General features: G+C 46.8%; 6 protein-coding genes across 9 annotated transcripts in view; 5 read left to right on the forward strand and 1 right to left on the reverse strand.

Moving 5' to 3' along the window:
- RHPN1 (rhophilin Rho GTPase binding protein 1) overlaps positions 1-8,671 on the reverse strand; it is a 24,362-nt gene extending 15,691 nt beyond the window's left edge. For 2 of the 4 annotated variants that reach the window (XM_079302789.1, XM_079302787.1), the window contains exons 1-3: positions 8,654-8,671; positions 7,862-7,988; positions 943-1,058 (exon numbers count right to left, since the gene is read on the reverse strand). In XM_079302789.1, the coding sequence (XP_079158915.1) occupies positions 943-1,058; positions 7,862-7,921 (176 nt within the window). In that variant the 5' untranslated portion in view covers positions 7,922-7,988; positions 8,654-8,671. Of the gene's footprint in view, positions 1-942; positions 1,059-7,861; positions 8,014-8,653 lie in introns of all 4 variants that reach the window. The other 2 variants (XM_079302790.1, XM_079302788.1) reach the window with 2 other exon arrangements.
- A 2,647-nt stretch (positions 8,672-11,318) lies between these two features.
- LOC306799053 (uncharacterized protein) lies at positions 11,319-17,910 on the forward strand (the record flags this gene model as incomplete). Its single annotated transcript, XM_079299568.1, has 9 exons — positions 11,319-11,415; positions 11,981-12,082; positions 12,312-12,392; positions 12,511-12,587; positions 13,017-13,104; positions 14,931-14,989; positions 16,576-16,648; positions 16,760-17,046; positions 17,883-17,910. The coding sequence occupies exons 4-9, from the start codon at positions 12,517-12,519 to the stop codon at positions 17,908-17,910; spliced, it is 606 nt and encodes a 201-aa protein (XP_079155694.1). The 5' UTR covers positions 11,319-11,415; positions 11,981-12,082; positions 12,312-12,392; positions 12,511-12,516.
- On the forward strand, positions 17,547-28,800 carry TOP1MT (DNA topoisomerase I mitochondrial). The gene is made up of 14 exons (XM_079299617.1): positions 17,547-17,766; positions 19,277-19,392; positions 20,558-20,679; positions 21,168-21,290; positions 21,630-21,817; positions 22,551-22,695; positions 23,285-23,428; positions 24,505-24,690; positions 25,147-25,215; positions 26,358-26,472; positions 26,900-27,027; positions 27,694-27,788; positions 28,265-28,414; positions 28,624-28,800. The coding sequence occupies exons 2-14, from the start codon at positions 19,314-19,316 to the stop codon at positions 28,724-28,726; spliced, it is 1,647 nt and encodes a 548-aa protein (XP_079155743.1). The 5' UTR covers positions 17,547-17,766; positions 19,277-19,313; the 3' UTR covers positions 28,727-28,800.
- An 11,931-nt stretch (positions 28,801-40,731) lies between these two features.
- On the forward strand, positions 40,732-44,550 carry LOC306800302 (lymphocyte antigen 6E-like; the record flags this gene model as incomplete). Its single annotated transcript, XM_079302248.1, has 4 exons — positions 40,732-40,780; positions 40,880-41,001; positions 42,992-43,111; positions 44,393-44,550. Exons 1-4 carry the CDS (start codon positions 40,773-40,775, stop codon positions 44,548-44,550), a joined length of 408 nt encoding a protein of 135 aa, XP_079158374.1. The 5' UTR covers positions 40,732-40,772.
- Positions 44,551-59,427: 14,877 nt separating this feature from the next.
- On the forward strand, positions 59,428-63,198 carry LOC306799305 (lymphocyte antigen 6E-like). Its single transcript, XM_079300111.1, has 3 exons — positions 59,428-59,637; positions 62,098-62,217; positions 62,961-63,198. The coding sequence occupies exons 1-3, from the start codon at positions 59,586-59,588 to the stop codon at positions 63,167-63,169; spliced, it is 381 nt and encodes a 126-aa protein (XP_079156237.1). The 5' UTR covers positions 59,428-59,585; the 3' UTR covers positions 63,170-63,198.
- Positions 63,199-66,964: 3,766 nt separating this feature from the next.
- The window catches only part of LOC306800559 (lymphocyte antigen 6E-like), a 5,677-nt gene continuing 3,815 nt past the window's right edge, over positions 66,965-68,826 (forward strand). Inside the window, exon 1 of the mRNA XM_079302795.1 lies at positions 66,965-67,241. Within this exon, the coding sequence (XP_079158921.1) occupies positions 67,190-67,241 (52 nt within the window). The 5' untranslated portion in view covers positions 66,965-67,189. The remainder of the gene's footprint in view (positions 67,242-68,826) is intronic.

Genomic DNA, 68,826 nt, shown 5'->3' on the forward strand with positions numbered 1-68,826 from the left:
AAATTAATTTTATTTGGGATAAAAATAATCAACAAATTGGCAAAATATTCCCCCAAAATTAAGGCATTAAATTTAAGGTATTTTAAGGCAGATTTATGGAATGTTTTATATTAAAGACATACCCAGCCTGCAATGTGCTCCAAAATATTAAGGGAAAATGAAATAAACACAAAAGATGCTAAAAGAGGTTGTCCTTGGGATAAAATCCCTGTGGTTGTGGCACTTGGGGACAAGTGGTGGCCTTGGTAGTCTGGAGGAATGGTTGAACTCAATCCTGAAGGGAATTTTTTGACTTATTTATGATTCTAAAGCTGGATTTCATGGAATGCTTTGGGGTGGATCTTCAGAAACCTCCAGTTCCACCCTCTGCCTTGGGCAGGGACTTTTCCCTATCCCAGGGTGATCCAATCCATGTCCAACCTGGCCTTGGACACTTCCAGGGATGGGGCAGCCATAGCTTCTCTGGGAATTCCTTTCCAACCCCTCTCCATGCTCCCAAGGAAGAATTTTCTTCCCAAAATCCCATCTAATCTCACCCTATTCCAGTTTGAAGCCATTCCCTGTGCCCTGTCCCTCCATCCCTCATCCCAAGTCCCTCTCCAGCTCTCCTGGAGTCCCTTTCCGCACTGGAAGGGGCTCTGAGGTGTCCCTGGATCCTTCTCTTCTCCAGGCTGGACATTCCCAACTCTCCCAGCCTGGCTCCAACCTCTGGAACATCTGGATTCACTCCAACAGCTCCATATCCACTGGATCCACTTGCTGCTTTTTCAGACCAGAGCTCTGCATTCCAAACTCAGCCAAATATTCACTCCCATTATCCCACCTGCTCCCATCCTGCTTTAATAACAATCTTCCACCAGCTGAATCTTGGATCTCAAGCCTCTATTCCTATCTCCAATCAAACTCCAGAGGCAGGGGGATGCTGAGGGTGTCAGGACTCACCTGAAGAGGTTTTCTGCCCCTGCTCTCATCCTCATTTCCTTGTTGATCTGCTGGTTGATGCGGGCCCGGCGGTGCTGCAGTTTGCTGCGCTGGGTCTGGGCAAAGGGGTCACAGCCCTGCTGAGAGAGGAGGACAGGGTCTCATCCCAAATCCATCTTTTGGGATTCAAAACAGTCCAGCCAGTCCATAAACTGGGCATTTTCAGAGCTCAGAGTCATGGACTGCTTTAGGTTGGAGAGGAGTTTAAAGATCATGGAATTCCATGGGCAGGGATATTTTCCTCTATCCCAGGTTGCTCCAACCTGGCCTGGGACACTCCCAGGGATGGGGCAGCCACAGATTCTCTGGGAATTCCATCCCAGGGCTTCATTCTCCCAAGAAAATTCTTTCCCAATATCCCATCTAATCTCACCTTATTCTAGTTTAAAGCCATTCCCTGTGTCCTGTCCCTTGTCCAGCTCTCCTGGAGCCCCTTTAGGCACTGGAAGGGGCTCTGAGCTTTCCCTGGATCCATCTTTTCTCCAGGCTGGACATTCCCAGCTCTCCCAGCCTGGTTTCATTCCTTGGAGCATCTCCATGGCCCCTCTGGAATTCCTCCAGCAGCTTCACATCCTTCTGCACTTGGACCCCAGAGCTGGATGCAGAATTCCAGGTGGGATCTCACCTGAGTGGGGCAGAATTCCCATTTTCCTGCTGCCCACACTGTGGGATGAGCCCAGAACATTGGGAATTTCTGAATGTTCAGTTTCTCAGAACAAATTTCATTGCCCAATCCCATGTGCTGCCAACAGGAATTTCTTTCCCTGGGCTCTGAAAAGGAATTCCTCATCCCCTTCCCAGGCTCTGGACAAGATCCAGGGGGTGGATGTGAGCTCAATATGACCCCAAAGCTCAGGAAGAAATGTGATCCCAAGGCCATTTGTGGGATATTGAGTCAGGAGTTCACAGGGATGAGGGGCACACAGCACTAAATTGATTCCATCCTTTCTGGCTCAGAATTCCTGCAGGCAAGGAAAACACACTGAACTCCCCACTTCAGGAAATAGCAGCCACCAAATTTCCCCCTCTGGCTCACAGGGTGATTATGGGATGACTCAGGGAACGGGGCTGCCACAAGGAGCATCCCTGAATCCAGGGCCATGATTCCCATTGTACAATGGGAGATTTAGAAGATCCCTGGATAAAAAAAATAATAATCTGTAGTTGGGAAGGCACAAAGCTGGGTTCTGAGAGTTCTAACCTGCAAAGCATGGGATGATCCCAAAAATCATGGAATTGTTTGGGTTGGATCTAAGATCTCATTCCAAACCTGGCACAGGTTTCCCAGAGAAGTTGTGGAACTGGAAATGTTCCAGGCCAGGCTGGATGGGGCTTGGAGCAACCTGGGAGAGTGAGAGGAGTCCTTGCTCATGGAATGAGAATTTTAAAGGTCCCTTCCAATCCATAATTCCATGGAATGCTTGATCACCTCTCTGATGGAAGGAGGAAATGGAAAATTTTGCACTTCCATAGACTTCAGCTTCCTTAAAATCAATTCCTCATATTTGGAGTCCATCAATAACTCCTTCCTTTGGAAAAAGGGTCTGGGATTCACACTGGGATTTTAATTTAAGGGAAAGATTGGAGCTCCTAATTGATCCCCTGGAGACTGAGGAATCAGAGAGACTCCAGCTGGTCCATAAATCTGTGGGATTAATGCTTTAAACTGATCCATCAATTTGATGAAAGGAGCAAGCTGGAAGCATAAGATCCCAATTATGCTGGAAAAGCAGTGGGATTTGAGGAAAACAGCCCAACAACTGCATAAATCTTGGATCTGAAACACTCAGGAGCAAATAGAGGAAAGTTTGATCCAGAATTGCCACTTCTGGATTTGTCCTGGGGGGAATCCACCCATCCTGTTAGTTCCCTAAGTGGAAAAAAAAAAAAAAATCTAGGAATCAGAGGAAAAAGGGGAAAGGATCAGGAAATCAAGCCAAGATGTAAAGAGAAGGTGCTCATTAAAATTTCAAGGTTTAATTTCAAATTTCAAGATGAGATGTCCAAGAGCTTGATAGATCCACAGACAAACATATGCAAATATACCCAAATATATGCAAATGAGGCAGTTCCAGGCTCCCTTTTGTGCCTCCAGATCCACAGAAATCCATGCAAAGCTCAACAGGTGGGAAGTTTCTCTTCTCCATCTCTTCTTGCAAATTCCAGCACTCCTAAGTCCTTTCCACCTCTGGCAAAGATTTGTTTGGAAGCAAAGGATTTTAAAGGAATTTTTGTGAGGAAAAAGGAGTGGAGACACAGGGAAGAGGCCTGGGAAGTGGAAGTAGAATGATGGAAAAAGCACAAGTAGATTATCCAAACCCAAAATAAAGATTTTTGTCTGGAGGAAAACCAGTAATGAAGGAAGGAAAGGAATGGGATGCAGAAGACACTGGGATGGCTCCACAAAATATTCCAGGAGGGTTAAAATCTCTTCCCTGCAGGAGCCATGAAAGGATTTGGCAAATTGATTTGACTTCTCCTGCTGGGAAGCACTAAAGCTCTTCGTGGAGCTGTGAGGGGGTTTTTATTTTTATTTTTTTTCTCCCCCTGGCTTCTCCATCAGATTTAATGGGATAAATTCTCAATCTCTATCCAGACTCCTAAACCAGCAGTAAAAAGGTGCTGGAAAACTAGGAGCCCCTGAAATAAACCCAAAGCCTTGTGAGGTTAAGTCAGGAATTTAAGATCAAGGATTTCTCCACACACTTTGTTTTCCTCAACATTTCTGAGGCTGGCAAAGTGCAGGAATAAGAGATTGGTGAACATCTTCCCTTGAGAGGTTCTGCCTTTATCCCAAAAAATCATCCCTGCCTTGCATGGATCAATAGAAACATCATTCCATGAGGAACAACCAAGCCTCATCTGCAGGAGCATCACAGAAATGTTGCCACAAATCTTGGAGCAAGATGGAAATTTGGCTCCAGGAAAGCATAAAAAAAAGCATCGTTAAATCCAAATATAAATGAGGAAAGTAAGGAGTCAAGGGAAGAGAATTTCACCTTCCAACAGTTTAAAGGATCCCAAAGCTTTTCCTGTCAGAGTTCCAACTGAAAACTAAAAACCACAGAATGAGTTTCCAGGGATTTAAACATGACTTACATAAAGGGAAAAAAAAAAATCCCACTGTTAGGGATTTTCCTCACTGAATTCTTTGCTCAAGCTCTTGAGATCAGTCCTGTAAGATCAGAAGAAAGAGGGGCTCTTTCATCCAGGCTTTGGGGTGCAGCTGGGGACACCTGGAAAAGGGAATTTGGGGGTTTTAAGAAGTGGCTCTGGAGATAATCTGACTTTTCCTTCCTGGTTTAAAGGAAGTTTGAGCACAAATGGTGGAGGAGCCATGGAACAGCAGCTTTTGTTTGTACACAGGGATAATGGAACAGACATCCATGGAAATGAGTGAGGTGTGGCCAGCCCTGAGTTTATCACCTGTGACAAAGCAGAATTAGGGTCAGGAATTGGACTTTGTGATCCCAATGAATTCATTCTAATCCATATCCTACAATTGTATTGGAAAAAAAAACTCTTTAGGCACATAAAAATCAGGAGAAATCCCTCTGGAAGTAGCAATGGAACCAAAAATCCAGGCTCTCCATATGAGGGGAAAAAAGATTCCATAAGAATTCCTTTCCAGAGGGAATCAAGACCCTTTGAAGACCACCAAGGATTCTCCAGCCTTATCTTTGCAGGGAACTTTTGGAATGACTCAAAGGTGTTTTCCACTTCCAGCCACCTCTCCCAGTTCCAGAGGGCCCAAGCAGGGCAGCAATTATGAGCCCTTAGGGAATGTTTGCTCAGGCTGGACTTTGAACTTCCCACCCCCAGGAGGTGAAGCTTTGGGTGACAGCCACACCCTGAGAGTGATTTGTAACCTCAGTGACAAAAACGAGGCTGTTTTCCAGCACCAGGGACAAAGTGAAGCACCTGGAGGGAGAGGTGGATGTCAGTGAGCCCAATTTCACAACAAAGGGATTGTTTCTGCTCCTTTGTAGCTGGAAGCAACAGAGGAAAAGTGAAACGGAAAGATATCAAGTGAAATTTAGGGAGGGAAAACTGGCATCTCCTTGGAAGTGCAGTTAAAGTTTCAAGAAGAGAGAAATGGAGATGCAGTTCCTGCAGAACTGGCACAGATCAGGAATGTGCTGGTAAAATCCAGGCATGGATCTCTGCAGAGAAATGAGGAAGGGGTTGCTAACTGGGAGTTACAGCCCCAGCAGGAATTGCAGGAAAAGCTCCTGGAGATTCTGGCTGGATCCCAGAAGCTGCTCCAGCCCAGCTGCCTGAGACTGGACCAAGCTGGGCCATGTCCCAGACCAGTTTTGGCCACAGAGGAGTCACCACCAGGAATCCTCCCAATCAGGGAAGCTGGGGAATGCCCAGAGAGAAACTGAGGGAGTTTAATTTGCAAGGAAACATCCATAATGTGGGAAGAGGAGTGATCAGCTGAGCTCAGCTCCACCTCCAGGGAGAACCTTCCTCTTGCCAAGGGCAGGGAATGAAGGGCAGCAGAACTCCAGCCACCTTCAAAAATCATGGAATTCCAGCCCCTGCCTGGGCAGGGACACCTTGCACTACCCCAGGCTGCTCCAAGCTCTGTCCAGCCTGGCCTTGGACACTTCCAGGGATTCAGGGGCAGCCAGAGATTCTCTGGGAATTCCATTCCAGCCCCTCACCACCCTCACAGCCAAGAATTCCTTCCCAAAATCCCATCTAATCTCACCCTATTCCAGTTTCAATTCATTCCCTGTATCCTGTAACTCCATCCCTTGTCCCAAGTCCCTCTCCAGCTCTCCTGGAGCCCCTTCTGGCTCTGAGGTTTCCCTGGATCCTTCTCTTCTCCAGGCTGGACATTCCCAGTTCTCCCAGCCTGCTCCATCCCTTGGAACATTTCTGTGCCCTCCTCTGGAATTGCTCAATTCCATGACCCAGCCCCAACCCCATAAATTTATCCCACTAAACACCAACATCATCTCCCACTCCAAAAAAAAAAAAAAAAACCCAAAAATCCCAAACCCAGAGATTTATTCCCACACCCTCCCAGCAGCAGCAGCATTTCTTAACACAGAGTTTTCCCTCCAAACAGGAAGTTTCCAAGAGCACACACGATCCATGGAATAGGATAACTCTGAGCACCTGCTTTAATCCCACAGCCACACTGGCCTTAAAAGCATTTTCACAGAGCTGGCAGCTGGAATTTTTATTCCTCTTTGCAATCCACAAGTTTATGAGTCAGGCCAGCACAGGAGAAGTGGCCAAGTGACCCTGCTTTAGCCACATTGTCCCATGGGACAGAGAGGAAAACAAAAGCCAGGGAACCACTCCACACACAAAAACAGGCTTGGAAATTCTTTTTTTTTCCATGATTATCCAGAATTTCCTTTCTTTTTTTTTTTTTTTTTTTTTCCCAGGCAGAAGCATTTAAGAAATTAATATGAGTTGTTGTAAGACAAGCAGGAAGTGACAATAAGTGGGATTTTACTCCCTGAAAATCTATTTAGATAGGAAATTCCCTATCATGGAATTAATCTCATGGAGCACCCTGGCTCTGAGCTGGGTTTCTGTGGGAGACAGGAGCAGCTAAAACCTCTAAAACCTTTTATTGAGAATATGGTTACATCACAGAGCCTTTGAACAAATGAGGGGAGGATTAAGGTTTTAAATTTCCCAAGTGGCCTCACTGGTGGTTCATGCAGTCAGCAAGAGGAAGGAAAAAATAAACCCAGGGGTGGGAATAAAAATCTGGGGGACTGGGGGTTTTAAACAGCACAAACTGCAGCTAAAGTTTGAATTTTTGGAGGGTGAAAGTGCTCTGAGGAGGTGGGGGAGGCACAGAGTCAGGGCAAGGTGCCAGCAGGAAACAGGTGGATTAAGTCTTCACTCCTAGGACAGAAAACTTGGCAAAAAAAAGGATTAAAAATCACTTTTTCAGCAGCATTCAGGATCCCCTGCAAGGGAGAAAATATGGATCCACGCTCCTGATGTTGTCAGGGTGATAAAAACAGCAGGAAAAGGTTGTATTGGTAACTTTTTATGAATAATAATAACAAAAATAAAATAATAGAGCTGATCAGGTGTTCTGCTGATTTAAAAAACAATCATATTATGACAGAGGCTGCTGATACCCTGCCCAGCTCTCCCTCCAAAGCTTGGTAATATTTTCCATGTTTTTCTTTATGCTCTAGAGCCAAAGAGAAAAAAAAAAAAATTGGGAAAAATGTCCCAAATCCCTCCTGTTAATCTTCCCTCAGCAGCAGCACCTGCTCCTGAGACAAGGCCCCCAGTTAAACCCCGACCTGGTTTAAGGTTGCAACCCCTTGAGCTGCAGCCCAGGCTCAAGTGACTCCAGATCAGATTGATCCAGAGGGGAAAAAAATAAAAAAAATCCCTTCCAGAGTTTGGCTGAGTTTCTTGGTTATTTTAGGATTTTTTTTTTTTTTAGGGGTGTTTTAGGTTTTGGAACTTTTTGCAAGAAGAGCTCAGATTATGGAGTGAATTTACTGATGGTTTATGCCATTGGATTTCAGGGGGTAAAATATTAAAATAAACAATAACAAAAATGTTTTTTTATGTTTCCTTGCTGCCTGGGGCTGGTGGACAATTCTTGATTCCATCCCAATTGCTCCTCATTAAACAAGGACGCAGCAGAACAATCACCCCCATCTCCGCCACACACCCCAACTTTCCTTGGAAAAACACATTTCAGGAGTCAAGAAGAAAAAAAAAAAAAAAGCGTAAACCAGCAGAAAACACAGGATTTAGGGCCGAAGAGCTGCGAGGGAGTCGTTTAAGGCGCAGAATACAATTCCCAGCCGCAGCAGAGCTGGGTGTCCCCGTGGGGACAGGGATTGGGGACAGGGATTGGGGACAGCCCATCCATCCTCACCTTGCGGGTGCTGCCGCGCTCCCCGTGCCCGGCCGGGCTCTCCTCCTCGGGGGGCATCATCTCCAGCGGGGAAGCCGCATCCACCGCCCGGGGCTCGGCTGAGCCCTGCCCGACTCCCAGGCTGGTCCTAAACGGGGGTTTAAACCCCCCTCCTAAACCCGGCTCTGCTCTGTTGTGAAATTCTCTGTGCGCGACATCTGGGCAGATGCGAGACCGCAGCTTCCCCCCCCCCCCCCCCCCCACACCCAGCGGAAATAATTTGGGTTAAAAAAGGGGCACAAAGCAGCTTCTTTGTAAAGTTATGGCAGGTAGGGGGATGATTAAAACATCCAAAAGCCGCTTGGAAGAGGTGCTTTAAGGAAGGGGAAAAAAAAAAAAAAAGAGTTTGAACTCCCCAAGTCCCCTGGCCTAAACTCGAGGGTGTTTAAACCCTTATAAACTCACAGGAGTTACTGGAAATGGGATGGGGGGTTTTAAACCCCCTAAAAACCCCTTTAGAGAGAGGGAATCCCTCCAAACTCCCTTTACAGAACTATCCTAAAGGGAGGAGTGAGGAGAAGTTTAAACCTTCCTAAAACCCCTTTTCAGAACTACAGGGATTTAAACCCCACCTCGTACAGCGACCCCAGATGGGGAGGGGGGGGGGGTGGGTTAAATCCTCCCCTCACACCTCAAACACCCCCAAATCCCCCTCCTAGAGATGCTCCAGCCAAGGGGACCCCCCCAAACTTCCTTCCAGAGCCAAACCCCGTTCCGGGGGAGCCCCGGAGCCTCCGGCCGTGCCCCGCTCACCCCCGGCGCCCCTCAGGCCCCGCCGCGATCGCGGCCGCTCCGCCGAGAGCGGGGCATAAGCAGGGCGGAGAGGCGGGGCTTAACCGCGGCACAGCCAATGAAAGCGCGGAGAGGCATTGATTGGCAGCGGCGCTGCCCAATAGAAGAGCGGGATTGGGAGAGGCGGTGGGGGGGAGGAGCGCAGGGGCCGTTGCCCGTGGCAACGGTGGGAATTAGCACGCTGGTGACGTCACGGTGGGCGGGGCGCTAAGCCACGCCCACGCGCGCCGCTGGACTCGCCCCCCCCACCCGCGGCTCCACATCTGGGTGAACACATCTGGATGAGCCCAGCCAAAACAAGGGGCGCCCTCCCCATCCCGGCCACATCTGCACCGACCTCCCCCATTCCAGCCGCCTCTGGGCCTGTCCCCACTGCCTGCCGCACATCTGGGGCCTTGGCTGTCCCCACCCCGGCCACATCTGGATGGCCCCACCTGCCACAAGGAGGCCCCGCCCCCATCCCAGACACATCTGGGCTCCTGCACTTCTAACCCCCCTGGCCACATCTGGGTGGTCCCTCCCCCTTGCCCTGTTGTAGCCATGGTAGCTGGTCCCATATAAACCATAGTTCAATATGAAATATAATAAAAAATTAATGAAGAAATAAAATCAAATCAATTTTATTCCTTTTTGCAGGCAAATCCTGCCTCATATTCCCAGTCTGAACCTTTATCACCGACCACGAGAAGGTCCCTGAGTCTACATGGGCCACAATAAAATTAAAGAGTGATAAATCCCATTCATATCCATGGGACACAGGGAATTCCATGCCTATCCAGCTGTTTATTGGGTGGAAAATGTTAGCCCAGGATACATTAAATATTTTATAGGGTGTGGATTTATTTTATGACTATGTATATTAAACCTGTTCCATTTTTCCCAGTTATTTTTTCTCATCAGGGCTTCAAGGACTGTGTGATCCCAAGGAAGGGCTTCTCTCTCTCCAGGATTTTTCAATGCAGAAGGAAAAGTTGTACTAGAAAAGTGGAATTACTGATGATTCTGGAATATTTCATGCATACATTCCCCAACTGTCACCAAACAGTGCAGGGATCCCATTCCAGTCTGGTTTTCCCTAAAGATGAGCCAAACACCCTTTGTGCTCCACTTTTCCCAAGCAGAGCTTTGGATGGAGCCATCCCATTCCAACTCCCCCTATTTCAAAGAGCACCTATGAAGGGAAAATCCATAAAAGCACACAATTTTTTTTAAGGGATTTATCCCAGCTTGAGGAGCAAACTGATTTTTCCCAACTCACATCCCTGCAAAACCCATTTTTTCCCATCCTGGACACGGAAAACTTAGGAAAAACCTTCACAGAGCTGAAATAATCTTCCATAATCCAGGGGAAAACTGGGAGAAATTCAAACCCAAGCTGTCCTTGGAAGGAGGTGGACAAGGACAAACAAGCCTTGGCTTGAATTTGTCCTTCCCTGCTCCCTTCCCTGGGGCTGGCTCCCATCCCTGGACAGCCTCATCCAGCCTGAAAGGTGGCTTGGCTCTGTTTTTCCTGGGATGGTGCAACAGGGATCAAAGAGGTTTTTCCCAGCTCCATCCCTCCCTCCGGGGGTTTCCGTCCCCGCCTCCATCCGGGCGGGACCTTCCCAAGGGAATGCGGGTCCCCCCTGCTGCTCGTCCCGGCTGGGGATTCCACCAGGAGGAGTGGCTTTTGTTGGCCCCCAAAATCCTTGAGTTTTGCTGGAGTTTTGGGATGGTTTGGGTCAGTATGGGCTTGAAAGGTCATCCAGTATTTAGGGCAGGGAGAGCTTCCACTCGAAGAGGGTGATCCAAGAGTTTGGACATTTCCAGGGATGGGGCAGCCACAACTTCTCTGGGAATTCCATTCCAGCCTCACAGCCAAAACTTCTTTCCCAAAATCCCATCTAATCTCACTTTATTCCAGTTTAAAGCCATTCCCTGTGTCCTGTCCCTCCATCCCTTTTTCCAAATCCCTCTCCAGCTCTCCTGGAGCCCCTAAAAACTGGAACAAGCTGTGAGCTCTCCCTGGATCCTTCTTTTCTCCCCTAATTTGGGGAAACTTTTCCACGTTGTCCCTATTCCCCATCCCATTCCCAGGTGTTCTGCTTACACCTGTTTTGGGATGGATGAGGACTTTGCAAGGCTCAGCTGGGAAGAGGATCCTGGAGACATCAGGGGCAGGTGGAAGCAATGAATCCCATGAAAAGGGCTGGAGAGGAGTGGGATAGGTTTCAGAATATGGGATGGGACATTTTTATGGGCAAAAGGATCCATTGGGATCTGGACTTTGTGCCCAGACCCCTCCACATCCAACCATGGAGCTCTGATGGATGAGAGGCAGCTGAGAAAAGATGGATTGGGGGATTAATTTAATGATGTGATTGAAGAGGAAGCATCTCCTGCTAAGTAGGCTTTTCCCAGATTATTTTAAAATCTGCATTTTCGGCCCCATTCTCCACCTGAGTGGTCCAAAATATTTCTCTTCTTCCCAGGTCTCCTTGCTGAGGAGTTGCTGGTTGAGGGGCAGTCCCAAAATTCAGCTTTTGGGCTAAAACTTCATTTCCCAGGGTGCATCTTGGGCTGGGAGCCTCCCATCAGGCTGAGGGAGACTTTAAAGGAGTTTCCTGGGGTGGGGGGATTTCCCTTAGGTGAGCAGTGAGGTGTTCTCCAGCCTGGCTGGATTGGGAATGTCCTTCTGTAGCAACTGAGCTTCATTCCAGGTGCTCTTGGGACAGCAAAACCTGGTAAAACATGGAGTTTGTCCATATTTTTTCCAAGTGTTTTCTACTCCCAGAAAAATTTTCGGGATGTTTCATACTGGTTTTCACTCTTTGAGAAATCCTGAGGTTTTTGTTTTTTTTTTTTTCCCTCAGTGTGGAGGATTTTCATGGATGGAGACCAGGAATATGACCTGTATTCCTTTCATTCTCTTGAGTTTCTCGGGAAAACAGGGATTTGGGAGAGTCTGGTTGCTTCATGAGAAGAAGGGAGGGGAGAGGTGGTGGTGGGAACCCAATATCTCAATTTACCCCATTTCTCTGCTGTGCTTAATTAGTGTTAATAGTGGTGGTGGAAGCTGTGAATTTCCTTTTTTTTTCCCCTTTTCTTGTCTTTTATTTCGCTGCCTCCAACAGAAGTTCAGGGACTTGAGCTAAAGGGTTTTCCTTCTTTTTTTTTTTCCAATATGAGTCCCTGTTAAAGCTGAGCTGGACCCTGTGTGCCCCTAACTTTGGGATTGAGTTGCTGAGGTTTCCTTGGAGAGCAAAACTGGGGTGGCACCAACCCTGTGCTGCTTCCCTCTCATTCCAGTGCCCATCCTTGGATTCTCTGCCTTAGCACTCCCAAAAAATTGTGGATGGCACAGCCATGGGGATGTCAGAAACCAGTGGGGTGAAGAGCAGCAGCAGGTGAGTACCACAGAGAATGGCAGGGAATTTTTGGGATGCTCCAGCTTTGTTATCCCACTGGATTTCCTGGGAATTTCACTGCTCCAGCAGAGAAAATGCTCCAAAATTCCTTTTGGGAGTTTTTGGTGCTGCTGGGCACAAGGATTAGGAAGTATGGCATCATGGCATGGTTTGTTGTCACCACTGAGGGGTTGGTTTCAGTGGGATCAATTCTCTCTTATCCCAGGAAACAGGAGAATGAGTTGGAAAGAGAGCAGGAGAAGCCAAAGGAACTCCCAGTGAAGAAGAAAAAGGAGCTGGAATCCACAGTGAAGGTACCAACCCCCACTCTGTGCATTGGGGGGAGCCTTTTAATTATCCCAAAATTCTGTAGGAATCAAACCCATGGCATGAACTTCCTTTTCCTTTATCTTGCTCTGTCCTGGTGCAAAGAATTCCATGGTGAAAGGGAAGAAGGAGAATCCATCAGAAGCCAAGGAAAAGCCAGTGCAGGAGAACATCATCAGCAGGTCAGTCCTGGGATTGGGATGGGATCTGCAGGGCTGGGGTTTTCCAGCTGGGATATCCCAGAGTTGTGCATGGGAATGGCACAACCAGCTCTGCTTTCCTTGTGGTATCAAAAGGAGTTTTTAATAGGGAAAAATAAAGGGCACAGAGTGATGAGGAAAGGGAATCCACTTAAGCTGAAGGAGGGAAAGTTTAGATTGGATATTGGGAAGGAATTCCACCCTGGGAGGGTGGTGAGCCCCTGGCAGGGGTTTCTCAGAGAAGCTGTGGCTGCTCCATCCCTGGCAGTGTCCAAGGCCAGGTTGGATGGAGCTTGGAAAAAACCTGGGATAGTGGAAGATGTCCCTGCCTGTGGAACAAAATAATCCCTTCCAACCCACTCCATGATCCTAAAATGTGTGTGTCCCTTCTCTGTCCCCTTTCTGGCCAAGAAGCTCCCTGAAGCAGGAGGCTGCAGCTGGGAAAGGCTGGAGCCTCTGGAATGGGATCCAAGCCCAGGAGGGAGCTGCATCTGGCTTGGTATGTGGAGCTGGTTGGGCTGAAGGATTGGGGAGCATTCCTGTGCTCCCTGAAAAGAGCTTTTGGGCATCTGGAGTTCAATTAAGGGATGAATTTCCTGGTTTTGGGGTTGAATCCATCACACTTTGGTGTTGGCCCAAACTGGCACCAGTGGTGAGCACTGGGATATGAGTGACTTTCACTTCCTAAGCAGGAGGTTGGGATTGGGAATCTCTTCCTCAGGAATTTTATTTTCACTGCTTTCCTTGTTCCTGCCCCCTGGAAGTGTCCAGGGCCAGGTTGGTTGGAGCTTGGCTCAACCTGGGATAGTGGAAGGTGGGGGTGAAATGAGATGATCCTTAAAATCCTTTCCAACCCAAACCATTCCATGGTCTTTGGCTGGTGCTGGAGAACACAAATCCCAGCAAATTCCCACTGTATTTTGCTTTTCCTGGGTTAATTTGCCTTCTCAGTGTATAAATCCAGCAGAGATGCTTTTCCTTTTCCCCCCTCTTTCCATCCCTCTCACAAACAGGATCCCAAATATCCCCAAACTCTGCTGGATGGATCAATATGTTCCTGACATTCCAACAACCACCATTTTTGCAGGCAAAAATGACTTTGGCAGCTGATGGCTCTTCCTGAGTTTCCCAGCTGAGTTTCTGAAGGATTGTGAATCCAAGAGCAGGAGTGTTCCCAGGGAATGAAAGTTTATATGGACATAACCAACCTGTAATTAACTCAAGGTTTTATTTGCCCCTTAATGAGTTCACCCAGCAGCTTTCAGGAAAAAAATCCCTGTGTGGTTTTGGCTTCCCTTGAAAGCCTTGGGAAGAGAAACTTGGGGAGCTCAGGGTTTGGAGTGGGAACCCCAGTACTTGGCAAGCCCTGGGTGAGGCTGGGATGAGTTTTGGGATGTTTTGTGTGGTCAGGAGCAGGAGAAAATGGTTCCAGCTTGGGAAACAAGTGTGAAAACAGTGGGATGGGATTTCTGGTGGCCTCCAAGGGACAGAATTTAGAGCTCTGTGTCCTCTCCAAGCTTTATTTTCCCTATTTTTTTTTTTTTTTTCATTCTCCAGGATTTCTGGTGGCCTCCATGGGTCACATTTTAGGACTCCTCTGACCTCATTTTCTTTTAGGTCCCCATTTTCTCTGTATTTTGATGTTTTTTTCATTTCTCCAGGATTTCTGGTGACCTCTGTGGGCCAAATTTTAGGAATCTTTTTCTGTGTCCTCTGACCTCACGTTCTTTTAGCTCCTACCCCCATTTTCCATATATTTTGGTGGGTTTTTTTTTTTCCTTTTCCCAGGATTTTTAGTGGCCTCCAAGAGTCACATTTTAAGGATTTGTTTGTGTCCCCTCTGAGCTCATTTTCTTTTTTATTTTCCCCCATTTTCTGTATGTTTTTTTCTTTTTCCTTGCTTTCTGCCCATCCTCATTGTATTTCCCACCCTGTGCCTTTGCTCCCCACCTCTCTTTCCCTCTTGCCATCTGCTGCAAGGCTGATTTCATCTTCCAAGCACCTGGAATTTGATCCATGTTTATTTTGGAGCCCTCCCATCCCTTCTGTTCCCTGGGTTGCTCTCCCAGCAGTGCTTCCAATGAGCAGGTGCTTGAGGAGGGCTGAGAGTTTTCCTTTATTTATCCGTGAAATTCCTTTGTTGTGCTGTTGGAAGGAAACCAGGGATTTCCTAACCCCATAAAACCTCAAAACTTGGGAAAAGCTTTGAGTATTTTGTATTTTGAGTTCCTGGATTCCAGCCAAGGGGGCAGAGGGAGGAAAAAGTGCTGGCTTGGGGCTGATGCTGTGCCAGGGAAACTTTCCCAAATCATTAATATTTTCCAGGAGGAGACCAAAGCAAACCCCCCTCAAGGGCCACCAGTGAGGCTGGAAGACTCTTCCAGGTGAGTTGGGTCATTTTTTGGGTTGTTTTTCTTCCAGAAAACTGGAATTTTGTCCTTTTTTTCCTCCCTGTGGAGCTGCACATTCCTGATTTTTCCCTCCTGGATTGTTGGTTCCTCCCCAGAGCAGCTTCCCCACATCCTGGTGTTTTCTATGACTTTAAAGCTTCCCCAAAAACATCCCAAGTGGAATTTGAGGGTGGAGAGGGAAGTCCCAGCCCCATCCACCCTTCCCAGTCAGCAGGGTGTGATTGCTCAGGTGCACATTCCTACATAAATTTGGGGAAATCCTGTTTGGGGAACAACCACCCTCCTAAATCCCGGACAAAGGCAGTTCCTTCCTTCTAGGAAGCAAGAATTCCTAAAGCTGCTTAATCCTCTCAAAATTTCCCAGTTCTCTAATAAAATCTTTGGAGGAAGGAGCCAATCCCAAAAGTTGGTGGGATTTTGCTTTTGGAATCATGGGATTTTGCTTTTGGAAGGGCTGAGTGTGTTTTACAGGATGATTTTCCCCAAGTTTAGTCTGACCTTTTTCCAGTGTGGAAAATGCATCCTGCTCCTGGTTTGGTTTTGGTTTTTTTTATTGGGAACTTGTTTCCTTCCCAAGCCAGCTCGAAGGCTTTTCTTGCCTTGATGTCCCACAGCCTGGTAATTAATTATCTGCTTAGATTAATTCATAGGAAGGGTCCAAAATTCACTTTTACTGTTGCAGAAATTTTGGCTAAAAGCAGGAATTGTGGCTCTTCTCTCTTGGGAAATCCAGGAAGAGTGATCATGGTCTTGCTTGGGAGGAAGAAACTGAATTTCCAACTGTTTTTTTTGGGAAGGATTAGAGCAGTTGGCTGTGCTGGGCTCCTGTTGGAGGATCCAGGAGCTGGGAAAAGCAGGGAATGGATCTGATTCCTGGCTTGAGCTTAACTCCAGGCTTAGCTAGGATGGACCAGAGGACTTGAGAGGTGACAATGTCCCAGAAGGAAAAGCCCCAGATTTCCCTGTGGGAAAGGGACACCATCACCTCAATATTAAACTCATGGAATTCTTAAGGTTGGAAAAAATACCCAAAGTCACCACTAAACCCTGTCCCAAAGCAGCACATCCACAGGTTTTTGGAACACTTCCCACCTGGACAGCCTCTTCCAGTGCTTGACCACTGGAAATTGGGATTTTTTTCCTAATGCTCCACCAAAATCCACCCTTTGGAGCTGTAGGCTCAGCCTAAGAGACATGAGCTTGGTTTAGGCTGTGCTGCTGTTTTTTCATTCTTATTTTGCTTGGCTTTTCTGGAATATGAACAACTTGAGGACTCACAGCTCCCTGCCTACCTTGAAGCCTTGGGAGAAATTATTGGGGCAGGCTGGTGCTTTATAATGATTGCAAATCCCAGAGAATTCCCAAAGATTGACCTGAGCTCTCTGCTGAGCAGGGAAACACTACTGGATCTGCTCCTTTGAATTTCCTCATCCCATAAAATCCAGAGTGGGGCCATTCCCTGCTGCCTTGGGTTATCTCCATGGTGGGAGGGAAATGAGAGAACAATTCCCCAATTTGGGATGTGCTGGTGGTGAGAACTGGCTGTGATGTCATTGCAGGTCCAGGGACAAATCCCAGAGAACAGGACCTGCAGTGGGAGAGCAGCTCTTGGAGACCCAGAATGGAATTGGGGTAGGAAAACTGGGGGGAATGTCACCCCCTGGACCTAATCCTGCATCTTTGGGATTTGGGATAACATCTTTATTTTCCCAACATCTCTTCCCTTATTCCTGCTTCCCACAGGTCCCCAGTGAAGGTGTTGGTGGTGGGGTTGAATCCCCCTCTGGGGATCCTTTGGAGAGGGATGTGGGGATCACAGCTGTGATGGAGAAGGAGCTGGATGCCCCAATCCCACAGCAGGAAGAGGATTCCCAAACCCTGAAAAGAAAAAGAGGGAAGAATCAGGAGGAAAATGAGCAGGAAAAGGGGTTGAAGGGAAAAAGAATGAAAAAACAGGAGGAAAATAAGCAGGAAAAGGGGTTGAAGGGAAAAAGAATGAAAAAACAGGAGGAAAATAAGCAGGAAAAGGGGTTGAATGGAAAAAGAATGAAAAAACAGGAGGAAAATAAGCAGGAAAAGGGGTTGAATGGAAAAAGAATGAAGAAACAAGAGGAAAATAAGCAGGAAAAAGGATTGAAGAGAAAAAGAGGGAAGAAGGATAAATTGGAGGATTTGATGGATGGCATTGAGGAAGAGGAGGGGGATGAGGGCAGGAATTGGGAAGGGGGAGAGGGAAGAGCCAAAAAACTGAGAAGGAAGAGCAGCCAGGGATGGGATGATGGGGAAAAAAAGAAGGAGAAAGAAAAAGCAAAGAAACACAGGAAGGGGAAAGTGAAGGGGGTGGAAAAGGTGGGGAAGAGGAAAATAAAGAAGGAAAAATTGCTGGAAGAGGAGCAAGAGATGGAGAAAGGGGAAGAGAGGGTGGGAAGGGGAAGTGGAGATGGAAAAGGAATAAAGGAGGAGGAAGAGGTGGAGGAAAAAGGGGAGGAAGTTTTGGGGGAGACTGGGAGTGCAGGGATGGGGCAGGAGGGAGATGAAGGGAATGGAGATGCTCCAGTGAAAGAGAAAAAGCAGAAAAAGAAGAAGAAAAAGCCAGAGGGGGACACAAAAGAGACAAAGAGTGAAGAGGATGAAACCCCAGGCAAAACTGAGAAAAGGAAATCCAAGGAGGGAGAAGAAAAGAAAAAGAAGAATAATAAGACAAAAAAACAGAAGGAAGAAGAAAAAGAGGCAGAAAGCAAATGGAAATGGTAAATTCCAGCACACCTTTGGCAGGTCTAACTCTGGGACTGGAATTTTAATTTTATTTTGTGGGCTAAAGAGTGAAAATTCCGATTTTTTGGCTATTTTCCTATATTCCCTTTAGCCTTGAACTTCTCACTCTTTGGAAGTGAGTGAGAAATAAGGGAGAGGTCCTGGATGCAGAGCAGGATTTGTATCATAATTATTTTTACTTTTAAATTTATTTATGATAATTATATCTCTCCTCTGATTTTCCTGGTGCTTGTTCTGGGAAGGGAGAAGCTCATAATTATTGGAATGAAATAATAATAATAATAATTAATAATAATAAAGTCCAAGACAGCAACACTTCTTTCAGGGAGCTGTAGAGGGGCTGAATTCCTTCCCCAGCAGATTTGGGGTGATCCAGGCAGGTTTTTTTACAGGAATGGATGTGGGATGTGGCTGTTGGGTGCTGGATTATTTTTTTGGAAATGTGACTTTAACCACTTGGTGTCACTCTCTGCCAAATTTCCCCAAGGTCTGGGACAGGGTGGGAGGATTTTTGGGATCCTTTTGCTGCCTTTCTCTGCTGCTTTCAGCCCAAATTCCTGGAGTTTGTTGGTTTTCCTCTGTTTTTATGGCAAAACTCTTTTTTGGATACCACAGATTTTATTCCACTCTGCTCCTTATGGGGAGGAAAAAAAAAAATCACAAATAACTTCTGGGGCACTGCTGAGTGAGAAACGGGAATTTTGCTTTCTCTGTGTGGAATCTTGCTGTGTTTTCCTTGGAATCACTATTTATTTTTTTTTTATTTTTATTTTTTTCCCTGTTGATGCTGGGATTAAGGGGCCAGTGGCAGCCTGGCTGTGCTGAGCTGTGGGACACAGATCCCTGCCTGTCCCCTGCTGTCACCAGCACTTTTCCTCTGACCTTAACCTGTGGTTTTATCCCCTTTTTTAAAGCCCTGCTTTTCTAGTTGGATTTTTTAACATTATTTTTTTTTTTCATTTTTTTTTAAATTTAATTTTATTGGAATTTTTGTTGCTGTTTAAATCCTCAGAGTTAAAATGTGTAGTGGCTTTAAAATCCCATTTTCTCCAGCAGGGGGGGAAAAATTCCTTAAGATTTATTTCCTTTAAAATCAGGGAAAGATTCCTTAGATTTATTTGCATTAAAATCAAAGTTATGAATATTTCCCAGAGAAGCCCTGGCTGCCCCATCCCTGGAAGTTTTCCTTGGATTGGATGGAGTTTGGAGCAACCTGAATTAGTGAAAAGTGTCCCTGCCCATGAAAAAAGTTTGGAATGAAGGTCTTTTCTCCCCCCTTGAGTTCCTCCATCTCACCACACCTCAGTTTAATTTTTCCATATTTTAAAGAAGAGGGAAACTGAGGCAGCAGCAGAAAAAAAAAAAAAAAATCCCACAAACCTGGAGTTTGTACCAGCTCTCGCTGCTCTGAGCATCTTCCCAGTGTGACCTTGGGATATTGGATAAATTTGGGATATTCATGGGATTCCTGTGTGCCCATTGCAGGTGGGAAGAGGAGAAGAAGGAGGATGGAGTGAAATGGATGCAGCTGGAGCACAGAGGGCCCTACTTTGTGCCCCTCTACGAGCCCCTGCCTGAGGATGTGCACTTTTATTATGATGGTACAGCTGTGATGGGACCTTGGGGTGGTGCCCTCTCCTCAGGGAAGAGGAATATCCCATTGGAAAAGCCATGGGTTAAAGCTGGAGCATCTTACAGATTATTGGAATTATGGGTTTTTTTGGGAGCTGATCCCAATGCCTGTTTTTTCTCACCAAGCTGAATTTTGGGTTTGAGATTTATCAGCTCATCCATGCTTTCCCATGAGCTGGAAAAATGGGATTTTACTGATCCATGACCTCTGACTGACACATCCAAGGATTTTCTTGGGCTGCTCCAAGTTCCTGATGTCCCCAGGGTCACCTCCCATCACCTGAGAGCAGCTCAGGGTGTCACTGGGGGACAGATCCAGCAGCCAAATTTTCCTCTGTGTTTCCCTGCTCTCAGTTCATCCCTGAACTCATTTCTGATGGATCAAAGGGAAAGGGGAAAATAAGGACATTGGGGGATGCTGGAGATGGAATGGGATCACATTCCCTTGGTGTTGCTCAGTTCCTTGGGGCTTCCCATACTTTTTTGCAGAAGGGAAAAGGCAATTTTGGGAAAAGGGGGTGCCTGGCAGCTGCAAAAGGCACAGCTGGGACATCCAGGGGCTGTCAGGAATTTTGGCTCCATGAGGAGGAGCCTTGACAGGGTTTGGAGTTTCTCTGGGATCTCTGAGGTGTTTGGATATGGGCTGGTGGCTTTGGGATCTTTGATGTTGACTTTTTTCCTAAAAAATCTCCCTGTTCTTGGATGGAAAAGTTTTTTGTGGACAGGCAACAACCCCAAGATGATGAGCTGGTGTGGGGAGTGTCATGGGGCTGCTTCAAGGCTCCATTCCCTTCAGCCCAGAAATCCCAAAAAAAGGTGTTTCAAATAGGAATCAACCATTCCCTGAACATCTGCAGAGGACTTTTTCCTATAAAAAAAAAAGTTATTTCCAAGTTAATTCCTAGGATGAGCCAAGATACTCCTTGGTTTTGTTGCATTTTTCCAGCCAAAGAGCTCAAGGGGTGATGGTGGCTTTGCCTGCAAGAAATTATTCAAAATCCTTAGAAAATCTAAGAAATAATCCAAGATTCTGCTCAGAGCAGTTGCGGCTGCCCCATCCCTGGAAGTTCCAGGTTGGACAGGGCTTAGAGCAACCTAGGATAGTGGAAATTATCCCTGCCTCTCTTTTCCCAGGAAAACCCTTGAAGCTGAGCCTGGCTACGGAGGAAATTGCCACATTTTATGCCAAAATGTTGGATCATGAGTACACCACCAAGGAGATCTTCCAGAACAACTTCTTCCATGACTGGAGGAAGGTACCAGCCCTGGATATCCCTCAAACCCACCAGCCCCAGGCTGTGGTGTGGGATGGAGGGAATGGGGGGATTTACTCCTTAATTATAATTATGAGGTTCTAAATCCTTGATTTATTTTCATATTTTTTGTGGGTTTGGGCTGGGATTTGCTTTCTGTGCTCCCTCTTGAGTTTTAGTGATGGGTGCAGCTGGTGAGTCTTGCAAACAGCTCCAAAAACAGTTTGGGGCACCAAAGGAATGACTTCTTATCCCAAAACAACCCAAAACTCTTTCTAAGGAATGTTTACACCTTCCAAATATATTTGGTGCTGTCCCTGCAGTTCAATTTGGGGACATTTTTCCATATTAGGCTCTTCCACCCCAGAACTGGCTGTTTTCTCAAAGAGCTGCAGTGTGAGTCTTTATTCCTTTTTCCAAGGACAGGCACCATGTGGAATCAGTTTTGCCTCCTGGATTTCCCCAGCCCCTCTCATCATCTCTTTTCCCAGGAAATGACCTCAGAGGAGCAAGAGATAATCAAGGACCTGGACAAATGTGACTTCAAGGAGATCCACAAATATTTTGTGGACAAAAATGAGGCTCGGAAAGCTCTTCCCAAGGAGGAGAAGCAGGTCAGGGCTGACACATTTTGGGTCCAGTTTTGAGAATTTTGGCTCTTTGTCTTTCCTAGTGTTGTGCCCTGAGCTTGGATTTCCTTAATCCAGCTCTGTCTCCATGGCCATTGTCCTCCTCTTCATGAATTTTACCAGCACATCCCATGGCTTTGCAAGGTGCCAATCATCCTTGGATATTTTTTGGAGTCTTTCCTTGCCCAGAGGATTGTGGATTTTGCCAAAGGAATGATGGCACTCAGTCTTCTTGCTTGGAATGTTTAAGATCCTTTCCAATCCAAACCATTCTGTTTATTTAATTTTTTTTTTTTATTATTTTTGGTGATGTCCTGCTTTCAGAAGCTGAAGGAGGAGGCAGATAAGATCCAGGAGGAATATGGATACTGCATCCTGGATGGGCACAGGGAGAAGATTGGCAACTTCAAAACTGAGCCTCCAGGGCTGTTCCGTGGCCGTGGGGAGCACCCCAAAATGGGGATGCTCAAGAAGAGGATCATGCCAGAAGATGTCATCATCAACTGCAGCAGGTGGGCTGTGCTGGAAATGCTGAGCTCCTGGGGCTTCCCTTGGGATTGGGGAGAACTTCTGCTGCTCAGAATTGGGGTTTTTCCATCTTCTAAAATCCCTGTTTTCCATATCCTGAGAGTGGTTTTGTGTGAGCTGAACTGCTCTTAAGCTACCCATTTTTGAAGATCTTGATTGAAAACATTCCCCACCAGTTCAGCAAGTTTTCCTGTTGTTCCCAGCATCCAAATGTGATAAACATCTGATTGTGGGAAGGGTCTGGAGCAGCTGAGGGAGCTGGAGGGGCTCAGCCTGGAGAAAAGAAAGTTTGGGGGGACCTTCTACAACTCTGCACTCTGTGATGGGAGGATAGAGCCACATATGGCTTGGTTTCTTCTCCCAGAAAAAAAAAATTAAAAAATGATAGGAAAAAAGGAAATGGCCTCAAGTTGTGCCTGAGGAGGTTTAGTTTGGATATTAAGGAAAACTCAAGCACTGGAAGAGGCTGCTCAGGGCAGTGTGGAGCCAGCAGCCCTGCAGGGATGTGAAAGCTGTGTGGATGTGGCACTTGGGGACATGGTTTGGTGGTCCTGGCAGTGCCAGTTCATTGTTGGACTTGATCTTGGAGGACTTCAATAATTCCATGTTGTGCAGTGATTCCAGGTGGATTCAGTGTTTTTTCAATGTGAGCATCCTTGGCTCACTGCAAACTTCATTCCTCATGGTCTGAGGGCTCTAATCCTGCTCTTCCCACAGGGATTCCAAGATTCCTGAGCCCCCAGAGGGTCACAGGTGGAAGGAGGTTCGCTTTGACAACACGGTCACCTGGCTGGCCTCGTGGACAGAGAACATCCAGAACACCTTCAAGTACATCATGCTGAACCCCAGCTCCAAGCTGAAGGTTGGAATGGTTCCCTTGGTCAGCTGAAAAAATCTGGGGAAGCCAAGATGTGGAATAGCAATTTTTTTTGTTGTTTTTTTTTTCTGGGTCTTCTCTTAAAAGTGGATAAACAAAATGGGGGCTGAAAGGATCCACAGGAACCGGAGTTGGGTTCATTTATACCAGGAAGTGGAGGGTAGGAAGAGATGGGATTGAGCTCTGTGGGAAGAGAAAGGGGATTTAAGGCTGTTTCCAATGGCTCAAGGAAAGTGGGAATGCTGCCCAGGTGGACACAACTGAGCCAATGCTGTGCCAGTCCACACTGGTGTCCAAGGAGCACCTTTGACCATGGATTGACTGTTTGGTCCTTGCCAGGCTCTGGCTGGTGGAGAACACTGACCTAGCCAGGATCCAGACCCAGCACAGAAACCCTGGATGAGCTGTTTTTCCATTTTATTCCCTTCATGGATTTTTTTTTTTTTTTCCCAAGAAAACAATGAGGTTTGAGCAGGATTTAGATGCGGGAGGTGTTTCTAGAGCAGGACTTGGCTGGTAGGGGTGGAATCAAGATGGGGCATGGAATGGCAAATATCCTGGTTTCCCATTCCAGGGGGAGAAGGACTGGGAGAAATACGAGGTAGCTCGGCGCCTCAAGGGTGTTGTCCACACCATCCGGGCTCAGTACAGAAGAGACTGGAAATCCAAGGAGATCAAGGAGAGGCAGAGAGCAGTGGCCCTCTACTTCATTGATAAGGTACTCCCAGCCTCACCCCATCCATGTGGAATTTGGGAATTTGCTTCCCTACTCTTCCCCAGCGTGTCGATTTTGGGGTTTGCTGGTTCTGTATGAGGAATCTGGGGGTGGTTGTGGAATCCTGGAATGGTTTGGTTGGATCATCTCATTCCAACCTCCTGCTGTGGGCAGGGACATCTTTCACTTGACCCATCCAGCCTGGATTTGAGTATTTCCAGAGGTGGGCAAGATTAAAGTTGTCCCTAGTGTAAGGTGCCCCTGCCCACTGCAGGGGGTTGCACCCAAGTGATCTTGAAGGTCCTTTCCAAATCATTCCATGAATCCACAGATGGAGATGATTGGATCTCCTCTCTCTAGCCCAATGTGGGAAAGGGGAATTGAGGTGGGATATTATGGGATGGATAACTCCTTGTGTTTTACCAATGTAAAGAGTATTGGTCTAATACCAATACTCAGCTGTGACAGACAAGAGACTCTCTAACAGTTTAAAGTTACAAAGTGTGTGTTTATTGAGTGCTGGGCAGCAGAGTGAGGTAATCCTCTAATATTCACTGCAAAATCACAGGTGATCACAAAATCTATTTATTGACAAAGGATTCAAACAAATCCATATTCATAATAACAGCCCCTCCCATTCCTCTCTTCCTATGGTAATTAGCTTGAATGGCTATTAAGCATTGATTGATTTCTTAAATTAAGTCTGGGGTCATTTTTTTGTCAGGAGGGGTCTTAAAAGGATCCTGAGCTCTCGACCTTTCCTATCACTGACAATACAAATGATTTCTGGGGATAGTCCAGTTTTTCAAAGAATGGGTTTCTGGTTTTATTGTCTATGTTCCTTTGGTTCTGCTCACTAGTTTTGTCTTTTCCCATTGTAAGCACAGCTGAGCAAACATGAAATGACAGGCAATCAATTATTCAAGTTTCAGATAACTACCTCAAACCTGGTTTTCCTTCTGACTTTTATTTTCAGCAAGACCTGGCTATCCACTTGCTTTTTAATTGATTCTAATGAATAACTTTTAACGAAAATCCTAATTTTTCTAAGATTAGCGTTTTGCTCGTTTTCCTCCCAGCTGGCCCTGCGAGCTGGGAACGAGAAGGAGGAAGGGGAGACTGCAGACACAGTGGGCTGCTGCTCCCTGAGGGTGGAGCACATCCAGCTGCACCCCCAGCTGGATGGGCAGCAGCACGTGGTGGAGTTTGACTTCCTTGGCAAAGATTCCATCCGTTACTACAACAAAGTGTCCGTGGAGAAGCCGGTGAGTGGGGCAGGAATTGGAGGAAGAGCTTGGTTATCTGGGTTCTCTTGATGTTTATCAGTCCCCCAAATTCCCATCCCAAACCTGCTGCCAAGATGTGCTCTAACCCTGGAGAATGGGGGAAATTTTGGGATAGAATTGCCAAGGTTGAACCCACCTCTTGCTGGAGTTGGCTCGTGGGTGTCAGGACTTGGAAGTGTCTCTATTTCTAATGAATAATTTTCCTCTGCTTATGGGAAAGAAGATTTTAATGGTGTTGGTGGAGAAACTGGAAATGTCTGAGCTGGGAAAGATGAAGGGGAACACCCAGTGGCACCCTGAAGTTGGGAAGGTTGGTGGGATGTGCCAACACGAGGGTGAATCAGAGTCTGTCTGGAGGAGGAGGGAGATGAGGGAGATGTCTGGGATCAATTCATTCCTTGGCCCTGACCAGGGCTGTCCTTTCCACCTCTTCAGGTGTTCAAGAACCTGCAACTGTTCTTGAAGAACAAGGAGCCCACTGATGACCTCTTTGACCAGCTCACTGTGAGTTGTCAGCTCAAAGCTTTTCAAAGAGTTCTGGTGGCCCTGGGAGAAGAAAAACCAAACCATGGCACCTTTGGTGGTCATCCCTTTGCCTTATTTTTCCTCTCTGCTCTCTAGGGGACACCCTGTGAGATTTTCCAGACTCTTTCTGCCTCTTTCTTCCCTGTGTCCCTGCTGAGGAGCTGGATTCCTTCTCCTTCTCTCCTCCAACTCACCCACTTGGGCTTTTTTTTTTAGCCTGGGAAGGACTGCCCACATTTATTTATTTATTTATTCATTTATTATTTAATTATTACTGGAGGTACCAGACCTCAGCTTTTTGATGTTTTTGCACCTCATTAGGACCCTACAGAAGTGGGAGAGGTTGCTGGAGGGATGTGCTGCCTTCCCTCCTGGAAAAACCTCTTCCCTCATCTTCCTTGAGATGGGATATGGGATGGACAAGCAGCTCTGTGTTCTCTGTAGAACAGGGATGTGATATTGGATGTGAGATCAGGAATGTTCATTTGGAAAAGACCTCCAAGATCATCAAATCCAAGCATTAACCCAGCATTGCCAGGTCCATACTAACCATGTTCCCAAGTGCTAATGTGTGTCCTCTTGGATATAGATGAGCAGAAATTGCTGACTTGGAGATTTTTTTTTTTTTTTTTTTTTTTTTTTGTGGATTTAGGCAGAATTTTAGGCCAGTTTTGTGCAGATGATGATCTGACCCCACAGGTAGCTCTACAAGCTGCAGGACTTTTGTTAATGCCTAATTTTGGCTGCTTAGGCAGAAGATGGTCTAAAAAGAGATTAGTCCAGGCTTCTCCCTGTTCTATTCCTTGGTGGAATCATGGAATGGTTTGGGTAGGAAGGGACTCTAAAGACTGCCAGATTCCAAATCCCTGCCATTGGCAAAGACAATTCCACTATCCCAGATTGTTCCAAACTCCATCCAACCTGGCCTTGAGCAATTCCAGGGATGGAGCAGCCACAGCTTCTGTGGGAATTCCATTCCAGGACCTCCCCTCCCACACAGCCAGGAATTCCTTCCCAATATCCCATCAAATACTGTCAGTTTGAAGCCATTCCTCCTTTTCCTGTCACTAGAGCCCCTGCTGTGAGTTTCCCCACACTTTTCCCTGTTTTCCCACCTCCAGACAAGCTTCCTGAACAAACACCTCCAGCACCTCATGGATGGTTTAACAGCCAAAGTCTTCAGGACCTACAATGCTTCCATCACCCTGCAGGAGCAGCTCAAGGCTCTCACCAACCGTGAGTTCCAGTGGCTGTGGGGGACCAAAGGGCTCAGGAATTTCCATCCATTGCCTTGGCATCCCTAAAACTGTCCCACCTGGGCAGGTGATGCCCCACAGAGTGGGGTGGGAGTAGCACATGGGGGTGAGCAGCAAGCTGGGGATGTTTTAGGTGAGAAATGGTAACTGATGGCCAGGGTGGGAATATTTTTCCTTCTTTTCCTTGTGTTGCTGGTTGGTTGCAGTATTTCTGCCTCCTTGGGTACATCAGGGATGAGTCACAGCATCAGATTGTGATGCTCAATTGTCCTTCCCCAGTTCCCACAAGCATTGCTGCTCTCCCTGGGGATAGAATGCAATGGCAACTTGTCTACTTCCCTTCTGCTGCATTCCCTGCTTTTCCCAGCTCCTGGAATGGAGTCAGTGATGCTTTCATGTCTTTCCAGCTGAAGACAACGTTGCAGGAAAGCTCCTGTCCTACAACAGAGCCAACAGAGCTGTGGCCATCCTGTGCAACCATCAGAGGTCTGTGCCAAAAACTTTTGCCAGGTCCATGCAAGTCCTGCAGGAAAAGGTGAGGCAGACCCAGCTGAGAGATCCCAGACCTAAACCCAGGTTTTATTTTTGGGCTGGGGTGATGTCTGAAGGAATCACTTTGGTCAAGAACATCAGGGGATGTCCTGGGAATAGTGGATTGCAGCCCAGGGGGGTGGAGAGGGATGTGGTGACCTCAAATGCTGGAGGAAGCACATTTGGCACGGGATTTGGGTGAGTTTTTATGAGATTGGGGCATTTTTCATCACTCACTGTCTTCAAACCAAGCTGGGGGATTTTTGTGATGTTAACTCTAACCCAGTTGGATCAAGATCAGGGGAAATTGGCTTCCCTGTCTTTTTTCAGGAGAGCAGCTTCAAAATACCCTAAATTGCCACTTTTTAATTGTCCTCAGGTTTTGCTGGTGGACTGTGACTTCTCTGAGGGCTCTGGTGCTGTCACAATTCCCTCAGGCAGATACAGAAGATGAACAGATTTAGGGGCTCCAAGTGTTTGTGGCATCTGGGCTGGGATGATATTTTAGAAGATGCTAAAAAAATATGTTTGAGCCCAGAAAATGCTGCAGAGACAAATTTGGGAAGTAGGGTTGGTAAGAAATTGAGGAATGCTGTGTGAAGGAAAAGAGGGAGGAAGCTGAAACCTTCAGGGAGGTTGGGAGTGTTGTCTGACTTTTCCACCTTCACAGATTGATGCCAAGAAGAAACAAGTGGAGGAAGCCCAGGAAGAAGTGAAAAAAGCTGAGGATGAGTGTAAAGACACAGGAGATGCCAAAGCAGAAGCGTGGGTGGCTTTTCCTTGGAATCCTCTCTAGCAGAGGGATCCAGAGGGCCCAAGGATGGGGCTGATGTGTCCCAACCCCCTTCAGAACAGAAATGCCCCTGTTTGGGATTGGGATCTGCTTGTCCCATGAAAGTTTGGAAGATGGTTAAGATCTTGTGGGTGGTTCCCTTCAGAGAAACCTCCCACTGTCCCAGGTTGCTCCAAGCTTTGTCCAACATGGCCTTGGACACTTCCAGGGATGGGGCAGCCACAGCTTCTCTGAGCAACCCATTCCAGGTTGCTGGGTTTTGTTTGCCCACTTTTGGTGGTGGAAATTGCATTTTTTTTTCCTCTTAATTTTCAATATTAAAAAAAATTATCTTACTATAACTAAACCCTTTAAAAATAGGTTAGTGCTAAATGGCACCTCTGACTCTGCCATTCCAGAGAATTTCTGGGCTTTGGGACATTCTGTGTTGTTCCTTCTGTGCCCTCAGCAATGTGGAGAAGAAGAAGAAGCTACTGAAGAGGCTGGAGGAGCAACTGGCCAAGTTGAACGTCCAGGCCACAGACAAAGAGGAGAACAAGCAAATAGCTCTGGGCACATCCAAGCTGAATTACCTGGATCCCAGGATCAGTGTGGCTTGGTGAGTCTTGGGTGTGAAATCATGGGATGGTTTGGGTTGGAAAGGACCTTTTAAAATTTGTGGGGTTGGTTCAATGGGCAGAGGCACCTCCTGCTATTCCAGGCTGCTCCAAGCCCCATCCAGCCTGGCTTGGGCACCTCCAAGGATGCACTGGAGAGGACACTGCTGGCTAACTGGTCCCCATTTAGGTTTTTTTTTTTTCTGCACAGGTGCAAGAAATTTGGGATTCCCATTGAGAAGATCTACAACAAGACCCAGAGGGAGAAGTTTGCCTGGGCCATTGACATGGCTGGCGAGGACTTTGAATTCTGAGCTGGTGCCTTCCATGTAAAATCCCAAATCCTGCTCATTTCCTGCTGTTGGGAAGCTTTTTTTTTTTTTTTTTTAATTTTTTTTATTTTAAAATTGCTGCTGCTGGGGGCAGAGGGTTGTCAGAGTTTGGTGCCTTTTTTGTTGTTGTATGGAAAATCAAACACTTGTATTTTCAGCTCAAACAGATATTGCTGATTGGGATTTTTGGACTTGGGGAAACTCTTAATTCCTCTTCAGAGTTTCCAAGTACTTGGGATTTTTTTTTTCTTTCTTCCTCTGGAGTCTTGTAAGGAGATTAAATAAGAGCCTTAATTGTGCTGATCAACAAGAGCAGGTCTAATCCTGTTTCCTTGGTGGAGTGGAGCTGTGCTGCCCTTTCCAGACTGAGTGGGAGGGATGGGGAAACACGGGGTGGTGACAGCAGAAAAATGGGGAACTGCAACATAAAACCCAGGATTGGGTTAGGGATGCACTGGGGGGAAAGGAAAAACCTCAGGATTTACATTTTGGGGGGACTTTGTGCCCTTTGACCTCCCGGAGAGGAGAAAGTGTGCAATTGCAGGGATATTAAATGGAAAAAAAACCTGGGAGGGAGTTTGTGTCATGTCAGGAGAGGGGAAGATGTTGGATTTAAAAGCAGTTTCACATTGCAGGGGGTTAAAATTCACCTTTGTCATGAACAAAGTGTATTTTAAGCACCTCCATGTAGTTAAATTTTTGTCTGGGAGAGGACCATGTTTATTTCCTGATTTTCTTCATTTGGCTCTGGCTCAGCTCCTGTATCCAGAGCAGAAACTGAACTGTCCAGACAGAGGTTTAAGAAATAAGGAATTTCCTAGAAAATAAGATGATGCTGGGCCAGGCTCTGTGGGATGTGTGGTGGGGAGTGGGATCAGTATTCCTGGAGCTGCTCCTGTGTTGGGATTGACACCTTTGGCATCATCACAGAATTCCCTCCAGCTGGGAATGGAGCAGGCGGGGACCAACAGCAGAAACTGGTTGTGTTGGCTGCTTAAACTGGCTGCTTTCCACATCCCCAGAAAAAAGGTAATTTCAGCACATTCCTGGCAGAATTCCCACATCCCAGTGAACCCCAGGTGTGAGCAAACTGTTCCATTGGCAGCAAAACCTCCTGGCACCTCAGGGCTGATATCCAGAGCTCTGTATTCCAAAGCTCCTGGTGCTTCCCACGTGTTTATTTCCACTCATTCTCATGTTGAAATTGTTGCTGTTTTGGTTGGAAATTGAGTTCATTAAAACCAGGAGTAATTTAGGTTTTTTTTTTTTTCTGATTATCCATGACTTGGAGGCTTTTTACAACTCATTCCATGTGTGGTTCTGGATGTTCCCTCCCTGGAAGTGTCCAAAGTTAAGCTGGATGAAGCTTTGAGCAGCCTGGGATTGTGGAAGGTGTCCCTGCCCATGGCAGGATCTTTAAGGTTCCTTTCAATCCAAACCATTCTGGAATTCTATAAAATGAAGGAGCAGTTCCAGAAAGGATGGGCTGTTGCTGTCCCAAGTGGTTCTGTCCATCCTCACCCTCTTTTTCCTGGAGTTCTCCAAATGTTTCTGGCAATATTCCATGGATTTTCCCATGCCCTAATGCCCAGGAGCTTTTCCTCCTGCTCAGGATCATGCTCCTATCCCAGAGGGGAGGATCCCTCTTCCATCCCAATAATTTGGGATTATTTAATGGCTCCAAGCAATGCTGATGTGCTCAGATGACCCATTCTCACTTTGGCCCTTCCAGGCATGATTTCTCCTCCTTTTTTCCAAGTTTTCATCCCAAAAAATCTCTGGAAATGGTACTTGAGGATTTGGTTTAATAGTGAATGTGGTCAGACTGGATGATCCTGAAATTTGAGGTTGTAGGCAGAGGAAAACCCGTGTTTGATGCCTTTTGCTAACCCAAGATCATGACAACTCCAAGGCAAAAGTTTAACATTTTTCCATTGTGATGACTTCCTCTTTTTATTTAAAAATGGGAAGCTGTGGCTTGTGACAAAACCAGAAATGACACCTTCCCCTGTGACTTCTTGGTTGCCTAAATTTGTTTTCATAAAAGTCTTTTTTTAGCTGTGGGTGGAAGGAGACCTCACCCAAAATCTGCCAGGGACAAAGTTGACTGCTGAGACTGGTACTGAAACTTAGGGCTGTTCTAAGTTACATAATGGAGCTTTAATGACCAAAAAACAAAACAAACACCCCCCCAAAAAAAAAACCAAAAAAACCCAACCCAAAAACAGACAAACAGAAAAACCCAAAACCAAAAAAAAAACCCCAAACAAATTAAAAAATCCCCAAAGAGCATGTGAGGGTTGAAAAGTTTGTTCTCTTCCTGCAGCCTGGGGATGCCCTATGCTGCTGGCCCTGGGCAGTGTTGATAGAGGAGCTGTTGGAAAAGATAAATTTAAGGATGGGAGAAAGTGGGGAGAAATTCTTCTTGTCTTGTTCTGATATCTGCTGCCCCTGCCCAGTCTCTTCCCAAAAATCCAGGGTTGGGAGCATCTCTGGAAGGCTCAAGCTCTGGCTGGGTTATCCAGGGTTTTCTTAAATTTCAAATTTCTCTTTATTTCAGTGTTTCTGTGGAGGGAGATTGCTCCACCATCCCTCAGGGTCACTGTTTTGGAAACGAATCACTGCCCTGGCAAAGCTTTTCCTTGCCTGTCTCTGGCTGGGGTTTCTCTTGATGCATTTTGGAAGAGCTGCTTGTCCTTTGTGCAGAGCCAGATTATCCTTGGGCATCAGCTCTGTAATTGCCCCTGTTAAAGGCAGCAATTCCAACCCCCCTCAGCCTGTTCCATGGGATCACTTAGCCCCAAATTCTGGGACTTGGAACTTGAAGAATCGTGGAGTGGTTTGAGTTGGAGACTTTAAAGATCATGGAATTCCACCCCTTGCCATGGGCAGGGACACCTTCCACTATCCCAGGGTGATCCAAGCCCTGTCCAGCCTGGCCTTGGACACATCCAGGGGCAGCCACAGCTTCTCTGGGATTTGCATTCCAGGGCCTGCCCACCCTCATAGTCAAGAATTCCTTCCCAAATCACATCTATCCCTGCCCTCTGCTAGTGGGAGCCATTCCCTGTGTCCTGTCCCTCCATCCCTTATCCAAAGTCCCTCTCCAGCTCTCCTGGAGCCCCTTCAGGCACTGGAAGAGGTTCTGAGCTCTCCCTGGATCCTTCCCTTCTCCAGGCTGGACATTCCCAGCCTGGCTCCAGCCCTTGGAGCAGCTCTGTGTCCTCCTCTGGATTTGCTCCAGCAGCTCCACATCCTTGTGCTGATGATCCCAGAGTTGGATTCAGTGCTTCAGCTCTGGTTCCCCCAATCTGAGGATGGCTGGGGGCTCTACAAGCAATTCCTCTTCCCACAGAAGCTGTTTGAGCAGCTGGAAGCTCCAGTGGGATCCCTCCCTGCTCATGGCTTCTGCATCAGCATCCTGGAGGTAAAATCCTGGAGCATAAATCCATTGGCCAGAGCTGTGCCCATCAGGAACCTTCCTCAGAGGGATGAGTCAGAATCATGCTCTGTGTCCAGCAGATTATTGTTCCTCATGGATGACAAAACCTCATCAGCCTCGTGTTTTCCAGAGCCACATTCCAGTTTCAGGTTGGTCCTCCCCTCCCCTGGCCCATCAGCTGATCTAAATCCTGGAATTGTTTAGGTGGGAAAAGCCCTTTGAGTTCATCAAGAACAGCCATTAATTGCTGCAATCACCACGGGACAATGTCCCCAAGTGCCACATTTCCATGTCTTTCACATCCCTCCAGGAATGGTGACTCAGCCACTGGGGAAGGGAACTCATCAGCTCTGCTTGGCTGCGTTTCATCTGCTTCATTCAGACTTAGGGAGAGATGGAATTCTGGCTGATTTATCCTAATTGGAGAGGGAAGGGGAGGTGATGGAGGGTTTGCTGCTGCTTCTCCCTTACATCCAGTCCCTGAGTGATGGGATGAAGGGAAAACCACCCACCTGCAGCCTGGCAGATTTGTAAAAAGTGGGAAACCCCTCTGGGGGTTTGAGGGGAAAAAATAAAAGTGAAGGATTTCCAGAGGATTTTTCCTCCTTCTCCTTGTGAGGTCTGATGTTGCAAAAATGAGCAATAAGGAAGAGAAACTTTCAAGGAAATGTTTTGTCAGCTTGAGAGGAGAGGAAAAGGACACTTGAGGCTGTGGCTGCTGTGATTTAGATGCTGTCTCTCAACTCAGTGAGTGGAGGCATTTCCTTTTCCAACCTATCTTAGTGGGAAACAAGGGCAGGGCTGTGGTTTGGCATAAATAAAACATGTGCTGAAAGAGCTCCCTGGATTTCTGTCCCCTCACACTCAGCCAGGCTCAATGGATGGAAAATCAGCCCGAATTGCAGAGCCATTATCCATGTCTGGAAGTGTTGGTGCCAAGGAAAGCAGCTTGGGAGAAATCAGATCCCTGGGATAAACTGAAGCACTGGTGAATGAGGGGCAGAGGAAAGGATCCCAAGGAAGGATGAAACTCCAGGATCTCAGGTTTGTACCCACTGAAGGAGAGTTTACACTGGCTGTGGGGTGAGGATGGCTGCACATCTCCCATTGGAATGAGTGGATAACATCCAGCCTGGCTCTTCCTATCCCTGATTTTGGCCAGAGGACACCTCTGTTACTCAAAACAAAATAAAGAATCAGGAAAAGCTCAGCTGAGTTGTCCCAAGATCTGAGATTGGCAACTCCAACCTCTGCAGGCTGGGGCAGGAGAAATACCAATAAATTACTTTGTTAATATTCTTAATCCAATTTGGGATTAAGCTGTAATTATGATTTGAGTGGCTTGGCTCAGGAATAAATCTTGGGATAAAGGCTCTCCCAGCTGCATTGAGGCTTCCAAATTCCTTCTGCTGCTGTGAACCTGGAAGGAAGAGAAGTCATGAAATAATGGATTGGTTTGTGTTGGAAAGTGCCTTCAAGATCATGGAATTCCATCCCCCTGTCATGAAGGGGCTTGATCCAAGCCCCATCCAACCTGGACTTCAACACTTCCAGGGATGGGGCAGCCACATTGTGATGGTTTTGAAAACAAAACCAGTGAGAGACTCCAAGTCAGAAGTACAGTTTAATAGGAAAAAAGAGAAAAATAAAATACATGCAATAGTACAAAAGAAAAACCACTGACAGAGTCAGAATATAACCTGACACTCCTCTGGTGAGGGTGGTGGTAGCAGTGCAGATGAAGTGATCTTGTTGAAGCAGTGATCCTGTAGAAAGGTCTGGTAGCTCTTGTCCTCTGGAAACCAGTGGGTGAGGGCAGCTTTGGTGTTCCAAATCTCAGTTTTTATCTAGGTAGGAAAGGCTTGGCTCCTCCCCCTTGCTGGAGCATATCCCAGTGGGATGATGTAATTTTATCAGTCATGCACTGGGACTCAATGGCCCATTAACAGGAGATATCTCCTGGAGGAAGGGTGGGTCATGGGAAGATAAATAACATTGCCCCATCTGGTTTTAACAGCTGGCCCATTAGCAGAGGATATCTCCACAGAGATCAGAATCACTGCCCCACCTGCTTTCAGCAGATGGTGATGGAATACAGATTTTGGGCATATTGTAACTTAGGACACACAGCTTCTCTGGGAATTCCATTCACCACCTTCACAGGGAAGAATTCTTTTCCAATATCCCATCTAACCCTGCCCTGGGGGAGTGGGAAGCCATTCCCCCCATCCTGCTGTAAAAAGTATCAGTGAATGGAGGCATTTCCTTTTCCAACCTTTTTTTAGTGTTTTGCGATGTCTCTCCAGACTGCAAGAACTTCCAGAGGTTCCCTGGGACTGCCCTGTGTTCCAGCAGGCAGACACTGATTACTTCCCAAATTTTTTTCCAGGTGGGTGGGTGGCATTCAGGCTGCCCCTCCTCTTGGGAACAGGGCAGATGATTTTCCTGGCAGGATGGGATAACAAGGAAGTCTCCAGTCCCTTCCCAGGTTCACTTAGAGTGGAACGAGCTCATTCTGTGGAATCTCCTCCATCTCTTTCTCAAGGTTTTGTCGGGATTTTCTACTTCTGGATTTGCCAGAGTAGGGGAAGATGGGGTGGCAATTAACTCAACCAGCTTTAATTGGTGCTTCTGTTCCAATCTGGGCTTGTTCTCCAGGCAGAAACAGATTCTGACTTTCCCACAGTTCATTCCTGGTGCAGGAAGCAGTGCTTCAGTTGGAGGGAACACCTGGAGGGCTTGAATTTCCACTTTCCCCCTTCTCCTGTGCATTCCTGGATCCAATATTGGATTTCTGGCAAAAACAGGCATGCAATGAACTCACATGTCCTCACATCCAAATTCTGTTGCTGCTGAGGCTGGGAGTTGAAGATGGTGAGGGAAGATAAACTGGACCCAGAAGGTCTGGCTGCTCTTCCAAAATCCTTTTTTTTTTTTTATTTTATTTTTTTTTTATTTGTCTTCTATTACTTTGCCTGTAGGACCCTCTACTAGAAAGCTACAGACATAATTTTATTCCATTTTTCCTCCAGCTACTTGGTGTGTGCAGCAGGCTTTGGTGTGTGGCCCTTTCAGCAAAAACCTGAGGCTGCATACCCCCTGACTCCCTTTAGTGATAAAAAAAAGTTATATTTATTTTTTATTTATTTTATTTGTTTGATTTTCCTCTATGTTCTCGCATTCCAAGGGGCTGTGCTGGGCCATCCTCACAGGGCCCTTCTGTGTGCTGGGAAAAATAAAATAACACTACAAAAATGACAAAAGTGGGAGATAAAATTCCAGAAATAGAACAGAGAATCATTCAACCCGCTTTGAGTTTGTAAAATCTCTGGATTGAGGCTTCTTAGATTTTCTTGGACTGCGTTTGTCTTGACCTGCCTGCGGCTTTTTTTTTTTTTTTTTTTTAATCTTGCCTGAGTGGGGAGAGCAATTTTCCTAATTGACCAAGTGGTTCTGGCTAATTAGCTCTGCTTTTGTTTAGCTTTCTATGGAGCAGCTGTAGATTTGTATAAATAGCAGTACCAAGCCATAATTCAGTGCAGGATGAAGGATTTGTGCCTCTGATCCAAGGACACAGAATAGGGAAATTTTGGCTTGAAGGTCTTGAGGAGGGGAAATGTGGAATAGGAGAGGAGGGTGGGTTTGGAGTGATTGGGAGGGGTGAGGCCCTGGCACAGGTTGTCCCATCCCTGGAAGTGTTCCAGGCCAGGCTGGATGATGATCTGAGTAACCTGGGATGGTGGAAAGTGTCCTTGTCCATGGCAGGGGGTTGGATTGAGATGATCTGCAAAGTCCTTTCCAACATCAACCATTCCATGGTTCCATGAGTTGCCTTCAAAACAGGAATTGGCATCCATGGAAAAACCTCCATCCAGATTTTCCCCTGTTGTTCTGCATGGGTTTAGTCTTTATTTTCCTGGAGTAGGCAGGACCTGGATGATCCTTGAGCTGCATTTCCACCTTAGGATATTTTGTGGAGTCACAGGAGAGGAATCACAGTGGGAACAAGCCCTTCCCAAGGCTCCAGGACTGACCCCAGCTGCACAATCAAAACTAGGGTCCTGGTCCTCACAGGGTGGTTTCTCCTGGCCGGATGCAGCACCAAGGAAATCCAGGAATCCCCATCCTGGGGAATTTAGGAAGTCAATACAAAGAGATGTATTAAGAGCTGGGCTGGAAGTTGGTTTTCCTTCTCCTTCTTGCTGTCACAGCTCCCAAAAAATAATTGGCCTGCAGGCTTGAAGTGCCTTGGGAGCTTCTTGTCCCATCCTGATTCCACAGAATCATGGAATGGTTTGGGTTGGAAAAGACCTTAAAGCTCCTCTTGTTCCACCCTCTGTGGGTGGGGACACCTTCCACTATCCAGAGCTGCTCCAAGCCCCATCCAACCTGGCCCTGGACACTTCCAGGGATTCCAGTTAACCTGTGCCAGGGCCTCACCATCCTCACAGGCAAGATTTTTTTTTTTCCCCAATATCTCACATAAACACTCCCTCTACATCTACCATTAAAAGAAAAACAATTCCAAGATGTTTCTTGTTTATTCTCTTTTCATGGAGAGCTGACTCATGGCAGGGTTGGTGGCTGGGAACAGGTTGTTCATGGAATTACACAGGGAATAAAACAAATGGAAGTGAGTAGGAGGAAGATCCAATCCAGATCATCACAGCTCTCTCTGTCTCAGCCAGATGGAAATTTCAGAAATTTTATGGCAAAAAAGTCTTGAAAAATAATAAATTTACAGATCCAGTGGAATTGTTCCAGTGTCTTCTCTGGAGAAGGTCTGGGATTTTGGAAATGAGATTTTCAGGGATGGTCCTGCTTGGTCAGGCCAAGCCACAGTGAGGAAAACATTAAGAATTAAAAAGTGTGGACGGCTGTTTGATAGCCCTTGGAATTGTGCATGGATTTCCCATGTGTTGTTGGTGTAGATTCCATGACAGCTCTTCTGCAGCAATTCCAGCCCCAGGGAAGCTCAAAGGGCTGTTAGATCCCCCCATTAACATCCCCAATTACAGGTATAATCCTTTTCGTGACTTAATCTTGATCCAGCTGGGATTTGGGCAATACAGGAGCCCCAGAAACTCCATAAAATCAGATAAAATCCATAACCAGGGATTTGGGATGGCCCTGGGGCACCATTTCTCTGCCTTGCTTGGAAGAGAGGAAGCCAAATTCTCATCCCTGGGCTGCCCACACTTGGCTCCTGATCCTGATTGGAAATAAACATGGGGAGCACCCAGGAGTGGGGAAAGGGTGGGAGATTGGCAGGAGCAGCCACAGGGATAAAATCCTTCCATGATTTGATGTGCAAAGGATTTAATCCTATGTGGTATGAACTCTAATCTCCTCTTGGGGATTAGATTCCCTGGAATCTGAGCACCTGTGAGGGTCTGGGGTGAGGCCAGGTCTTTGTCAGGGGTATGGTGGTGACAGCTCACCTTGGTGTCCTGGTTTTGACAATGTCAAAATGTGACAGGCAGGATGCAAAGATTGAGCCTTGAAGCACAGAGGATTCTGGAGAAGGGATGGAGGAAAGGGGAAGGGAAAATCATATTTCACTGGGTAGAGGAAGGGAGGAGCTGGAGGTGCTCAACACACAGTTCCTCTTCTCCCAGGGCCATGTCATTCCTGGCAAAAAGTGCTGCCATGTTTGGCCTCTGCCTCTCTCAAAAACTCCACCAAATGATGAAGGATGGGGAGCAAGACTCTGCAATTGCTTCAGTGGGTTTTATTTTGGGCTGGAATATCCCTGGAGCTGAGAACCAATTCCATCCTGCAGCCTCTGCTGCACTAGGACTGGGTGGGGAATGGCAGAACAGAGGGAATTGTCTGGGAATCTTCTGGGATGTCACCTGAGAAGGGATGAGGCACCCTCTGACCTCAGGGAAGCTGGGTGGGTAAAAACTTCAGGACATTTAACAGGAAAAGGTCCCATGAGGCCAATCCATGATGTTCCTGTCCTTCCTCATCAGTAGGTTTGCTATGTGAAACTTTTCTGAGGCCATTTTTGAGAAGAATCCAGGATAAAAATGAGCAGATCCCTGTTCCTTGACTTCCAATCTCTGTTTTACAGCCAGAACATTCCAGAGGCCAGGCAAACAAAGCCACATTTCCATGGCTCCAGCACAGGCTTGTAGTGCAGTGTTCCAGAGCCAAGAGTAAAATCCAGCATCAAGTTCTCATCCTGAAGGATGTGATTCAAATGCCTGCAAGGGCCTGATCTCCAAGGATGAACCTAAACTAGGGAAATAAACAGTTGCTAGGAACATCCCTGGTCTGGAACATCATCCACAACATTTAATTAATCAGTTTAATCATTGGCACATTTCCTGCCAAAGTTCTAGGATGGATCAACCATGGAATATCTGGAATAAAACTATGGAAGGATTAAGATACTGATATTCACCTCTTGGTCTCTGTGCTGGAAAAGTTGAATTTACTGCCACAGCTGTAGCCTATGGCTGCTGGGACACCTTTTCCCAGATTTTCACCCTGACCCAGCCAAGCCTTCCATGTGCTGGGCATCCAGGGTGACACCACCATCCTGAGGAAATACCAACCATGGCACTGCCACATCTCACACCTGCATCACACATCCCCATGGCCAGCATGGTAACTTCCCAAAAATCTGGTTCAGTGGGCCACTGGCAACCCCCAAAATGGGAATTGACCCATTGTGCCCTTTTGTCCATCATCCCAGTGGTGCCTCAAACCTCTCCTGCCAGTGGGGCTGTGGTGGACCACTTCCCCTGCCCTTGGAGAGCCTCTTCTGGCAGCCACTGAGGGGCAGATTTGAATCCCTGGACTTGGGAATTTCTCTCTGGATCTGTGTCAGGCAGGAGAAATTTGTATTGTCAGTCCTTGGAACTGAGGGAATAAATGTTGTTAATCATGGAATGGTTTGGGTTAAAAGACCCTCTTGTTTCAGTCCCCTGCCATGGGCAGGGACACTTTCCACAATCCCAGGTTGCTCCAAGCCTCATCCAGCCTGGCTTTGAACACTTCTAGAGCTGGGGAGTCCACAATAACAATCATACTGAAGAGCAACACAATTATTTTTCCTTTTTATTTTTCAAAAAATCAGTCAAAACTGGTGAGAACAAGAGGACAGATCTTTTCCAGGGTGCTGCAGGATGCTGAGCCTTGGCTTCCCAGGCTGATTCCAGAGAGTGATCCCTGATGCTACAATGATTCAGGCTGGTCCATCCTTGTTCCCTGGAACAGGGAGTGACCCCTGATGCTGCAATGATTCAGGCTGGCCCATCCTTGTTCCCTGGAGCAGGTCCTGCTCTGTGGTCACTGCCCTGTGACCTGCAGCACTGACACATCTCCTGCAGCATTCCTGGGCTGCCCAGTCCCCCAGCCTGGCACAGTGTCACCTCTTGGGCAAGAGATGTGGTTTATCCTCTCCACACCCAGTGTAGATCCATGGCATAGGAATGGCTGCTGCTCCTGGGGTTATCAGGGCTGGCTTCCCCATCCTGTTGATCCAGTTTTACCTCAGCAGTCAGTGGTGTCAGAAACTTCCAAAATATCAGCAAAAAAAGTTTTCTGCAAGAGTTCCCCCCAGCTTTTGTTAACTTGAAGAAGATGTGGTGAGTTTTGGTGTCTCTTTACTGTGCTCAGTGATGGATCCCACTGGATGCTGTGAATGTCTTGGATGAGCATCTCCTCTGTTTCACAGAATTTTGCTCATCTCATTGGCTCCTGCCAAGAAAACCCTCAATCATTTTAACCCTCACCTCATCCATCTTTATTCCACATGTTTTTGGACCCTCTGCCTCTTCTGCTTTTCCATCTCCTAAATCCCAGTCTCTGCTCTCTTTTCCTGCAGGATGGAGAAGGAAGGGATAAGCAGACACCTGATTGTCCAAGGGGCTCCTCCTGCTTCACCCTCTCTGCTCCTTGGTGGTTTGGTGATTCATGGAGATGCCTGCTGATGTCCTGGGAACTCTTTCCTTGGCAGCACAAGTGGGACAGGCAGTCAGATGGAAGCCCCAGAAGGGATGAAGTTATCATCTCCAGCTCCACCCTTTTCATGCAGGGAAATCCTAAAGGCTGAGAACGTTTTTGTCTGACTGGTATTGAGCAGGACTCTGGAGAATTGGGTGCTCCATGGAAAAGGGGACTAAGATATTTTTAAGCCTTGCTGGAAGTGTTCAAAGCCAGGTTGGATGGGGATTGGAGCAGTCCCTGCCCCTGGCAGGGGGTTGGCATGAGATGGTTTTTAAGGTCCATTCCCACCCAAACCATTTGATGATTTTATGATTTAAGACTTTGCAGGTAACCAAGTTATGCATTTCCTGTCCCCGTGAATACCCTGACTGTAGATGTTGGGAATTCTCCAGGTCTAACCCTGGAAATGGACTTGCCATAACCCACCCAGACAATCCCATTAATTTATGCCACTTGTTCCCATTTTCCTTGGCCACAGATGTGATGATCAAAACAAAACCCCCACCCAGACATCAGCAGCACTGCTGCCCTGACCAGGGAGGAATTAAAGGATTAATCCCAATAAAAGGTGTGAATTCCCAGAGTGCTTTCACTGCTCCCTGGAGTCACCAGCCCAGCCTGAAGGCAATGCTGAGGTGAGAAAACAACCCAGGTGCATTCCTGGCCTCTCACCTAACCCATGATCCCTGCCCACTCTTTCCAAATCCTTGGCTTCCTCATCACTCTGTCCAGAGGCAGGGAAGGTTTATATCCTGTCCCCAGGTGAGGGTGTTTTTCCTGGGCTGTGGAGACAACTGGGACAAGATGAAGTTCTCCCTCCTTGTGGTGCTGGCTTTGGTCCTGTTGGCAGCTCAAGGTGAGGTTTGCTCCTAGATAAAGCAGAGCTGAGTGTTTTCAATGTTAATTAATTTAATCCAGGTAAAGAAACCATGGGAGAGAGCTCCTCAGTGCTTGGAATGGTGCAGGTGCTTGTTTTGGGGGTTTTTATTTAGAATCTCAGCCTGGGTGTGTGAAAAGTTTATTTTCTGACTGGAAATTTCCCTGTTCTACTGGATTTTTATGGAAAAAAGACAGAAAAAAGGAGGCAGTTCCTACTGATCTGCCTTTGAGAGACCTTCCAGGGTGTTTTCCTGTCGGGGTGGTGCAAGGCTGTGGTTATTCCTAAATTCTGATGAAGACAGCACAATGCTCTGTGTTCCTGGTCCATGAGAGCCACACCTCCAACATCTGGCCCTGAGCAGCTGTTTCTACCCATTTCCAACACCCCACAGCTTGCTGACTTCAGAGATTTTGGGACAAAGTCAGGAAATTAGGGAGAATTTGGGATGTGGGCTGAATGGGTTAAAGGTGGTAGATATTTGCATAGTAACTGTGTTATAGATGGTGCATTTTATTTCATGGAGAGATGGTAAATTAAATCAGAGCCTTTTTAAAGGAATATGATCTTCTACACACCAGAGAGAATAAACCTCATCCTCATTTTGGAGAGAGGGACAGGCTTTGCCAGCACTTGGACTTGTGCCACACATCTGGTGCAGAAAAAGAATTCCTCAGAATAGTTATTTCTGGCTCATTGTGGCCTAAGAATACCTTTCTGCTATTTAGCTTTGTTCACTCACCAGAACAGTGATCCTGACAGATTTCCAAGTGTTAACAAGGCCTGGGAGACAGGGAGGTTGTCCTCAGTGCCAAAATGAAGCCTGGCCTAATTCACGTTGGATTATCCAGGCAGTAAAAATTAAGCATTCACCGCCTGTGTTTTAGGGCTGAATTCTCACAGGAAAGAGTAAAAAAAAAAAAATACTTCTCCTCATCTTCTTTGCCCTTTAAACCAGGTTCTGGATTTCTCTTTAGGGGGCATTGATGTCCCATCCAAAGACAAAGGGAGCCTGATTTTTCTAAACTGTGGAGGTCCCAATTAACCCTCTTCATCTGCCAGTGCTTTCTGCCTAATTAAGCTGCAGCTTAATAGTCCCCAACAAGCAGAAAAAGTGACCCCAGGCACCTTGGGACATTCTTGGAAATTCCTCCAGGAGTCCCTGCCCTTCCCTGCTCCAAGTATAACATCAAAATTGGAGCCTGTCAAATTGAAGGAGGGGAAATTTAGGTTGGATATAAGGAAAAAATTCTGCCCTGTGGGGGTGGTGAGACCTTGGCACAGGATTCCCAGAGAAGCTGTGGCTGCTCCATCCCTGGAATTGCCCAGGGCCAGGCTGGATGTGGCATTGGAAGAGTGGATTGGGTCTGTCAGCTCCATGGCTTTTACCAGACCTGCACCTTGTGGCTTTGGGATTCCATGAAAAGTAGGGGATAATTTTTGCTGCTGGCATTGCACAGAATCATTTAGGTTGGGAAAGACCTCCAGGATCCTCAAGTCCAACCTTTGATCACCACCAGAGCTCTCAGTGCCATGCCCAGGCATTCCTTGGGCACCTCCAGGGATGGGGACACCTCCCTGGGCAGCCCCTTCCCATGCCTGACCATCCTTTCCATGAGGAAATTCCTCCTGGTGTCCAACCTGAGCCTCCCCTGGTGCAGTTTGAGGCTGTTTCCTCTTGTCCTCTCCCTGTTTCCTGGCTGTCCCCTCCTGTCAGGGAATTTTGGAGAGCCAAAAGTTCCCCCTGAGCCTCCTTTTCTCCAGTCTGAGCCCCTTCCCCAGCCCCCTCAGCCTTTTCTGGTGTTCCAGACCCTTCCCCAGCTCCATTCCCTTCACTGGACCCACTCCAGCCCCTCAATGAGGAGACAAAACTGGACACAGCATTTGAGACATGCCCAGCACAGAGGGACAACCCCTTCCCTGCTCCAGCCAGCATGGTTCCATCCCTGTTTTGTGTCTCTTCCTGCAGCAAATGCCCTGTACTGTTACACCTGCAGCTGGGAACAGAGCAACTGGAGCTGCCTGAAGGCTGAGAAGTGCTCAGAGCAGGATGAGTACTGTGTCACCAACGTGGCCTCCGTGGGCATTGGTGGGTGCTGCACCTGGATGGGGAATGGGATGGGGCCCAGGAATGGGATCTGAGCTCTGGGCTGCTTTTGGGATGGGTTAAGGAGTCCTTGGGAAGCACAACTGGGAGGTGGAGACCTTCCCTAACCCAGCCGGGCAGTGTTGAGGGTTTGGAATTCTCCTCCCCATCACACACTGAGATTTTCCTCTTTGGCTGTTGTTTTATTCCTGCATGGAAAATCAGGGGATATTGAGAGAGGAAGAAAGGAGAATAAGTAAATTTGAGTCTTGATTCCTGGGAGCAGAGCCCAAACCCAGCCTGGCTGCACCCTCTGGGAGTTGTGCAGAGCCAGAATTTCTCCCTGATCCTCCTTTTCTCCAGGCTGAGCCCCTTTCCCAGCTCCCTCAGCTCTCCTGGTGCTCCAGACCCTTCCCCAGCTCCATTCCTCTCTCTGGACATGCTCCAGCTCCTCAATTTCTTTGTTGTCCTGAGGGTCCAAAAACTGATCCCAAGATTTGAGGTGTGACCACACCAGTGACAAAAAAAGGGAAAAATCACTTCCCTGGTCCTGCTGGTCACATTATTTCTGATCCAAGCCAGGCATAGAGGAAACAGAATTATTTCATTCAAATGGAGAAGCCTGAAAATGTGATTTAAATCAGGAATTAACATTGTCATTGTGCACCTAAAAAGGTCTTGGGAGGTGCTGGATCCAAGCATGGATGTGGAATTCCTTGTGCAGGAGGTCACCAACAATTCCTGGGCTGTGAGGGGACCAGGATGGGTCTCATGTTAATCTCTGGGATGTGAAGGGACCAGGATGGATCTCATTATGATTTCTATGGATGTGTGGGGACCAGGATGGGTCTCATGCTGATCTCTGGGATGTGTGGGGTGACCAGGATGGTCTCATGTTAATCTCTGGGATGTGAAGGGACCAGGATGGTCTCATGCTGATCTCTTGGCTCTGGTAGGACCAAGATGGTCTCATGCTGATCTCTGGGCTCTGGTAGGACTAGGATGGTCTCATACTGATCTCTGGGATGTGAAGGGACCAGGATGGGTCTGATGCTGATCTCTGGGATGTGGGGGGACCAGGATGATCTCATGTTAATCTCTGGGATGTGAAGGGACCAGGATGGATCTCATGCTGGTCTCTGGGATGTGAAGGGACCAGGATGGTCTCCTGCTGATCTCTGGGCTCTGTGGGGACAATGTGACTCATCAACCCAGCTGCATCCTGCACAAGCATCACTCCACACCCCCCCTTGCTAATCCCCCTCTCTCCCTTCCCTGAGCCAGGCTTTCTGTCCCTTTGGAAGAGGATCACCAAGAAGTGTTCCAGCACCTGCCCACACCACAACTTCCTCCTGGGCCTGGCCACCTACACCTCCTACTGCTGCCAGAGCTTCCTGTGCAACCTGAGTGCGTGCCCAGGGCCCAGGCTGGCTCGTCCTTAGGGGCCAGGGCTCCCATCCCATCTCCTCCTCCAGCTGCTGGGATCCTGAAGAGCTTGGCCAGATCCCCCCAGGAGGGTGTGGGCATCAAACATCAGGGATAGATAAAGCATTGTTGTCATTGTCTTGTCCTCTGGGGGCTCACAGCTTTCTGTTCATTTTTCTTCTCCACCCTGAGCATCGCCAGCTCTGAGAGTGTCACATCCATCCCTTGGATGCCTCCAGGGATGGAAACTTCCATTTCTGTGAAGAAATTCCTCCTGATGTCCAACCTGAGCCTTCCCTGGTACAACTTGAGGCTGTTTCTTCTCATCCTGTCCTCTGTTCCCTGGGAGCCTGAGCCAGCCCTGGCTTCACCCTCTTTTCAGGGAGTTTTGGAGAGTCAGGAGGTTCCTTTTCTGCAGCTCCCTCAGGTGCTCCAGACCCTCCCCAGCTCAGTTCCTGTCTCTCCAGCCCCTCAATGTTTGTCTTTTCACTCTCTGTCCTGCAGCTTTGGGAGGGAGATGCTCCTTCTGCACTCCCTGCATCTCCAGAGGGATTTCTCCTGGAATTTTATCCTATTTTGGCTCACAGAGTGGAATCTCCTGGGCAAAAATAACACCTGCATATCTGTCCCCACCTTCATTTCCAGCATCCTTGGGAATCCCTTCCTTCCCTTTGCTTTGGCTCCCCCAGGGCCAGCAGCTCCCTGGATTCTCAATTCCTGCTGTTTGGAATTGTGTCTTCCAGCAATCCATTAATTCACCTTTTCCTCAGACATCCTCCAAAGCCACAGCAGGGTAATTATGGATAATCCTGAGCTGGAAGGGATCCACAAAAATCATCAAAGTCCAGCTCCTGGTCCTGCCCAGCACAAGAGCTTTTCCCAAGCACTTCTGGAACTCAGGCTTGGGGCTGTGACCAGTTCCCTGAGGAGTTCCAGTGCTCAAAGACCCTCTGGATGAAGAACCTTTTCCTAAAATCCAGCCTAGCTTTCCCTGACACATCTCCAGTTGTGTCCCAGAGAGGAGAAATCAGTGCCACCTCCTCTTCATGGAAAGCTTTTGCAGCATTTGGGTCGAGCTGATGAGGAAATTTTGAGAGATTTAGAGGGAAAACAGAGATTCCAGAGAAGCCAGATATTTGATAAAGATGTTTTCAGCGCAAAAAGGGGCTTGAAAAATAAACAACTACAAGACAACAGAGGTTTTTCATTGCCAGATGTGTGCTCTGAGTGCTTTTCCTAAACAACACTTTTTTTTTTTTTTGAGGAATTTTGCTCTGGAGAAATCATGGCAATGCTTTAACCCTGTCAAAGCTCCCAAATCTGCAAAGCTTTACTCAGCCAAGGGATGACACTGGGTGTTGTTCTTCCAACCCAAGCCTGGTAAACAAGGGGCACAAAAGGGGCTTTGAGCTGTGCTGAGCAGGGCTGCCTCAGGCTGCAGGATTTCTTCCCAAGTTCTGCAAAACAGGGAATTTTCAGGGGTGTGTCTGGCTTTTATTAATCAGCTCCTGCTTTTCTTCTCCCCCTTCAACCTTTTTTTCTTATTTACAGCATGATCTCTTCTCAACCCTCTCTGGGAATTTTTATTTCTCACCCTAAAGCAATTCAAGCCCCTTGCCTTGCCCTCAACCCAAAGCTCTTAATTTACTCATCACACAATATTTTCTCATAAAAGCAACAAAAAACAACAACAAAAAGGGATTTGTGTGTGTTTTTTTCTCCTGCATGCCAGAATTTTTCCACTCTCTGAGAGCACTGAGGAATCCCAGTTGGACAGACTCTAATAATTAATATTTCATTGGGTTGGATTTATTCTTCCTGCAGTCGTGGAGACAGAGGCTCCCCCAGCCTGCAGGAAAACACAGTTGGGAATTTTTTTTGGCTGCTTTAAAGCAAAATTGTCTGGGTTTTTTTTTTTTTCTTGATTTGCTGTGCCTTTGCTGCAGAAAAACTTCCTTGTATCCATGGATAATAGAAAGGGAAAATAAATCATCCTGGGCATGCTTGAAGAGCAAAGGGCTATTTTTTCATAACATAAAAAAATAAAGAGAGGAGGTTTAGACGGGATATTGGAAAGAAAATCTTTATTGGGAAGGGAGTGAGGTGCTGGAATGGATTTCCCAGAGAAGCTGTGGCTGCCCCATCCCTGGAAGTGTCCAAGGCCAGGCTGGATGGGGCTTGGAACAACCTGGGATAAGGAAAATTCCCTGCCCATGGCAAGGAGTGGAAAGGGATGATTTTTAAGGTCCCTTCCAACCCAAACCATCCCATGATGCTGTAATTCCCACTGCAGCACAAGGATATGGAAATCCCTCCTCCCCTAATGCCAATCAACCCTGGTGGCAATTACCCCTGTCCAAGACTCCTGGGATGTGCAGGAAGGAGAGGAGGGTGTGATTCCCAACCACTAATTCTGAGCAGGAATTAGGGCCAGTCCACAGGGAGATGGGAATCATTAACACAGGATGAGGCTGCCCAGAAAATTACCCTGAGCTCTGTGGTGCCAGGCAGCATCCACCCCCTGGCTTGGGAAGGTGTTTGGAGGATCCTAAACAAACAAAAATATAGTAAAAAACTTTTCCTCCTAACTCCAGCCTGCTCTGAGTTTCTCTGACCCCATCCAAAGAGCTGGACAGAGGTGAAGATGCTCCAGAGGTGAAGATGCTCCAGAGGCTCATCCCAGTGTTATTGCAGGAATTTGGGGAGGGAATACCCAAGATGATGACCATGGGGACAGAAGGGAGGGGGAGATCTTGCCCTCCAAGGCATGGAAAAAGCTCCTTGGAGGAAGAATTCCCTGAGCATGGCACTGAAAGAGGCAGCACAAAGCAAACACAGAGCCCTTTCAGCAGCTGGATCACGTGGAATTGAGATGGAGCAACAACTCCAAATGGAATAATAAATGCCTGGCTGTGGGTAATAATCAGTTTAAATACCTCAGGGATGGAGTTGTGACGTGGTTCCTTCAGCTCCAGGACAGTTGTCACCCTTCATCTCTGCTATCAGAGCCACCAAAAAAAGAAATTTATCCCTGTGCCAATCCCTGTGTGTGAGGAGTGCTGGGAGGGAGGGGGGAATGGGATGGAGCCATCAAACCTTGAAAAAGAGGAATTCCCAAGGCAGGGATCCATGGAATTGGGGACATCGGTGGGGACATGTGACCAGTGGCCACCCCCACTATGAGATAAGAGGCAGGAAAACCCCAAACCTCCTCCCTGAGCAACCCCAGAGTGTTCCCCAAATCTTTTCAGGGTTCAGGGAAGGGGGTGAGGTCCTTCTTTGGTTTGGGGGTTCCGGAGTGATTGGCTGGATCACAAAAAATTGGAATTTGGAGAGGGGAGAAGTGACCTGGCTGCTGCCAGGGATGGATAAACACATCTCTGAGCTCCTGATGGGAGTTTGGGTGGAAAAGGGGCAGGAAATACAGCTTTGGGGGAAATTCCAGCTTTTTGGGGAAACTGGATGTTTTCCAAACCAAAAGGTGGAAGATGAAATCTCTGGAGCTGTCTGGGGTCAAGACAGAGTGAAACAAAAACAAAAAAACAAAAAAAAAAATCCCCAAAAAACAACAACAACAACAAAAAATACAACCCCAAACAACCAAACCCCCAAAAAAACAAACAAAAAAACCCCCAAAAAAACCCCAAAAACAACAACAACAAAAACCCCAAAACAAACAAAAAAACCCAAACAACAAACCAAACAAAAAAACCCCCAACAAAACAAAATAATTAGTTTTTAAAAATTTTAATTCTATTTTAGTTATCTTGGGTTTTTTTCTTTTTTGTTTGTTTTTTTTTTTTTTTTTTTTTTGTTTCTTTTTTTTTTTTTTTTTTTAAACTTCTGGCATCATGAAACACATTGAATTTCTAGCATTCCAAACTTAAATAACATTTGGGGATTCGTGTCCCAGCCTTATCTAAATGTCTGCCCCACAAACTGCAGATTTTGGGATGACTCCCCCTGAATGGTTCCATGGAGACACCCAAATCTTTCCACAGACCCTGAGCAAGAGAATTCAAAGAATCAACCCTTTCCATGCCTAAATGAGTGGTTTTGAACCCCAAGCTGAGTGAGGAAAATAAAACCAATTAAAAAAAAAAAAGTGATAAAACTATAAAAAGCCCACCCGCCTACAGGGTGGAATTTGATAAAAGTTGGCACTTTTCCATAAAATTTCCACGTCTGGGGCACTAATGAATATTCTGAATTGTGGGAGGGGGAGGCATAATAATAATAAAAGCACTTTTTGAGGAGATTCTGGCTGATTTCCAGCACAAAGAGCCAGGCAAAGCCCACGAGAGGGAGCTGCTGCCTCTCCCAGCCCATGGAGAGCTGCTGATCCTGGAGGATTTCCAGGGAAAAAAGGAGGGATGAGCTGGCTGGGCTGGAAACAGGATCCATCCAGGCTGTAGGTCCATCCTGCTGATCCCACCATGCCTGGCCATTTCCCAGTGTCTGCAATCTGGGATGTGCCTTAATTTGGATTCCAGGATCATTCTGAGCACCCTGTGCTGGAACTGGGGGCATTTCCATCCCAATCTCTGTCCCACTCTTGGCAATCCCCAAAATTGCTGAGATGGGCCTGGCAGCACGAAGGGAACTTTATTTTCTTCATGGCAGGTGTAAAGAGGGGATCAGATTGGGTGGGGCTGTGCCTTTTTGCCCCATTCTGGGTGACTTTTCCTGATTTTTTTACTCATTCCCTTTTTGCAGTGACTCCTTGTGCAGCTTCCTGCCCCTCAAAATTCCACTGCCTCCCTCCAGAAATGGTCACTTGGCCAAAACACTTGGCCTAATAATGGAAATTCCACTTTTTTCCACTTCTTCTCTGAGCTTTCACCCTGTCTTCAACCTGATTCCTTCACCATTTCCAGGGAAATGGGGCAGGTAAGAAGTTCTCCAAGTTTTTTCTGGGAGATGTTGGTCCAGGTGGGACTTCAAGCTTTTCCATCACCTCCCTGTGTCTGACCTCTGGAAGAGTCACTCAGTGTCTGATTCATGTGATAAAAATGGAGATAACAACTCCAGGTGACCTTTGGACTCTTTGGAATCTCGTTTCCTTGGAAATGTTTCATCCTTGGAGCAGGATCAGGAGGGGCAGGTGCCCACCCACAGCCTCTGGTGCCAATGCTGGGGCTGCTCCCACCTCCAGAAAAGGTGTTCCTTGACTCACTGGAAAGCTTTTGTGATAATTGATCAATGATTCGTGCTAATCATAGAAGTTTTGAAGTTTGTATAAACCAGAATACTAAAAATAAGAAAGGAATATGGACCTAGATAAAGGGAAATATATGATTAAACCCACTCTGTCTAAATCTGTTTAAATTATGAATGTTGTTCATACCAGTTTGTAAAATAAAAATAAGGGTTTTCCATAGTCTGAAAGGTTTTTTTGTGCAGAATCAGATTTCTTGCCTTTGTGTAATCAATCACAAACTATCTGCTAAAAATCAGAATTCCCACTTCTCCTGTTTTTATCTCCCAATACCAGATGGTTCCATGACCAATTGTACCAAGAGCTGTCCCAGGGAAGTTTGGAAGTTTCTTTGACCACCACTGCTTACATTGCTGAATTACTACAACAAAACAATAACAAGTACTGATTACTACAAGAAAAACCATCCTATAAAAAGGGAGCTGCAAACCCAGTTAGGTGAAGTGCTTGCTCTGTCTATATATATATAAAAAAAAAAAATCTAAATTTTCCTGGATATTGAGACTTCATTTCTCATTTATAACACTTTTGTTGGGAGGTCTCTTAGGAACCAGTCCTGCAAACACTGCAGAAAGACATCCCAGCCCTTCTCCCCATCACAAAGGAGGCACAGAGGTGAAGATGAAGGTGTGGCCATTGCCCAGGGCCACTTGGCCGCTGGATTTGGTGTCACCAGGGTGACAGATCTCACTCACATGGGCTGAAGTTGCCCAGCAGGTCTGGTGGGATCAATTTGTTCACTTTGGAGGGTCCTGGTGGTGTAACCAGAACAGTTCTGAGACCAGGATTTGGTCCCTGGAGTGAGGTGGGTTCCAGGATGGGATGCAGTGTCCTCAAAGTTCCACTGATCTGCCTCTCCCTCCAGCTGCCCATCCCCAGCACTGGCACAGGTCTGCCCAGCACACAGGACAGCAGGGAGGAGCTCAGGGATCAGCTCCACCCTGGAAAATTGGGAAACAGCTTGTCTGCTCATCAGCCAGCTGGATTGTCAGCAGGGAGTGAGGGAAGTGCTGCTTTGCCCCTTTCCACAGCAGAAAAAAAATCCAGGGAATCCCAGAATGGTTTGGAATGGAAGGGACCTTAAAACTCATCCCTTTCCACTCCCTGCCATGGAATTCACCACCTTTTACTATCCCAGGCTGCTCCAAACCCCATCCAACCCGCCCCTGGACATTTCCAGAGATGGGGAAACCACAGCTCCTCTGGAAATTCTATTCCAACACCTCACCACCCTCATGGGGAAGAATTTCTTCCCAATATCTGATCCAAATCTCTCCTCTTTTAGTTAAAAAAAAAATGTTTCTCTTATCCCTGTGCTTATAATTCAAAGCTTTTCCCGGACACGTGGTCCTTGCTGCAGGGTTGGATTATCTGCAGATTTTCTTCCTGTGGTTTGCTGCCTGCTCTGGGGCTGATGGCTTCAGAGGAAGCACAGCCTGGTGATTTTCTACATTTAACCACATTTCACTCCCCAAAACACCCCCAGTCCCCAAGGTTTGGTGGCAGAAACACAGAGTTTCCTCTGGATGCAGTCCTGCTTCCAAGGAGACTGGGAGGAGTGGTGTTCCACATCTCCCAGGAATTCCAGAAATGGTCTTTTCCTCTTCTCTGCAGCAAGAGGGAGCAGGGTTGGAGGCTTTCCTATCAGTGTCCCCACCCCAAATCCTCACCCTAAATTTGGCACTGCAGCAATGGGAAGAAGCAAACAGGTGAAAGATCCTGAGGTTAAATCCTGCAGGGAGAGGCAGACAAAGAGCACAGGGCAGGGGATGTCCCCCAGCTGTGAGGACACGTGGCATGGCGTGCTTGTGGCACCATTTCCATCCTCAAAACATCCAAACCTGTCTCCTGGCCATAGACTGGGAGGAGTTTCTTGGCACAGGAGTGTTGATAGTGGGAAAGTGCCAAGTTTTTGACTGATTTGCTGGTGCAGAAGTTGATTCACAGCTCTTCTTCATTATCAGAGCACTGCCCAGAATAACAAATTGGCTGAGAAACCCAAAGGAAGCAATTCCTGAGGATTCCTGAGGATTGTTTGGTTGACAGAGGGGATGTCATGGTGTTAGCATGGAAATACATAATCACAGAATGATTATATGCAGGTACTTTTCTTGAAGAGTTCTGGGAACCAGGGGTACAAACCCAAATCTGACCCCCACATGTGCTGGAGTCAGTGAGTCAGGGGATTCTCTGAATCCTTCAAGGAGGAATCAAGGTGCAGGGATTGAATCAAAGCCTTTGGATGGATTGAAGTATATTAAGCCACTCACACAAAAAGTAGGTGTTTAAGTAGAATAAGATGGTAAGTTTTAGTAGGAGCTCTACTGCTTTTAGTAAATAAAAGGTCTGGATTCCACAGCAGTAGCTCAAATTCTAGTGAAAGGTAAAACATAGATATCTTCAGCAAGAGGATCCAGGCCCACACTTGTAGACAGGACTTAGTCATAATAGAGCTATGGTAAGAATATTGCTTACATTTTCTAGATAGAACAAGAGTGAGTGTATGTGTAGTTTATACATAACCTGGTGTGCTAAGAAATTAGAATTTTAATAGGTTGAGGAGTGGTGGTCTGAGTTTGTGTCTTAGCTTGTTGGAAAAATCCTATATAAGAGTTAGTACTGAGGAGAGTTGGTGCCTTTTGCCTTTCTGGTGGATGAGAACACTGGTGAATTCCAGGGATTGTTGGTCTCTTTAATGTGGCCTTTCTGCAGCTGTTCTTGGACCAATTCTTTGAGGACACTCCATTTCTCCTTTTCCAGGGGCCATTGACTCACCCAGACAGGGTTGTTAGTTTTCCAGGACAACTTCAGGGTGACGAGTGCTGTCACACAGAGATTCAACATGGACACGTTTTTATTTCCTTTTCATTACATAACTGTATATTAATTATTAAACCCATCTTGTTCTATTGAATACATTGATCTTATCCAAACATATATTCCTGTAATTTTCATCAGGACTCCCCAAACCTCCTTTCTCATGATTCTTGTTACATTTAAACAATAATTCTATTCAATTACCAAACAATCATTATATTTAACTATCATATTATTTATCATATGATGATTACACAGTTAGACAAAGCTCAATATTTGTTCCCAGGGCCTAGTTCCCTTTCCCAGCCCTACCAGACCCAAACTTTCTTTCCACCCTCTGTATCTACTGCATACAATTCCCATGTTTTATAAGCATTTTAACCCTATGCTATCAATGGCTGGATTTTAGCTCTGGAAGTGGCACCAGGAGCACTGCTTGGTGCTGTGGAGGAGATTCTTAGGATGTTGCTGTGAAAGCCATTCCCAGGATTGGAATGAGCAGAAGGGGCAGAACTTTTGGCCTCCAGGTGCTCAGCCAATCCCAGATTTGTTTCTGTTGGCACTTCCTTCATCCCATCTCCCTTTCACCTTGAAGGAAAGTGGATTTTCTTCCACGTGGGGAGGCAGGGAGCAAAACCAGGCCCTGATGCCAAGAAATGGAATTCCAAAATGTTGTTCCAGAAATGGAAGAGTGTTTCTGGAAATTTTCATGGACCTCTGTTTCCATTGGAGATCCTCTTTCCTTCCTCCTTGAGCAGTAGTTGGGCTGCAAAGCAAAGCTGGAGGGAGGCTGAGGAGCCAAACCCACCTCTCTGCCATGCCTGAGACTTTGGGAATGCCTCTCCCAGCTCAAACTTGACTTTAAGGCTCTGGAATTCTTTGCTGGAACATTTTAAAGTCCCCTCAAGACCTAGTTGTTCTTTTCCTGACAGTTTAATAATTTGGGAATGAGTCAAAGCCTGGGACAAGATCAAGGCAGGGTGAGCTGTTCCTTCCATGCCCTTTCCTTGGCAAGCAGGTGGTGCCTGCAAAGCCAGGCTGGATTTTCAACCCTTCTGTTGCTCCCTGGACCATGTGGGTGGATTTTGATTCCCATGCCCCTCCCAGGCTGCCATCCATGAGGTTTCCAAGCCTTTGTTTGCCAGCTGGGCTCGGAGGGGATGCTCTGCCAGTGGATGGATTTGATTTTGGCTCTTGAGCTGCTCTCACCAAACCCCAGGGGTGGTGGGAAGAAGCCAAACCCCACCTGAAATGTGCAGAGATGCACCTGCGCTGGGTTAATGACAAAACCATTCCCCACCTTCCCAAAATAATAATAATTAACAAAAAAAAACCAAAGCACCCAAACAACAACACAACCTTGAACTTTCAGCCAACCCTCCTGGCAAAACGCCCATCGGCTCCTCCAGTGAAGAACACGATGGAGTTCTCAGATAGAAGTGTTTGTGCCCTGATGGCCACACCCATGGGGCTGGGATGGTTTCAGCCAGGGTTTTTCTTGGCTCCCACCAGCCTGGGCTCTCCCTGGGGACAGCCTCACCATCCCTGGCCATGGAGGTTTCAGCAGGACCATTACACGAGGTGTGACAAGTTTCTGGACGTAACAAGGACCAGCCCAAGCTCTTGTTCTCCCAATTGGGTTTTTGATGCCATGCCCAGCTGTGGCAGAGGGAGCAGGGCAGGAGAGAAACCGGAGCATCCAGATCCTCCCACACGTGGGATGAGCTTTTTCCACTCTTGTTGAGTTTTTCTGCTCTCAGTTGGGATCTGCTTGTGAAAAAACCCGACTTGGAGAGGTTAAAATAAATAAAGTGATAGGGTGAGGGGGAGCTGATTAAAACTGGAAAAGGGTGGATTTAGATGGGATATGGAGAAGGATTTTTTTCCGTGGGAGGGTGGCCAGGTTTCCCAGAGAAGCTGTGGCTACCCCATTCCTGGAAGTGTCCAAGGACAGATTGGATGGAGCTTGGAACAACCTGAGATTGTTGAAGTCATCCCTGACCATGGCAGGGAGCTGGAATTCAATGATCTTTAAGTTCCTTTTCAATCCAAAAAAATTTGTGATCCCATGAAGAGCAGACAGATTTTCTGTGGAGCTCAACCCACATTTTCCACAGCTAAAAATAAAATTATTTATCTCATTTGATTCCCAGCTTTCACCCAGCTTTGGAAATTCCAGCTCTTGGCTCCAGTGCAGAGGATCACTTCCATGCCTGGAACACCCATCATGGAATAGATGAGTCAAGAACCCAAAGCACATGAAAATTGGGCAGACATGGGAAATGTTGGTTCTTGTGGAAGATGACCCAAAATGCAGTTGACTGAAGCTGTCTTGGACACCTGGGGATGTCTCAAAATGCCACCACAGCCCTTTCACACCAGCCTGGCAGGTTTTAGTGACAGCTCCTTTCATCACCTTGGATCTTAAAGTTCAATTTAAAAACACTCACAAAATAAACACAGAACCCCCACAGTGCTCACAGAAGACAAACACAGAAGCTGCCACCTGCTTGTCTTTCTCAAACCCTGGCCAAAATATTCAGTGGCAAAGATTTTGGTTGTCTTTTTGTAAATATTTTTCCTGGCATGGTAGAGATCCTTATCACAGGCCAAGATTTACAACGAGGGCTCAGAGCTTGTCAGGGCCTGTGGGATCATGTGGTGCAGGGGACAATCCCATTGTAGCTCCTGCCTGTTGACTCCTCGTGTTATGAAACAGGATCAGGAGGGTTGGACTTGGACAAGGGGAAATTCTTACTTTCAGAGTCAAAACAATGGGAGATGTGGGATTTGTCAGGAGTTATTTCTTCCCAAATTCAGCTGCAGCCTGTGATCCCTTCCTTGAGGGGAACTGGAATAATTATTTTTGGGGAAATTCCATGAGAATACTGGATTCTTTTCCCCCTCTCTTTTCTTTCTTCCTATTCCCACCACCCTCTTCATTGCTCTTTTCCCCTCAGATCTCAAACATCCCCATTCCTGGCTATGGATATGGCACCACTGAACAACAAACCCTATCCCTGGCTCCAAGGGGGATGATTCACATCCTTAACTCCTTTTCCTCCACAAATGGGCTGGTTACATCCAAGTGGCTTCCAAGGAGCAGCCCCATGCCAGGCACTGGCCAGGCTGGGGTGTGCCCATGGCTTGGGTGCCCTGTGTGATGACAGAACCTGGATCTGGCCTTTCCATCAGGGATTTTGTTGGGGGTGTGAATCACTGGAGGTTGACTCCGAGCTGTTTGATGTCTCTCCAAGCTGATGGGGCTGAAATATCCCTCAGGATTTTGGAGGCTGAGGGAATGTGATGAAATGGCTTCAGTTCCCTGTTGGCTGCAGACTCAAAGGACTCAAGTTCCTCAATGCTTGAGATCAACAGGAAAGCTCCTGGGGAACATCACAGCTGCTGAGCTGGATGGCACAGAATGATAGAAGGGATGTTAAGGATGGTCTTATTCCATCCCACCACCTCATGGTGCTCCAGGCTCCCTCCAGCCTGGCCTGGAAGCCAACCTTGATCCCCTTTCATCCACACATGGTGGATGGATCTGGGCTGCTCCTCTCCTTCCCAGCCTCTGTCATCTGCCATGGGAATGACCTGAGGAGCTGTGTCCTGTTGTCTGGAGCCAGCTGTGCCAGATGTGCTTTGGGAAAGGCAGGAACAGAGCAGGCTGCCTGCAACAGGCCTAAATGGAAAAGGCAAAATGTCACACTCAGCTTTTCCTTTTTTGTTTCTGAATCCCACAACCTCCCACTTCTGCTTCTGCACCAAACCCTGTTGCCATTGCAGGTCCAGATGAAGCAACCCATCCTTCCCTGACCCTCCAAGGGAGGAGGAGAGCACACAGCCAGTTCAGCTTGGTGCTGTCTGGAGTCAGGCTGGACCCTCTTGCACCATCTGTGTGACTCAGGGAGCACCTTCCATGTCCTCCACCTTATCCATGGCCTCTCTTTTCCCTCCTGAGGCTGCACTTTACAAGGCTGAGCTGAAGCAGAGATTCCTCCCTGCACCACTGAGAGGAGCTGAGACTGGAGCCACCCTCCAGACAGAAAAAAGGGGACAGAGTGGGAAGCACTGGCATTTAAACATCCCTGAATCTGGCTCCATCCCATCCCTCCATCCTGGGTTGAAACCACGCTTTGTCTGACTCCAGTTACACAAAAAGCCCTGGCCTTGCACAAGGCATCCCCAAAATCTGGCACAAACACCCTCTGTGCCTGCCAAGCCCCAAGTGGGTGAAGGTTCCTTTTCCCCTAAACCTTCCAGGCCCTGTTAGCTGTCCAGTTCCCTTTGTGACACCCAGCAGGTGACACCCACCTGTCCCAGTTTCTGCTGCAAGGCTCACCCTGCTGCCCTCCCCTCACCCTGCTTTTTTTCACACCCCTGGGAAATGGTTTTAACACCTCCCCCTGTGTTCTCCTGGCACCATCTGCACTCCCACTCCCTCAGTTGTCTTTGCCCTGGATTTGCTTCCAGATCTCTTCACCCCTTGCTTGCAAAAGCTGGATTCTGTTCCCTCCAGGGCTGTGCTGCTGGTTGGAGCCCAGAGCCCTTGCAGTGGCCCTGGGCGTGACTGCAATGCCAACAGAGCCCAAGAATAGCAGGATTTGGGACCTGGCCAGAGCCTGGGATGCCTCCCAGAGCCTTGGCAGCCTCCTCCAGGGACACAGGGAGAGGGGTCAGGTGATGCTTTCCCCATCCAGGTCACACAGGAGCCCCCAGTGGGGTTAAACTGGGATTTGGGGCATCCTGCTCCTCCCAGCCCCTTGAAGGGCTGTTTTTAGCACAGGGTCTGCACATAAGAAAATGTACATTTCCCACACAGGAGGGACTTCCATCCCATCCTATTCCTTTCCCTCACCCTGCCTGTCCTTAATTACTTCCCCCCAAGCTTTGTGTGTTTGCCTTGAATTATTTTGCTTTGCACCAATATTTCTTCACTCCCTCCCTCTCTCTTTCCACTTCTGTCTGAAATATTAATCTTGTTTATTATGATTATTATTATTAACCTCCCCTCTCTCTAATCTATTTAAAAGCTTTCTCACATTCTCACTTCCCACAGCCCATTTCTCACTTGACGTTTTTTTTCTATTCAGCTGCACTTTGCTTTAACAGCCTCATTTATTTACTGCTCATTTATTTGTTTTAATTCCAAAGCTTTTCTTCTTTCTTGTTGTGGGCTGTGTTCAAGCTTTGCTCCCTTTTCCCACTGAGAAGCTGCATTTTTTCTGCTCGATTGGCTCCGAGATGAGCTGGATTTGGGGTGATAATTCATTCTCATTTTGGGATTTTTGATGGGGTGGAAGGGAAGGAAATCTCATTTTTCCATTTTTCCAGCTGCCTGAGACAACCCTGGTGTTATACATTAAACAAACATGCGGATTAATATCTGGATTTTTTCCCTCCCTGCTCCAGCAGATCCCATTTCCTGCCTGGTGGTTTTCATGCCTGTATTTATAAGGAATCTTGCTCAGAGAGAATGTTTTGTTTTGTTGGTTTGTTTTTTTTTTTTCCCCAGATTATTTCTGAAATATTGTTGCTGCATTATTTGTCACATGGGCTTTTCTCATCCTCCCCAAAGGATGAAATAGTTCAAGATTGTTGCTCAAGGTCAGACCAGAGAACAGAATGGAAATCTTGTAAAACTGGGGGCTCATCCCCTCCACCCTCTGGACACTGAGACAGAATCACTGGGGGTGAAGCTGCTGCAAAAAAAATGAGGAATTGGGCAAAAGAAAAATGATTGGGAGCCAAAAATTCATAAAAATTCAAAATAAAAAATAAAAATTCAAAATCCCGGGATTTTGCAGGGCAAAGGAAGAGATTATGAAGAGACTTCCCAGGTTCCCCAGGGAAGCAATCACAGTCCCAAGACTTCCAGAATTCCAGGAGAGCTTGGAAAAAGCCCTCAGGGGCATTTTTTGGGTTGTTCTGAGCAGGGCAGGAGTTGGCCTCGCTGATGCTTTTTAGGTCCCTCCCAACTGAAGGTATCCTGTGATTCTGTGATTAATTTGGGGAAAACAAAGAGCACCTGGATGTTCTTTCTTCTGTTTCCACACCATTTGTGACCTTACAAACCTTGACCCTGAGTTCCCCTTGGTCATTTCTCTCTCCAAAGGGTCCTGCCAAGACTTTTGGTCCAGGATTTCTTTTCTTTCTCAGCCGTTTTCACTCCCATTTGTAGATTTTTTAACTGCTGCAGGTGTCTCTATGCACTTTCTGCCTCTCCTGCACCCCTGAGTCATTTGGCTTTCCTGCACCCTGAGTCAAGGGGTGTTTGTGGGAGCCCAGAAAGACTGGAAAGGTCATGGGGGACTGGAAAAACCTGACAGAGTCTGGAGTTGTTCTCCAGGGAGCAACAAACATTGTCACCTGGAAACCCTGCATGGTTCTGGAGGACAGAAGAACAAAACAAAACCATCCAACCTCATCCCTGCCTGGGCTATTGGAGCCTCTGAGTGACATCTCCAGGCAGAAATTGTGGGACCAGGGGTGGAAAAAGAGGATTTTTAAGGTCCATTCAGCCCAGACATTTTTATGATTCCATGACTGAAGGAATGCTGCTGCTTCCTGCTTAAAGCATTTTGTGCAAGTGAGATAATGCTCAGTGGGTCTGGATAGTCCAGAAAAATCCTTCCTTGCCTCCTCTGCCACTTTGGGAGATGCCAAGCTCCCATTCCACGGCAGAGAGAAAGGATGGAGGGTGCCAACCCCAGGTTTCATGGCTCAGCCCAAAAAGGGACTCCCAATTTAAATGACTCCCCAAATTAGCAATGCAGACAGCATCGAGCCTCGGAAGAAAAGATTGGCTGAGGAGGAGAGGTAAGAAAACATCACTATCTGCAGCCTCTTAATTGGTTCCTACGCACAAACACACCCAGCCCTGATCACATCTTGGGTGCTGGCACTGCCCAAACCTCAAATTATTGCAATCCAGGGAAGCCAGACACGAGGTATAAAACCTTCCTGGGGTGCATCTTCCCTCACTGCTCTGGCTCTGAGGCACAAGGACCAGCCATGAAGGCTTTTCTGGTGGCCCTGCTGGCTGCAGCCCTGTGTGTCCAGCAAGGTAAGGAGCTCTGCAGGCTGGGAGAGCCAGAGGAGAGGATGGTGAGGAGAAAACAAGGAGATAAATGAGGGACGAGAGGGGTTTGGCAGCTGTTGTTGCAGCTGCTGAGGTCTTGGTGTGGTGTTCATGGTGAGAAATATTTTGTGTGGTTGAGTCCTCGCTGCTGGGTGGGTTCCCTGTAACCCAGAGATGAATTCTGGTTTCTCCAACCATTCCCAGCTGAAGGCACGACCTGAAAAATGCTGTCAGGAACCAAGCAGGGCTCAGAGCTTTTCTTCCTTTGGTTTGATTTTTGTTGCTGAGTGAAACTCGAGGAGCTGTCGTGGCACCACATCTTCTGCCAGCATTTCCCTTCATTCCCCACAATTCCAATTAAGTAATGAGGCTGCTGGCAGATATTTGAAGTCCTCAGAGCTCTTTGTTCCTCAATTGGAAGAAGTGCTGTTAAGTGCCTGGGAGCCTGTTTGGAATGGGATGCACAAAGCTCTGCTCTTGTCCTGTTAAAAAGGAGGTGCAGCCCTACCTGGATAATTGTGGGGGAATATCCACTTGGGAAATCTTGGCTCTGGGCATGGATTTGCCAGCCCGAGGAGCACAATTTACACTGTTTAAGTTTGTTTCTGGCTGCATTTGCAAAATTCCAGCTAATGGAGGGTGGAGGGCAGACGCAGGAAAGGCTTTAGAGCAGCTCTAATGGCTCGAGCTGTTATTGTTTCCTGGCTGGAAGGGATTTTCCTGGGATCATTTAGGGAATATCAGCTCTTTCAGTTGCTCTCAGGCACGTGCTGAGGACTTGGCTCCATCTGCAGCAGGAAGTGGTTTGGGAAATTTGGCAGAAAAGCAGAGCAGGGAGAGCTCCAGGGTCTGTAAAATGCAATAATCCTCTCCAGGTATGAGTTTTGCTTTGTCTGCAAAGGGACAGGAACCTCCAGAGGAGAGGTGGGAGGCTGAAAATTCCCGAGGGATGGAGCAATAGTGAGAGATGAAAAGGAGAACTTAAACCCAGTTTGCAACAAGGCTGATTTTACCTCCTGCCACAGAGTTTGCAACACCTGGCACTGGAAAAGAGCAGAGAATCAGCAAATGATAAAATGGATTAGAAAGGACCTTAAAGGTCATCCTGTTCCATGGGCAGGCAACTTCCACTGTCCCAGGTTGTTCCAAACCCTCTCCAACTTTCCTTGAAGCATCTGGGAAGGTTTCAGAACAACCCAGTCCTGTGCTGAGGCACCCAGAGCTCCCCAGATCACTCTTTTTTTCTCCTCCTTGGGATAGTTAGAGACTAAAAGGACTCTCAGTTCTCTTTAAAAACTGCTTTTGGAATTGCTCAACAAATTTCATGGGCAGACTCAACCTCAGAGAAGAGTTTGAATCAAGAACAAACTTTGAAGGGTCACTGGGAGGGGTTTCCTTCCTAAAAGCAAGTCCAAGTTTCATTGGAAGGGGTGTTCTGTGAAAAAACAAAACAAAACAAAACAAAAAAAACAACAAACAAATTAAAAAAAAAGCCTTCCTGGGTTCAGAAAGTCAGGAAAAGTAGAACCAAGGAAATCTCAGCCTCATGGAGACCCCTCACTGGTTTATAACTTTTGTTCACCTTCCACCAAGAGCTCTTCACTGGGGGTGACAATGGAGCAGGATTTCCTGAGATCAGCCCAGCTGCCTCTGTTACCCCTGCCCCAAAATGAGAAGCATTTCTTGGAATTTTGGGCAGGAGGGAAACGATTTCCACCTTTTGTGTGAACTGTGAATACACCTCCGGGGAATAAGAAGGCACATCTATGTTCTAATGGCCAGCCTGGAAGTTTGATTCAATTTACTTCAGTTGTATCCAATAATATCCCATTTTTTTTTTCGGGCTCAGGGGACAGACCTAGCTCAGTTCTGAGGAAAAATATCATGGAGAACAGCTTGTGCCAGGTGCTGATAGCAATAATCCATCCATTGTCCAGGGCAGCCTCTCCCAGGGAACTCCCTTTACTGTGGTTCTCAGTAATTTGCCTGCCAGGGGCATCATTAGGCAATAATTAATTCATGTCTGGGCAGGGTTTTGCAGATGTAGGGTGAAAAATAATTAAAACTGACCTCTACAATTGGGTTGGTTCCTCCTCTCTTTACCAGGACTTTGTTTTTGGAGGTTGGTTTTCAACCAAGTCAATGTGGATGCTGGGGAGGAGAAAAAACCTCACCTGAAAATGCTGCTCAGGCTGAAAAAAAGTGAATTTAACCCCTTAAAAATCTCCAGCCCAGGAAGAAAACTTGGTTTGCTCTCTACATTTGTTTTCTCAGCTTCTTTAATCAAACCCAAACTTATTTCTCTTGCTGGGAAAAGTTGTTCACACCAGACTTTTCGCCTTGTATTTTCCAAGGCTTTTAGCACTTTTTTCCCCAGGAGGGAGTTGCTGGCAATCACTAATCTGTGTCGTGGTTTTTTTTTTTTTTTTTTTTTTTTTTTCCCAGCTTCTTCCTTGTTCTGCTACATCTGTGACAATGAACATTCCAACTGGAACTGCATGAAAACCTACAAGTGTGAGGACCATGAGAAATTCTGCACAACCACCTACAGCACTGCTGGAATTGGTGAGTCACAGGATCTGGAATTTATTTTTTTTCCCTCTAGAGACATTGCTGGGCAACATTTTTTTTTTTTTTTTTTTTTTTTTTGGGAATTGATGGAAATTGATGGTTTTGTTGGCAAGAAGTGATGATTTTGAGGTTTGTCTCAGTGTGATGAATGTGAATCCCTCAGTGGTGCTTTGAGTTAAAAAGGATCTTTGGGATCTTCTCATTCCAGGGACACCTCCCAGTATTCCAGGTTACTCCAACCTGGCTTTTGACACTTCTAGGGATGGAGAAGCCACAGTTTCTCTAAAAACCTGTGGAAAAGCTGGCTGGAACACCCAAATTTCAGGAGCATCCTCTGTAGTTTTAATCTGAGATATTTTGGGGTTGGAGAATAGAAAAGGGTTGGGTACCAATAACAAGGTTTAAAAATCTGGGAATGCACTGGGATTGCTGGAAAGCACAGAATCGTTTAGGTTGGGAAAGATTTCCAAGATGTTGAGGCCAAACTTTGACTGGCCACCACGTGGGCAACCAAATCAGAGATTTTAGCCAGTGTGGGCTTCAATCAAGGACTTCCCAGTGTCCCACATTTGATCCAGGACTTGTACATTCACACCCAGCCCTGTCAAATTCACACCCAGCCCCGTGAACTTTTATTTTGTAGAAAAATTAAGGAAATTGCAAATCTCCCTCCTCTGGGGAGCTCTTCCAGAAGAATCCTAAACCCCAGCTCTCCTTTCTTCCCCCTTCTCCACCAGGCAAGGACATGGGCTATCGCATCACCAAGAAATGCTCCGTGGACTGCCCCGAGACCAACGTGAATTTTGGGATGGCTGCTTACTCCACCAAGTGCTGCAAAACCTCCCTGTGCAACTTCAGTGGGGCCAACAGCATCAGGATCAACCACTCCATGATCCTGCTGGGCATCCTGGGGAGCCTCCTCTGTGTGCTCAGGGTGGGATTGTGAGCAGGGCTGGCAGAGGATGTCACCCCAAGTGACAAATCTCAGCCTTGTTTTATTCCAAGATGTTGCTTCAGATCCTATTTCCCCCTCCTGTTGTTTTATATTATTTTTTTTTCCCCTGGAAAAGCTCTTTTGATAGTGTGATAATTGTCAGGAAAAAAAATAATAAAGATTTGTGTTGTTCTAGAGTGTGTTTGTTGTATCCACACCAGGGCTAGCCTGAGAAATCAGCTCTGCTTCACATTGAATTCTTCTTTTTAGCACTTGGGAGTCATCTCCAGGCTGCCTTTGTTCCATCCAGCAGAGCCAGGTGATCTCCCAGATCCCTCTCAGATAAGGAATGGTGTCAGTCTGGAAAGGTCAGAGATGTTTGTGCTGTTCCCATTACAAAAATACTGGGAATTGTTTTGTAGGTGCTGAGACAGGACCAGGAATCTGGTCCTGCACTTGGATCTCTCTTTATTCAGGGAGATTGGATGAAACATGATTTAAAGGAGGAAAAAAAAAAAAAAAAGAGGAGGAATAAAGAGCACAATCCAATGGAATAAGGTGGGTTGTTTCAGCTTTGAAAAACAGGTAAAGGTCCCACCCCAAGATGCTGGAGATGCCCAAGGTAAGAAAGAATCTGTTCTCATGGAAAGGAGACCCTCGTGCCTGCTTGGAGATGCTGCTGAGGGATTGCTCCTGATTTTCCTGTGGGAAAAGGGACAGGAAGAGCCTGGGGGAGGTGATGGTGACTGGGGAGGTCTCTGCTCTGCCCCTTTCCAGGGTTTCTGCTGCATTTCCAGGCTTGAGGGTGGTGGGGATGGGATGGAGATCTCCTTCAGCTCTTGGAGGAGCAGAACTACAGCTGAAATAGGGAAATAAAATCATCTTGGAGAGTGTGGAAAAGTGCAGCAGTGGGTTTTGGGAGGGTCTTTATAGCAGCACCTGGAAAAAAGGCCCCCAGCCCTGTTTTATTTGAGGGGAATCTTGTGCTGGATTTGAGGGGAATCTGTTCTGGATTTAAAGGGAATCCTGTGTTGGATTTGAGAGCAATCCTGTGCTGGATTTGAAGGGAATCCTGTGATGGGTTTGAGAACAATCCTCAAGGATTTGAAGAGAATCCTGTGCTGAATTTGTGAGGAATCCTGTGCTGGATTTGGGGGGAATCCTGTGCTGGATTTGAGGGCAGTCCTCAAGGATTTGAATGGAATCCTGTGCTGGATTTGAGAGGAATCTGTGATGGATTTGAGAGGAATCTTGTGCTGGATTTGAGAACAATCCTCAAGGATTTGAAGGGAATGCTGTGATGGATTTGAAGGGAATTCTGTGATGGATTTGGGGGGAATCCTGTGCTGGATTTGAGAGCAATCCTGTGCTGGATTTGAAGGGAATCCTGTGCTGGATTTGAGAGGAATTTGTTCTGGATTTGGAGGGAATCCTATGTTGGATTTGAAGGGATTCCTGCTCCACCAGCACTACAAATTCCAGGTGTTCCCATGCAACGGGCAGAAACTGCAGTGCTGGGTGAAGGTTGTAAAGATGGGATTAGGTTTAATCATCCTATAAAGATTTAATTTCTGGTCAGGAAGGGTGTTCTGGAATTTATTTCAATGGGATAACTGAAGTGGAAGTGTTGTAGAATTTCTGAGGGGAATATTTTCACAGAAATTTGGGGCTTTGCATGTTTGTAAATCACTTTTCCCATCACTTTATGTTAATCGTTTCTGAGACACTTCTCAAAGCTTTCAGTCAACTTGAAGCTCCACATTTAGTAACAACATCTGAATTTCACAGCTACTTTTGCATTTCAGCACTTGTTTGATGAAAAGTGCATTTTCCCCCCAAAAGAAACAATTGTTTGCCCTTCTCATGTGACGATTTCAACCAGATTTAGAAAAGTAAAACATTCTCCTCCTTTCCTTCTCCACTCCACTGTGTCAAGGGAAATAAATCTTTCCACCTCACCTTCCACTTTCACCTCCAGTTAAATCCCCTGTTACTCTTCACAAAATCATCCTGAATTTCATGAATTCCAAATTCTTGTAAACTGGGATTTTATTTTCTCCTTTGCCTCAGTTCTTCTCGTGTCCTCTGTGTCCCTCCTGCCCTCCTTTCATTCTGTCACCTGGCCCTGTAGGGACAAAATATCAGAGGGCCATATGGACCAGCTGGAGGATTTCAGGAGCATCTCGTGGAAAATCTGTCAGGAATCCTGGAATTAAAACCTTTAAGAAATCCATTCTGTCCTCCTCCAAATCTCAGCAGCTTGTAGGAGACAGGAGATATTTTAGGGTTTGGCATGGATGAGATTTTGAGGTGAAAAAAAAAAAAAAAAAAAGCAGTGCCTGAGCTGCTATTTCTGAAGCTGTCAGGGGATGCTGTTGGACATAAATCCCAAGGTGAGATGGCTCTGGAGTGGAGCAGCATCTCCTTGGGATTGGAGCCCTCTGGATAGGCCCCAATAAACATGGATTTACCACTAAAAACTCATAAAATCTATTCTGGCTTGGGGAAAACAAACTGTTTTGCAATGTTTGGTGCTGGCAGGGAGGGAGCTTTGCTCTCCTGCTGCCTTGAGGAGGCTGATGGAGCCAAACCTCACCCTCCTCAGAGCTTTTCTGGCTAATTGCCACCTCTGCTCCAACTGAGTTTTGTGCTCTCTGCCTGTTGGGAAAGCCAAAATTTCCTCACCTTACTCATGCAAGGCTCCAGAGGGACAATGTTTACAAGTCCAATTTGGAGGTGTTGGAAAAACTGACATCACCTCAGGGACCTGGAGTGTTTTCCCAGTGAGAGGATGGCTGGAGGCGGGTCAGGTTGGAAACCTGGAATATTCCATGGGGGATGGGAATCTGAGTGAGCTGGAGGGAAGGGAAAAAGGGGATGAGGCAGATGGAGAGCAGCAAGGGGCAGAGGATTTGGGGCAGCTCCTGCTGGACTTTTCCTGGGATTGTGCCTGTGCTCCTGCGACCTGATGGCAAAAAGGCAACAGTGGGAGGGAAAAAAAAAAACCCCAGCCCTCAAGGAGATGGGAAAGGTTCTGATTTTATTCAGGGAAATGGGATGAAGCATGATTTAAAGGAAAAAAAAAATGGAGGAGTAAAGAGCACAATCTGAGAATCCAGTGGAATAATCCTGTTTGGCATTTCATAAAGTTTCTTTTCCTAAAGATTTAATGAGTTTAGATCATTGATCAGCCAACCCTTCCTTCTCCATGCTTTAATTGGTTTTTTTTTTTCTCCCTGCCTTTTTCTTTTTTTTTTTTTTTTTTTTTTTTTTTTTTTTTTTTTTTTTTTTTTTTTTTTTTTGTGAATTTGTGAAAATATTTCCAGCTTGTTCCATGCCATGGGAGTGGGTGTTATTTCTACTTTTTAACTTAAATGGTCGTTTTTCTTTGCTCTGTGGGATTTATTTTCTAATAAGATAACACTTTCTCCTCATAAAAAAAAAAATAATCCTAGAAATAGATCTGATTTTGAACTTAAAAAAGGAGACAGAGAATGATGCCTGGTCCCCTATGAAAAGCAATGGAAGGATTCTGCTTTTCTGATCTCACTGTCTTGACAATCCTGGGGAGACATTTGGGAGAGCTTTCCATCCCAAATTCAATTTTAAATTTAAATTCCCTCCATTTCCATATGTGCAAGGACACAATCTTGGAGGATGCAGCCTGCTCTGAGACCTGGAAAGAAAAACCTTATTCTTTCACAGGGAAAAATTGCTTTGTTTTTATGTTTTGTTTCCCTCCCTACACTCCTCCAGAATTAGAAACACTTGCAGAGTTCACGTCAGCTGGAGCAGCTGCGTTGTGAAACAAGCAGGAAAAGGAGAACTTGTGGGGAAAACCACACCCCTCTCCAATTTCCAAAAAAACCGCCCTTCTCCATCCACAAGCCCGGACACGCTGCTCCCTATTATCCATCATCTGACACAGCAGCCTCTGGTTATTATCTCGGGATCAAAGCAAACACTCCAGAGGTATAAAACCTGCCCTGCCTGAGCCCTGGTTGTTTTGGAGGCTCCCAGAGCTCTCAAAGGATGAAGCTGTTCCTCCTGGTCCTGCTCGGCATCGCCCTGTGCACGGAAAGGGGTGAGTCCCAAAAGGATTGCTTTGCACTGAGCCCTCCCAAAACTGGCATGCCTGAGATATCCAGGGTTTTGCACTGGGGTATGGCTGAGATATCCAAGATTTTGCAGTGTAGCATGGCTTCGATATTCCAAGATTTTGCCCTGTGGCATGGCTCAGATATCCAGGATTTTGCCCTGTGGCATGACTTTGATAGTCCAAGATTTTGCAGTGTAGCATGGCTGAGATATCCAAGATTTTGCCCTGTCATGGCTTTGATATCCAAGATTTTGCATTGTGGCATGGCTCAGATATCCAAGATTTTGCAGTGTAGCATGGCTGAAATATTCAGGATTTTGCCCTGTGTCATGGCTTTGATATTCCAGGATTTTGCAGTGTAGCATGGCTTTGATATTCCAAGATTTTGCAGTGTAGCATGGCTTTGATATTCCAAGATTTTGCACTGTGTCATGGCTTTGATATCCAAGATTTTGCCCTGTGGCATGACATTGATAGTCCAAGATTTTGCAGTGTAGCATGGCTGAGATATCCAAGATTTTGCATTGTGTCATGGCTTTGATATTCCAAGATTTTGCCCTGTGTCATGGCTTTGATATTCCTAGATTTTGCACTGTGTCATGGCTTTGATATCCAAGATTTTGCAGTGTGGCATGGCTGAAATATCCGAGATTTTGCACTGTGCCATGGCCATGGTATTCCAAGATTTTGCCCTGTGGCATGGCTTTGATATTCCAAGATTTTGCAGTGCGGATTCCAAGATTTTGCTGAAGCATTGTGAAGGAGTTATTCCAGGAGAAGGGGACAAGGGGCTGGAGTCCACCAGAAGCTGGGGGGATGATGAGGAGTGTGGTTGGGGGATGAGATTCCCCCCACAGATGATTCCTGCAGACCCAGCCCAGCCCTGGAATGGCTCAGAGCCAGCTGAGAGCCCTCCCTGGGAACAGGGATATCCACAAGGGATATCCAGGGCAGGGATGGGGAAATATGTGCAGTAAATATCTGGACTTTAAAGCCTGAGTTTTTGTTTTTTTTTAATTAGTTGCACCTCAAACCATCATTTCCTAAATTGACAGAGGTGGTTGAGCCACAGGAAGGTGCAATTCTGGCTCCTTGTTGCTTCCAGGTGCAACTTTGCTGATCACAGAAACCCCTAAGGTTTGGAAAAGACCTCTAAGATCATCTATTAGGAAAAAATTCCATCATGGAAAGGGTGGTGGAGTATCCAGGCTGCCCAGGGAAGTGGTGGGATCACATCCATGGAGTTGTTCAGAAATAAGTGGGTGTGGTGCTCAGAGCCAGGGTTTAGTGGTGGACTTGATGATCTTGGAGGTTTTTTTCCATCTTTAATGATTCCATGATTCCCTGCTGATTCCAGGTTTGGGATGGAGAGTCCCATTCTCATTCTGATAATTGTCTGGGGGATTTTTTGGGAGAGAACTGAGGAAGCTGCACCTCAATTTTCCTGGTTGGACTCTGCCAAGCACCATTCCTTGTGCTCCACTGCTCCTTGTCAGGCAGGGAACAGAAGGTGCAGCTGGAATATCCCTCTGTTTTAGGGAAATGTTGATTTCCTCAGCTCAGGGGGGAC

Source organism: Erithacus rubecula, assembly GCF_903797595.1.
Source record: "Erithacus rubecula genome assembly, chromosome: 3".
Lineage (NCBI taxonomy): Eukaryota > Metazoa > Chordata > Aves > Passeriformes > Muscicapidae > Erithacus > Erithacus rubecula.

Bases quoted from the DNA above. Each gene is read 5' to 3' on its own strand.
- TOP1MT (XM_079299617.1), top strand. From the start codon at position 19,314: ATGCAGCTGGAGCACAGAGGGCCCTACTTTGTGCCCCTCTACGAGCCC. The intron at 19,393-20,557 runs GTACAGCTGTGA...CTCTTTTCCCAG, and splicing joins TGTGCACTTTTATTATGATG to GAAAACCCTTGAAGCTGAGC. The intron at 21,291-21,629 runs GTCAGGGCTGAC...TCCTGCTTTCAG, and splicing joins TTCCCAAGGAGGAGAAGCAG to AAGCTGAAGGAGGAGGCAGA.
- LOC306799305 (XM_079300111.1), top strand. From the start codon at position 59,586: ATGAAGGCTTTTCTGGTGGCCCTGCTGGCTGCAGCCCTGTGTGTCCAG. The intron at 59,638-62,097 runs GTAAGGAGCTCT...TTTTTTTCCCAG, and splicing joins AGCCCTGTGTGTCCAGCAAG to CTTCTTCCTTGTTCTGCTAC. The intron at 62,218-62,960 runs GTGAGTCACAGG...CTTCTCCACCAG, and splicing joins CTACAGCACTGCTGGAATTG to GCAAGGACATGGGCTATCGC.